Source organism: Notolepis coatsorum (genome assembly GCF_963971535.1).
Source record: "Notolepis coatsorum genome assembly, chromosome: 6".
Taxonomy (NCBI): domain Eukaryota; kingdom Metazoa; phylum Chordata; class Actinopteri; order Aulopiformes; family Paralepididae; genus Notolepis; species Notolepis coatsorum.
The window spans coordinates 8,945,636-9,017,724 of NC_140170.1; positions in this window are offsets into that span (position 1 = coordinate 8,945,636).

Sequence of the window (72,089 nt, forward strand, 5' to 3'; positions counted from 1 at the left end):
AAAAGTGCTATTGTTTCTGCCCACTTTCCAACCGGGACCTTCAGTGTGCGAGGCGAAGGTGATAGCAGCTAGACTACCGAAACTGCAGGCTGCTCTGGAGATACAAAGTGTATTCTCCTTGCACAATGCAATAAGACTCAGTTAAATCTGCTTCAGGAGAATGCTTCAGAAAAAGCCAAATGTCTATGGTCTTTAGAAAATGACAGGTACGCTTTGAATAAGGATACGCATCAGCTCATGTACAGTTGAGCCATATGTCCAGCGCCTCGTTGGCGCAGTAGGCAGCGCGTCAGTCTCATAATCTGAAGGTCGTGAGTTCAAGCCTCACACGGGGCAGTATTTTTTAAGGATAGAATTTCTATACAACGCTCGCTTAACATGTGAAAATATCAACCACTAGGGAAGCAAAGAGAACATGTGTTTAGCTTCTCCTTAATGAAAGTTCAAACTTGACAGCAAAAAGAACATGTATCAGCCGAGGGGAGGACATGCTATTTGCCGAAACCAGGGATCGAACCAGGGACCTTTAGATCTTCAGTCTAACGCTCTCCCAACTTAGCTATTTCGGCTTCGCTACGGCAGCAGGCTGCTGCTTTCACCCACTGGGCCAGTATTAAGTATGGCTTCTGAGAATTATGTGTTGTCCTGTGGCAGACATGGGTGGTGCAGCCTCTTGAGGTGTCTTTGAGAGCAGGCAATGGAGCAGGGGAATTAGCTCAAATGGTAGAGCGCTCGCTTAGCATGCGAGAGGTAGCGGGATCGATGCCCGCATTCTTCAACACAGCCTTTCTTCCAAGCTCTCTGGGTAAATTGACAACTACTCTATATTGACCTTCAGCCAAGAAAGACTTATTGCTTCACAACTGCTTTTAGAACCCACGTGTCAAAAAGACTGCTATGGTCTTTTAAGTGTTTAAAGATGAATAAATCAGGCAAAAGTGCAATTGTTTCTGCCCACTTTCCAACCGGGACCTTCAGTGTGCGAGGCGAAGGTGATAGCAGCTAGACTACCGAAACTGCAGGCTGCTCTGGAGATACAAAGTGTATTCTCCTTGCACAATGCAATAAGACTCAGTTAAATCTGCTTCAGGAGAATGCTTCAGAAAAAGCCAAATGTCTATGGTCTTTAGAAAATGACAGGTACGCTTTGAATAAGGATACGCATCAGCTCATGTACAGTTGAGCCATATGTCCAGCGCCTCGTTGGCGCAGTAGGCAGCGCGTCAGTCTCATAATCTGAAGGTCGTGATTTCGAGCCTCACACGGGCCAGTATTGTTTAAGGATAGAATTTCTATACAACGCTCGCTTAACATGTGAAAATATCAACCACTAGGGAAGCAAAGAGAACATGTGTTTAGCTTCTCCTTAATGAAAGTTCAAACTTGACAGCAAAAAGAACATGCATCAGCCGAGGGGAGGACATGCTATTTGCCGAAACCAGGGATCGAACCAGGGACCTTTAGATCTTCAGTCTAACGCTCTCCCAACTGAGCTATTTTGGCTTCGCTACGGCAGCAGGCTGCTGCTTTCACCCACTGGGCCAGTATTAAGTATGGCTTCTGAGAATTATGTGTTGTCCTGTGGCAGACATGGGTGGTGCAGCCTCTTGAGGTGTCTTTGAGAGCAGGCAATGGAGCAGGGGAATTAGCTGAAATGGTAGAGTGCTCGCTTAGCATGCGAGAGGTAGCGGGATCGATGCCCGCATTCTCCAACACTGCCTTTCTTCCAAGCTCTCTGGGTAAATTGACAACTACTCTATAGTGACCTTCAGCCAAGAAAGACTTATTGCTTCACAACTTCTTTTAGAACCCACGTGTCAAAAAGACTGCTATGGTCTTTTAAGTGTTTAAAGATGAATAAATCAGGCAAAAGTGCAATTGTTTCTGCCCACTTTCCAACCGGGACCTTCAGTGTGCGAGGCGAAGGTGATAGCAGCTAGACTACCGAAACTGCAGGCTGCTCTGGAGATTCAAAGTGCATTCTCCTTGCACAATGCAATAAGACTCAGTTAAATCTGCTTCAGGAGAATGCTTCAGAAAAAGCCAAATGTCTATGGTCTTTAGAAAATGACAGGTACGCTTTGAATAAGGATACGCATCAGCTCATGTACAGTTCAGCCATATGTCCAGCGCCTCGTTGGCGCAGTAGGCAGCGCGTCAGTCTCATAATCTGAAGGTAGTGAGTTCGAGCCTCACACGGGGCAGTATTTTTTAAGGATAGAATTTCTATACACCGCTCGCTTAATATGTGAAAATATCAACCACTAGGGAAGCAAAGAGAACATGTGTTTAGCTTCTCCTTAATGAAAGTTCAAACTTGACAGCAAAAAGAACATGCATCAGCCGAGGGGAGGACATGCTATTTGCCGAAACCAGCGATCGAACCAGGGACCTTTAGATCTTCAGTCTAACGCTCTCCCAACTGAGCTATTTCGGCATCGCTATGGCAGCAGGCTGCTGCTTTCACCCACTGGGCCAGTATTAAGTATGGCTTCTGAGAATTATGTGTTGTCCTGTGGCAGACATGGGTGGTGCAGCCTCTTGAGGTGTCTTTGAGAGCAGGCAATGGAGCAAGGGAATTAGCTCAAATGGTAGAGCGCTCGCTTAGCATGCTAGAGGTAGCGGGATCGATGCCCGCATTATCCAACACAGCCTTTCTTCCAAGCTCTCTGGGTAAATTGACAACTACTCTATAGTGACCTTCAGCCAAGAAAGACTTATTGCTTCACAACTGCTTTTAGAACCCACGTGTCAAAAAGACTGCTATGGTCTTTTAAGTGTTTAAAGATGAATAAATCAGGGAAAAGTGCAATTGTTTCTGCCCACTTTCCAACCGGGACCTTCAGTGTGCGAGGCGAAGGTGATAGCAGCTAGACTACCGAAACTGCAGGCTGCTCTGGAGATACAAAGTGTATTCTCCTTGCACAATGCAATAAGACTCAGTTAAATCTGCTTCAGGAGAATGCTTCAGAAAAAGCCAAATGTCTATGGTCTTTAGAAAATGACAGGTACGCTTTGAATAAGGATACGCATCAGCTCATGTACAGTTGAGCCATATGTCCAGCGCCTCGTTGGCGCAGTAGGCAGCGCGTCAGTCTCATAATCTGAAGGTCGTGAGTTCGAGCCTCACACGGGGCAGTATTTTTTAAGGATAGAATTTCTATACAACGCTCGCTTAACATGTGAAAATATCAACCACTAGGGAAGCAAAGAGAACCTGTGTTTAGCTTCTCCTTAATGAAACTTCAAACTTGACAGCAAAAAGAACATGCATCAGCCGAGGGGAGGACATGCTATTTGGCGAAACCAGGGATCAAACCAGGGACCTTTAGATCTTCAGTCTAACGCTCTCCCAACTGAGCTATTTCGGCTTCGCTACGGCAGCAGGCTGCTGCTTTCACCCACTGGGCCAGTATTAAGTATGGCTTCTGAGAATTATGTGTTGTCCTGTGGCAGACATGGGTGGTGCAGCCTCTTGAGGTGTCTTTGAGAGCAGGCAATGGAGCAAGGGAATTAGCTCAAATGGTAGAGCGCTCGCTTAGCATGCTAGAGGTAGCGGGATCGATGCCCGCATTATCCAACACAGCCTTTCTTCCAAGCTCTCTGGGTAAATTGACAACTACTCTATAGTGACCTTCAGCCAAGAAAGACTTATTGCTTCACAACTGCTTTTAGAACCCACGTGTCAAAAAGACTGCTATGGTCTTTTAAGTGTTTAAAGATGAATAAATCAGGCAAAAGTGCAATTGTTTCTGCCCACTTTCCAACCGGGACCTTCAGTGTGCGAGGCGAAGGTGATAGCAGCTAGACTACCGAAACTGCAGGCTGCTCTGGAGATACAAAGTGTATTCTCCTTGCACAATGCAATAAGACACAGTTAAATCTGCTTCAGGAGAATGCTTCAGAAAAAGCCAAATGTCTATGGTCTTTAGAAAATGACAGGTACGCTTTGAATAAGGATACGCATCAGCTCATGTACAGTTGAGCCATATGTCCAGCGCCTCGTTGGCGCAGTAGGCAGCGCGTCAGTCTCATAATCTGAAGGTCGTGAGTTCGAGCCTCACACGGGGCAGTATTTTTTAAGGATAGAATTTCTATACAACGCTCGCTTAACATGTGAAAATATCAACCACTAGGGAAGCAAAGAGAACATGTGTTTAGCTTCTCCTTAATGAAAGTTCAAACTTGACAGCAAAAAGAACATGTATCAGCCGAGGGGAGGACATGCTATTTGCCGAAACCAGGGATCGAACCAGGGACCGAACCAGGGACCTTTAGATCTTCAGTCTAACGCTCTCCCAACTTAGCTATTTCGGCTTCGCTACGGCAGCAGGCTGCTGCTTTCACCCACTGGGCCAGTATTAAGTATGGCTTCTGAGAATTATGTGTTGTCCTGTGGCAGACATGGGTGGTGCAGCCTCTTGAGGTGTCTTTGAGAGCAGGCAATGGAGCAGGGGAATTAGCTCAAATGGTAGAGCGCTCGCTTAGCATGCGAGAGGTAGCGGGATCGATGCCCGCATTCTCCAACACAGCCTTTCTTCCAAGCTCTCTGGGTAAATTGACAACTACTCTATATTGACCTTCAGCCAAGAAAGACTTATTGCTTCACAACTGCTTTTAGAACCCACGTCTCAAAAAGACTGCTATGGTCTTTTAAGTGTTTAAAGATGAATAAATCAGGCAAAAGTGCAATTGTTTCTGCCCACTTTCCAACCGGGACCTTCAGTGTGCGAGGCGAAGGTGATAGCAGCTAGACTACCGAAACTGCAGGCTGCTCTGGAGATACAAAGTGTATTCTCCTTGCACAATGCAATAAGACTCAGTTAAATCTGCTTCAGGAGAATGCTTCAGAAAAAGCCAAATGTCTATGGTCTTTAGAAAATGACAGGTACGCTTTGAATAAGGATACGCATCAGCTCATGTACAGTTGATCCATATGTCCAGCGCCTCGTTGGTGCAGTCGGCAGAGTGTCAGTCTCATAATCTGAAGGTCGTGAGTTCGAGCCTCACACGGGGCAGTAATTTTTAAGGATAGAATTTCTATACAACGCTCGCTTAACATGTGAAAATATCAACCACTAGGGAAGCAAAGAGAACATGTGTTTAGCTTCTCCTTAATGAAAGTTCAAACTTGACAGCAAAAAGAACATGCATCAGCCGAGGGGAGGACATGCTATTTGCCGAAACCAGGGATCGAACCAGGGACCTTTAGATCTTCAGTCTAACGCTCTCAAAACTGAGCTATTTTGGCTTCGCTATGGCAGCAGGCTGCTGCTTTCACCCACTGGGCCAGTATTAAGTATGGCTTCTGAGAATTATGTGTTGTCCTGTGGCAGACATGGGTGGTGCAGCCACTTGAGGTGTCTTTGAGAGCAGGCAATGGAGCAGGGGAATTAGCTCAAATGGTAGAGCGCTCGCTTAGCATGCGAGAGGTAGCGGGATCGATGCCCGCATTCTCCAACACAGCCTTTCTTCTAAGCTCTCTGGGTAAATTGACAACTACTCTATATTGACCTTCAGCCAAGAAATACTTATTGCTTCACAACTGCTTTTAGAACCCACGTGTCAAAAAGACTGCTATGGTCTTTTAAGTGTTTAAAGATGAATAAATCAGGCAAAAGTGCAATTGTTTCTGCCCACTTTCCAACCGGGACCTTCAGTGTGCGAGGCGAAGGTGATAGCAGCTAGACTACCGAAACTGCAGGCTGCTCTGGAGATACAAAGTGTATTCTCCTTGCACAATGCAATAAGACTCAGTTAAATCTGCTTCAGGAGAATGCTTCAGAAAAAGCCAAATGTCTATGGTCTTTAGAAAATGACAGGTACGCTTTGAATAAGGATACGTATCAGCTCATGTACAGTTGAGCCATATGTCCAGCGCCTCGTTGGCGCAGTAGGCAGCGCGTCAGTCTCATAATCTGAAGGTCGTGAGTTCGAGCCTCACACGGGGCAGTATTTTTTAAGGATAGAATTTCTATACAACGCTCGCTTAACATGTGAAAATATCAACCACTAGGGAAGCAAAGAGAACATGTGTTAGGCTTCTCCTTAATGAAAGTTCAAACTTGACAGCAAAAAGAACATGTATCAGCCGAGGGGAGGACATGCTATTTGCCGAAACGAGGGATCGAACCAGGGACCTTTAGATCTTCAGTCTAACGCTCTCCCAACTGTGCTATTTCGGCTTCGCTACGGCAGCAGGCTGCTGCTTTCACCCACTGGGCCAGTATTAAGTATGGCTTCTGAGAATTATGTGTTGTCCTGTGGCAGACATGGGTGGTGCAGCCTCTTGAGGTGTCTTTGAGAGCAGGCAATGGAGCAGGGGAATTAGCTCAAATGGTAGAGCGCTCGCTTAGCATGCGAGAGGTAGCGGGATCGATGCCCGCTTTCTCCAACACAGCCTTTCTTCCAAGCTCTCTGGGTAAATTGACAACTACTCTATAGTGACCTTCAGCCAAGAAAGACTTATTGCTTCACAACATGTGTTTAGCTTCTCCTTAATGAAAGTTCAAACTTGACAGCAAAAAGAACATGCATCAGCCGAGGGGAGGACATGCTATTTGCCGAAACCAGGGATCGAACCAGGGACCTTTAGATCTTCAGTCTAACGCTCTCCCAACTGAGCTATTTCGGCATCGCTATGGCAGCAGGCTGCTGCTTTCACCCACTGGGCCAGTATTAAGTATGGCTTCTGAGAATTATGTGTTGTCCTGTGGCAGACATGGGTGGTGCAGCCTCTTGAGGTGTCTTTGAGAGCAGGCAATGGAGCAGGGGAATTAGCTCAAATCGTAGAGCGCTCACTTAGCATGCGAGAGGTAGCGGGATCGATGCCCGCATTATCCAACACAGCCTTTCTTCCAAGCTCTCTGGGTAAATTGACAACTACTCTATAGTGACCTTCAGCCAAGAAAGACTTATTGCTTCACAACTGCTTTTAGAACCCACGTGTCAAAAAGACTGCTATGGTCTTTTAAGTGTTTAAAGATGAATAAATCAGGCAAAAGTGCAATTGTTTCTGCCCACTTTCCAACCGGGACCTTCAGTGTGCGAGGCGAAGGTGATAGCAGCTAGACTACCGAAACTGCAGGCTGCTCTGGAGATTCAAAGTGCATTCTCCTTGCACAATGCAATAAGACTCAGTTAAATCTGCTTCAGGAGAATGCTTCAGGAAAAGCCAAATGTCTATGGTCTTTAGAAAATGACAGGTACGCTTTGAATAAGGATACGCATCAGCTCATGTACAGTTGAGCCATATGTCCAGTGCCTCGTTGGCGCAGTAGGCAGCGCGTCAGTCTCATAATCTGAAGGTCGTGAGTTCGAGCCTCACACGGGGCAGTATTTTTTAAGGATAGAATTTCTATACAACGCTCGCTTAATATGTGAAAATATCAACCACTAGGGAAGCAAAGAGAACATGTGTTTAGCTTCTCCTTAATGAAAGTTCAAACTTGACAGCAAAAAGAACATGCATCAGCCGAGGGGAGGACATGCTATTTGCCGAAACCAGGGATCGAACCAGGGACCTTTAGATCTTCAGTCTAACGCTCTCCCAACTGAGCTATTTCGGCATCGCTATGGCAGCAGGCTGCTGCTTTCACCCACTGGGCCAGTATTAAGTATGGCTTCTGAGAATTATGTGTTGTCCTGTGGCAGACATGGGTGGTGCAGCCTCTTGAGGTGTCTTTGAGAGCAGGCAATGGAGCAGGGGAATTAGCTCAAGTGGTAGAGCGCTCGCTTAGCATGCGAGAGGTAGCGGGATCGATGCCCGCATTCTCCAACACATCCTTTCTTCCAAGCTCTCTGGGTAAATTGACAACTACTCTATATTGACCTTCAGCCAAGAAAGCCTTATTGCTTCACAACTGCTTTTAGAACCCACGTGTCAAAAAGACTGCTATGGTCTTTTAAGTGTTTAAAGATGAATAAATCAGGCAAAAGTGCAATTGTTTCTGCCCACTTTCCAACCGGGACCTTCAGTGTGCGAGGCGAAGGTGATAGCAGCTAGACTACCGAAACTGCAGGCTACTCTGGAGATACAAAGTGTATTCTCCTTGCACAATGCAATAAGACTCAGTTAAATCTGCTTCAGGAGAATGCTTCAGAAAAAGCCAAATGTCTATGGTCTTTAGAAAATGACAGGTACGCTTTGAATAAGGATACGCATCAGCTCATGTACAGTTGAGCCATATGTCCAGCGCCTCGTTGGCGCAGTAGGCAGCACGTCAGTCTCATAATCTGAAGGTCGTGAGTTCGAGCCTCACACGGGGCAGTATTGTTTTTAGGATAGAATTTCTATACAACGCTCGCTTAACATGTGAAAATATCAACCACTAGGGAAGCAAAGAGAACATGTGTTTAGCTTCTCCTTAATGAAAGTTCAAACTTGACAGCAAAAAGAACATGCATCAGCCGAGGGGAGGACATGCTATTTGCCGAAACCAGGGATCGAACCAGGGACCTTTAGATCTTCAGTCTAACGCTCTCCCAACTGAGCTATTTCGGCATCGCTATGGCAGCAGCCTGCTGCTTTCACCCACTGGGCCAGTATTAAGTATGGCTTCTGAGAATTATGTGTTGTCCTGTGGCAGACATGGGTGGTGCAGCCTCTTGAGGTGTCTTTGAGAGCAGGCAATGGAGCAGGGGAATTAGCTCAAATGGTAGAGCGCTCGCTTAGCATGCGAGAGGTAGCGGGATCGATGCCCGCATTATCCAACATAGCCTTTCTTCCAAGCTCTCTGGGTAAATTGACAACTACTCTATAGTGACCTTCAGCCAAGAAAGACTTATTGCTTCACAACTGCTTTTAGAACCCACGTGTCAAAAAGACTGCTATGGTCTTTTAAGTGTTTAAAGATGAATAAATCAGGCAAAAGTGCAATTGTTTCTGCCCACTTTCCAACCGGGACCTTCAGTGTGCGAGGCGAAGGTGATAGCAGCTAGACTACCGAAACTGCAGGCTGCTCTGGAGATTCAAAGTGCATTCTCCTTGCACAATGCAATAAGACTCAGTTAAATCTGCTTCAGGAGAATGCTTCAGGAAAAGCCAAATGTCTATGGTCTTTAGAAAATGACAGGTACGCTTTGAATAAGGATACGCATCAGCTCATGTACAGTTGAGCCATATGTCCAGTGCCTCGTTGGCGCAGTAGGCAGCGCGTCAGTCTCATAATCTGAAGGTCGTGAGTTCGAGCCTCACACGGGGCAGTATTTTTTAAGGATAGAATTTCTATACAACGCTCGCTTAATATGTGAAAATATCAACCACTAGGGAAGCAAAGAGAACATGTGTTTAGCTTCTCCTTAATGAAAGTTCAAACTTGACAGCAAAAAGAACATGCATCAGCCGAGGGGAGGACATGCTATTTGCCGAAACCAGGGATCGAACCAGGGACCTTTAGATCTTCAGTCTAACGCTCTCCCAACTGAGCTATTTCGGCATCGCTATGACAGCAGGCTGCTGCTTTCACCCACTGGGCCAGTATTAAGTATGGCTTCTGAGAATTATGTGTTGTCCTGTGGCAGACATGGGTGGTGCAGCCTCTTGAGGTGTCTTTGAGAGCAGGCAATGGAGCAGGGGAATTAGCTCAAATGGTAGAGCGCTCGCTTAGCATGCGAGAGGTAGCGGGATCGATGCCCGCATTCTCCAACACATCCTTTCTTCCAAGCTCTCTGGGTAAATTGACAACTACTCTATATTGACCTTCAGCCAAGAAAGCCTTATTGCTTCACAACTGCTTTTAGAACCCACGTGTCAAACAGACTGCTATGGTCTTTTAAGTGTTTAAAGATGAATAAATCAGGCAAAAGTGCAATTGTTTCTGCCCACTTTCCAACCGGGACCTTCAGTGTGCGAGGCGAAGGTGATAGCAGCTAGACTACCGAAACTGCAGGCTGCTCTGGAGATACAAAGTGTATTCTCCTTGCACAATGCAATAAGACTCAGTTAAATCTGCTTCAGGAGAATGCTTCAGAAAAAGCCAAATGTCTATGGTCTTTAGAAAATGACAGGTACGCTTTGAATAAGGATACGCATCAGCTCATGTACAGTTGAGCCATATGTCCAGCGCCTCGTTGGCGCAGTAGGCAGCACGTCAGTCTCATAATCTGAAGGCCGTGAGTTCGAGCCTCACCTTGTGCAGTATTGTTTAAGGATAGAATTTCTATACAACGCTCGCTTAACATGTGAAAATATCAACCACTAGGGAAGCAAAGAGAACATGTGTTTAGCTTCTCCTTAATGAAAGTTCAAACTTGACAGCAAAAAGAACATGCATCAGCCGAGGGGAGGGCATGCTATTTGCCGAAACCAGGGATCGAACCAGGGACCTTTAGATCTTCAGTCTAACGCTCTCCCAACTGAGCTATTTCGGCTTCGCTACGGCAGCAGGCTGCTGCTTTCACCCACTGGGCCAGTATTAAGTATGGCTTCTGAGAATTATGTGTTGTCCTGTGGCAGACATGGGTGGTGCAGCCTCTTGAGGTGTCTTTGAGAGCAGCCAATGGAGCAGGGGAATTAGCTCAAATGGTAGAGCGCTCGCTTAGCATGCGAGAGGTAGCGGGATCGATGCCCGCATTCTCCAACACAGCCTTTCTTCCAAGCTCTCTGGGTAAATTGACAACTACTCTATAGTGACCTTCAGCCAAGAAAGACTTATTGCTTCACAACTGCTTTTAGAACCCACGTGTCAAAAAGACTGCTATGGTCTTTTAAGTGTTTAAAGATGAATAAATCAGGCAAAAGTGCAATTGTTTCTGCCCACTTTCCAACCGGGACCTTCAGTGTGCGAGGCGAAGGTGATAGCAGCTAGACTACCGAAACTGCAGGCTGCTCTGGAGATACAAAGTGTATTCTCCTTGCACAATGCAATAAGACTCAGTTAAGTCTGCTTCAGGAGAATGCTTCAGAAAAAGCCAAATGTCTATGGTCTTTAGAAAATGACAGGTACGCTTTGAATAAGGATACGCATCAGCTCATGTACAGTTGAGCCATATGTCCAGCGCCTCGTTGGCGCAGTAGGCAGCCCGTCAGTCTCATAATTATGAAGGTCGTGAGTTCGAGCCTCACACGGGGCAGTATTTTTTAAGGATAGAATTTCTATACAACGCTCGCTTAACATGTGAAAATATCAACCACTAGGGAAGCAAAGAGAACATGTGTTTAGCTTCTCCTTAATGAAAGTTCAAACTTGACAGCAAAAAGAACATGCATCAGCCGAGGGGAGGACATGCTATTTGCCGAAACCAGGGATCGAACCAGGGACTTTTAGATCTTCAGTCTAACGCTCTCCCAACTGAGCTATTTCGGCATGGCTATGGCAGCAGGCTGCTGCTTTCACCCACTGGGCCAGTATTAAGTATGGCTTCTGAGAATTATGTGTTGTCCTGTGGCAGACATGGGTGGTGCAGCCTCTTGAGGTGTCTTTGAGAGCAGGCAATGGAGCAGGGGAATTAGCTCAAATGGTAGAGCGCTCGCTTAGCATGCGAGAGGTAGCGGGATCGATGCCCGCATTCTCCAACACATCCTTTCTTCCAAGCTCTCTGGGTAAATTGACAACTACTCTATATTGACCTTCAGCCAAGAAAGCCTTATTGCTTCACAACTGCTTTTAGAACCCACGTGTCAAAAAGACTGCTATGGTCTTTTAAGTGTTTAAAGATGAATAAATCAGGCAAAAGTGCAATTGTTTCTGCCCACTTTCCAACCGGGACCTTCAGTGTGCGAGGCGAAGGTGATAGCAGCTAGACTACCGAAACTGCAGGCTGCTCTGGAGATACAAAGTGTATTCTCCTTGCACAATGCAATAAGACTCAGTTAAGTCTGCTTCAGGAGAATGCTTCAGAAAAAGCCAAATGTCTATGGTCTTTAGAAAATGACAGGTACGCTTTGGAAAAGGATACGCATCAGCTCATGTACAGTTGAGCCATATGTCCAGCGCCTCGTTGGCGCAGTAGGCAGCCCGTCAGTCTCATAATCTGAAGGTCGTGAGTTCGAGCCTCACACGGGGCAGTATTTTTTAAGGATAGAATTTCTATACAACGCTCGCTTAACATGTGAAAATATCAACCACTAGGGAAGCAAAGAGAACATGTGTTTAGCTTCTCCTTAATGAAAGTTCAAACTTGACAGCAAAAAGAACATGCATCAGCCGAGGGGAGGACATGCTATTTGCCGAAACCAGGGATCGAACCAGGGACTTTTAGATCTTCAGTCTAACGCTCTCTCAACTGAGCTATTTCGGCATGGCTATGGCAGCAGGCTGCTGCTTTCACCCACTGGGCCAGTATTAAGTATGGCTTCTGAGAATTATGTGTTGTCCTGTGGCAGACATGGGTGGTGCAGCCTCTTGAGGTGTCTTTGAGAGCAGGCAATGGAGCAAGGGAATTAGCTCAAATGGTAGAGCGCTCGCTTAGCATGCGAGAGGTAGCGGGATCGATGCCCGCATTATCCAACACAGCCTTTCTTCCAAGCTCTCTGGGTAAATTGTCAACTACTCTATAGTGACCTTCAGCCAAGAAAGACTTATTGCTTCACAACTGCTTTTAGAACCCACGTGTCAAAAAGACTGCTATGGTCTTTTAAGTGTTTAAAGATGAATAAATCAGGCAAAAGTGCAATTGTTTCTGCCCACTTTCCAACCGGGACCTTCAGTGTGCGAGGCGAAGGTGATAGCAGCTAGACTACCGAAACTGCATGCTGCTCTGGAGATACAAAGTGTATTCTCCTTGCACAATGCAATAAGACTCAGTTAAATCTGCTTCAGGAGAATGCTTCAGAAAAAGCCAAATGTCTATGGTCTTTAGAAAATGACAGGTACGCTTTGAATAAGGATACGCATCAGCTCATGTACAGTTGAGCCATATGTCCAGCGCCTCGTTGGCGCAGTAGGCAGCGCGTCAGTCTCATAATCTGAAGGTCGTGAGTTCGAGCCGCACACGAGGCAGTATTTTTTAAGGATAGAATTTCTATACAACGCTCGCTTAACATGTGAAAATATCAACCACTAGGGAAGCAAAGAGAACATGTGTTTAGCTTCTCCTTAATGAAAGTTCAAACTTGACAGCAAAAAGAACATGCATCAGCCGAGGGTAGGACATGCTATTTGCCGAAGCCAGGGATCGAATCAGGGACCTTTAGATCTTCAGTCTAACGGTCTCCCAACTGAGCTATTTCGGCTTCGCTACGGCAGCAGGCTGCTGCTTTCACCCACTGGGCCAGTATTAAGTATGGCTTCTGAGAATTATGTGTTGTCCTGTGGCAGACATGGGTGGTGCAGCCTCTTGAGGTGTCTTTGAGAGCAGCCAATGGAGCAGGGGAATTAGCTCAAATGGTAGAGCGCTCGCTTAGCATGCGAGAGGTAGCAGGATCGATGCCCGCAATCTCCAACACAGCCTTTCTTCCAAGCTCTCTGGGTAAATTGACAACTACTCTATAGTGACCTTCAGCCAAGAAAGACTTATTGCTTCACAACTGCTTTTAGAACCCACGTGTCAAAAAGACTGCTATGGTCTTTTAAGTGTTTAAAGATGAATAAATCAGGCAAAAGTGCAATTGTTTCTGCCCACTTTCCAACCGGGACCTTCAGTGTGCGAGGCGAAGGTGATAGCATCTAGACTACCGAAACTGCAGGCTGCTCTGGAGATACAAAGTGCATTCTCCTTGCACAATGCAATAAGACTCAGTTAAATCTGCTTCAGGAGAATGCTTCAGAAAAAGCCAAATGTCTATGGTCTTTAGAAAATGACAGGTACGCTTTGAATAAGGATACGCATCAGCTCATGTACAGTTGATCCATATGTCCAGCGCCTCGTTGGCGCAGTCGGCAGAGCGTCAGTCTCATAATCTGAAGGTTGTGAGTTTGAGCCTCACACGGGGCATTTTTTTTTTTTTTTTTTATAATTTTTTTTATTATTGCAAAACAAAACTTATTAAAAGTCAGTACTCAACACACAATGTATAATGAAACTTTCAGTAAAGGTGGTTAAAATATATGCAAGTACAGAAACAGGATAAAACAAAAATAGTCAATAATAACATTTTAACCGTATACAGTGTATATCCAGCGAAGTTACAATTATATAAATGTTAGTATATAATATACCTCTAATACCTATTTTCTAAAACCCTACACACATATGCTCCAGCTCAAACCCCCCCCTCCCGGACCCCCTCTTGGATAGTACCTCCATTATCCCTCACTCCTAACCAGACATCACCATTATAGGCTAGCTTTTATTCTCTCCACCACTTCTAACCACATTGACATTTTGGATTCATTGAGCCCCAGAATTCTTGCTGTAGATATTTCTTGATATATCACATCGAGATATGTAAGAAACCACACTTTCCGGCACATTTTTTCCGGTTGAAACCAACGTGATGCGATCAGTTTTTTAGCTACTGTGATACCCGATAAAACCAATCTTTTTAGTTGTGGATTCACTGCAAACTCAAAAACATCATTCAATAGCAATACCGCGGGGTGTACAGGTATATTCCAAAATACGAGTATTGATAATTGTTGGGACACATCTTTCCAGAATGCCTTAACTGGTGGGCAGTCCCAATACATGTGCATAAATGTTCCTTCGTCCCCATTTGTACATTGGGAGCATTTGGAGTCTTGTATAAGCCCCATTTTGCACAGCCTTATAGGAGTCAAGTATGTCCTGTGAATATAGTTCAGATTGATTTGTTGATGATCCGGGTTCCTTGATGTAAGCCGGACATTTGCCCAGGCTCCTTGCCAATCAAAGTCATTTTCTAGGTCTGGTATATCCCTCCTCCAGACATTGTCTAGTTGAAGGGTTTCATACGAGGACGTTAGTAATTGGTAATAAAAACCTGATACAAAACCTCCCAATGTATCTCTTTCATAGAAAAATTTGTGGTATCTGTGGTGTTCAATTGGTATGTGTAATGGAACACCGTGAGATCTCATACAAAGTCGTAACTGTATGTAAAAAAGCCATGTGGACTCGGTGAGGTTAAACTTTATGCATATTTCGACATAACTACAGAGGCCCTTGTTATTAAAAATATCCCCTAATGAGTGTATGCCTCTTTCTTCCCATATAGGGAATCTTATAGGTCGTTTTCCCATTAAGAGAGCATTGTTATTGAATATGGGAGTGTGATTATGCCATACTTGAGGGTTAGGAAATTTCCTTTGTGTTTCCCGCCATGTCCTGATTGCATGGGTTATTATTGGGCCAAATTCTCGCTCACAATGCTTGATTGAAAGTTTAGTGTATGCTATGTCTTTCAATCTCTGTGGGGCTACTATGTTTTCTTCTAATTTTCTCCAAGATACCAAAGCCTCGGGGTCAAACCATATCTTCTTCAATGGTCTTAATGTGAAGGCATTAAAATATTGTAAAAAATCTGGGACTGCCATGCCACCGTCTGCTTTATTTCTCTGTGCGGTGGATCTTTTTATGCGAGGTGGTTTGTTATTCCAAATAAATTTGTATGTGGAGGTTTGTAATCTTTTCCAGTAGCCCTCTGGAGGAGGTAACGGAAGCATTGAGCTGAAGAAATTGATTCTTGGTAATACATCCATCTTAACTATTGATACCCTTGCCTGTACTGAGTTTTTAAGTTTTGCCCACCTGTCCAGGTCGTCCTTGATTTTGTTCTGTATTTTTGTGTAATTGTGCTTCACCGTTTGTCTTATGGTGGGAAATATTTCCACACCCAAGCATCTGAAATGTTTGACCATGGGTATCGCACCTGGGAGGGTTGTCTCTTTTTTTGAACTGGTGTTAAGAGGAAGAAAAGCCGACTTAGGCCAATTTATTTTAAATCCCGATAAATCACCAAAGTTCTCTATCAACTTGAGTATAAGCGGCAATGTGTTGTTGGGGTTTTGCATGAACAATATTACGTCGTCCGCATATAAACTAATTTTATGATGTGTGCCCTTGATTACTATTGGTTCTATGTGTTGGGATTGTCTTATAAATTGTGCTAAAGGTTCTAATGATAGATCGAATAGTCCGGGACTAAGAGGGCAACCTTGTCTGGCTGAGCGTGATACCGGAAAGATATCGGAGATGAATGTGCCTGTTGTAATCCTGGCCGATGGGTCCTTGTATAGTACTTTAATCATATCAATGAAACCTTTTCCTAACCCCATCCTTTCCAATACTGCCCATAGAAACGACCATTCCAACCTGTCAAATGCTTTCATAGCATCCAGGGATAGTATCGCCTTAGGTGTGATGTCCTCTTTGTCTGTATCTAGTACGTGCAGTATTCGCCTTATGTTATCATTGATCAGGCGACCTTTTATGAAGCCTGTTTGGTCCGGATGAACTAAAGACGTCATATGCTTTTGCAATCTGATGGCTAATATCTTAGAGTACAGTTTGACATCGGTTCCGAGGAGGCTTAAAGGACGGTAACTACCGCATTCAGTGGGGTCTTTGTCTTTTTTGTGAAGAACTGAAATGAGTGCGGCATTTTGGTGTTCAATGAAGCTTCCCTCTTTGACTGAGTATAAGATCATATTTAGTAATAAGGGTCCAAATATGTCCCAGCAAGAAATGTACATTTCTGATGGGATACCGTCAATTCCCGGAGCTTTGCCGTTTTTCATTCCGGATATGGCCTTCTTGAGTTCTTCTAATGTGATCGGTACTTCTAACTGTTTAGCGTCTTCATCCGTAAGTTTAGGGAGAGTAATTTGATTAAGATATGTGTCTAATTTGTCTTGATCAAAGGTCGTTTCTGAGTTATATAAATCAGAGTAGAATTCTTTGAATGTATCGTTTATTATTTTGGGTTCTGTTACTAGAGCTTGTTGTTTCCTAATGGCAGTTATATCTGCAAATTTTGCATTAATTCTTAGTCGCATGGCTAATAGGTGACTAGGTTTAGAACCTTGGAAGTACTGCTGTTGTCTAGTGCTGCGTATTTGCAATTCCGATTTTTGTCTGTACATTGCTTTGATCTCTGTCTTTAGAATGTTAACTTGGTTATCTAGTCTAGTAGAGTTGTTGTATTTTAAAGAATTAAAAAGCGTTGAGTAAAGCGTTTCCATTTCAGACAGTTTTGTGTTTTGATTTTTGCGCAATATGGAGGTAAATCTATCCGAGAAATCCTTGATCATATTCTTTACCGACATCCATAATATTCTGGGATCTTGCACCGAGTTAGCATTATCTTGTAGGAATACTGTGAGAGCTTCTTTAATTTGTGTAATGAATTCCTTGTTGTTAAGCAGCATCGAATTAAAACGCCATCTTGGGGCCCGGGTAGATAGTGTACCAAATGTTGCTTTCAGGATTAAGTAGCAGTGATCCGATAGCGCATTGGGTGTCATTTCCACTTCATATTTATCAAATATTCTCGGGGATGCAAAGACGTAATCAATTCTGGATAGTGTGTTGTGTCTCGCCGAACGACAGGAGTACTTGCGGGTCATGGGGTTAAGTGAACGCCATAAATCAGTTACTCCTGTTGATTTCGACCAATCTTTTAATGCTTTATATGAATTCTTTTGTTCGCTGGAGAAGGAAAGGTAAGTTTTGTCCATCCTTGGGTTCCAAATGGCATTAAAATCCGCACCTATTATATATGAGTACTCGGGATGGTTTAACATTTCTCCTGTTAGTGAAGTGAAGAAACCCACTTCGTACAAATTCGGGGCATATACCGCTGCCAATGCAATTTTCCTGTTATTGTGTATGATCCTAGCTATAGTTATGCGCCCCTCAGCATCCGACCATACCCCTTTCAATTCGATATTTAATTTGCGTCTGACGACTATGGCTACCCCTCTAGTTCTCGTAGCAAAAGAAGAGTGACTAATATTATGGTATATGTTATCCGCTAACGTATTTATGTCTCCCTCTAAAATGTGCGTTTCGCTTAATAGAGCCACGTCCACATGTTCTTTTTTCATCAGTGTAAGCACACTTTTGCGCTTGTGTTGTTTGTTTATCCCACCGGTGTTCCATACCATTATATTCAAACTAGCCATAGTCTATGCATGTTTTCGTGTAGTTTTTGGTAATGTTTCTGGAGTATGAAGCTACAATAGATGCACATCCAATTAATGAGGTCCCGTTGAGAGCTGAGCTTAAAAACATATATATATACAAATAAAAATCCCCTATTTTCCCCTCACCCAGAAAGTCGAACATGCCTGTGTTCCAAGAACACATCCTCCGCAATTGACTTTCTCCCATGGTCCACCGGATTGCCCAAACTGAGCATTGTAATCCTAATTTTCCTATGCTCATTGCCATAGGATCTAACATTTCCATTCTATTACAATAGAATGTCGCTTTTGGTCTTGCACCTTCCCTTACTGTAATGAAGTATTGTGATAAATAACCTAAAGATAAAAATAAAAAATAAAATAAAAAAAAAGAGAATAAACCTTTATCGACATATTCCTTTGAACCCTCCACCAACGTGTGGGGAAAAAAAAGGAAAAGATTGTAGAGCAATATTGACACCTTAATGTGAAGAACATTGGAAAAGAATAATGTAAGTTAAAATATATTTAAAAAATATAGAGTAATATTGACACCTTAATGTGAAGAACATTGGAAAAGAACAATGTAAGTTAAAATATATTTAAAAAATATAGAGTAATGAGAAGAAAAAATTAATTAAAATAAAAATCAATGGAAAGATATAGATAAGGAATAAGAGATAAATAATTATCAACGTGGAGAAGCCACTAGAACCGATTTAACTGATTAGATAAGATAGAAAAGCAGCGCCTTTTAGCGCTTCAATGTGCCTTTAATGGAGTGATTACTTAAATTGTTAGAATAACCTTGCTGTGCTCATACGTTTATGTGTGGTTCATTTTAAAGTATTATTAAGGACTGATTGCACTTCATTTAATTTATTATCTGCTATGTGTATGCACACCGAATGTTATTGTTAGAGTTGTATGCTTCGTTGTCATGGTGCCTAATATTCTAGAAGGTTGTAGAATATACTAGTGCCTAGACTATTTTACATTCCAGAATGATCTAAGAGACCCAGGGCATTTGAGCGATAAACCTAGAATATTCCAGACAGATCTTTTTGCATTGATATTTATTTGTCCCCTCAGAGACCAGAGATTGAAATTATAATGTATTATGAATCGTATTATACACAGTACACTTTGTTATAGACGACTTGCATATCGTTTGCTACTTTGATGAACACAACAATGTCATTCCAACACTGGTGGAATGACCTCATTGATGAACACAATAAAGTCATTCCAACACTGGTATATATTTAGAGAGAGGCTTAACTGATTCCGGCATTTTCGTCATGCTTTGGGTTATTTGCTGCATTTTGATTCAGGAAATCCTCAGCTTCAAAGGGTGTATATGGACCTGACCTGCGGCCGTTGGTGCCCAAGAATGATAACAGCGCCGGATATGCTAGCCTTGGCTTGTAGCCGGCTTTGTACAGCTTTTGCATCACTTCTTTGTATGGTTGACGTCGGATGATGGCCTCTCTGCTCAAATCTTCGTAGATAAATATTGGTTTATCACCATACTTCAGCTTCCCACGTTGGTTGCGAGCATATTTGATGATGTCATCCCTTGTTGTAGTTTTCCGCAGAGTGACAATGATGACTCTCGGCCCGTTGATACTTTGCCCCTGGGAACCAATTCTGTAAACTTGTTCCACTTCTGGCACTTTGTTTGGATCGGAGTTTTCCAAAATCGTTGATAACTCTTTTGGAAAGTTGATGTCTTCGCAGTTCACTGCTTCATCAAGCCCCACAATGCGGATGTTATTCCGCCTGTGGTAACAATGGGTTTCTAGTTGCCTCTCCATCACTTCGTTTTTAAGCAATTTTATTTCCCTCCGATATTCATCTTTAGCTCTTTCCATCTCTTCTCCCATCTCTGTCAAGCTGCCTTCGTTCGCTTTGACTGCTTTTGTGTTTTCTGTCACCGAAATCTCCACTGTCGTGATTCGCACGGACAGCAAAGTGACTGCTCTCATAACCTCTTCGAATTTAGTATCGATGTGTTCAGCGTGTGCGACCAACTGTTCTTCTACGTGTGCTTTGAAAGCGATCATCTGTTCTTTTATCAGGGTAGTCAGAGAGTTGAAGTCGGGCTGTGCAACTGAACTGCTTGTGTCAGTTGATGTTGTTGGAGCAGTGAGGGATCCGATGGATGATTGTGCTATTATCTTCTCAAAATCGCCTGCTTTTTCCTTCACGGTACTTTTTTCTGATGTTCCTGCTATGTTGTCATCTGTTGTCTCCATCTCGGGGCCAGTTGTCCTTGGTCCCTGTGTATTCTCCTCTATATTCCCCGCGCCGGGGCTCACCAACGGATCTGCCACAGCGTCGCCTGTCATTGTCTTTCACCGAGTTTCAATCTGCGCCGTTAGCTTTGCCGTTTCTTGTTTCTTTCCCGTCTTTTCCCTATCCCTAACCATGTTGTCTTTTGATATAGTTAGTAGAAGGTCTTATCAATACATACGATGTGGTCTAGTCTATTTTGGTACTGTCCAAATAAGGTTTTTAAACGAAATTAACGATAACGGGAGCGGAGCTATAACCAATTGCGTGCGCTACATATTGCAGCTTAACCGGGGCAGTATTTTTTAAGGATAGAATTTCTATACAACGCTTGCTTAACATGTGAAAATATCAACCACTAGGGAAGCAAAGAGAACATGTGTTTAGCTTCTCCTTAATGAAAGTTCAAACTTGACAGCAAAAAGAACATGCATCAGCCGAGGGGAGGACATGCTATTTGCCGAAACCAGGGATCGAACCAGGGACCTTTAGATTTTCAGTCTAACGCTCTCCCAACTGAGCTATTTTGGCTTCGCTATGGCAGCAGGCTGCTGCTTTCACCCACTGGGCCAGTATTAAGTATGGCTTCTGAGAATTATGTGTTGTCCTGTGGCAGACATGGGTGGTGCAGCCACTTGAGGTGTCTTTGAGAGCAGGCAATGGAGCAGGGGAATTAGCTCAAATGGTAGAGCGCTCGCTTAGCATGCGAGAGGTAGCGGGATCGATGCCCGCATTCTCCAACACAGCCTTTCTTCCAAGCTCTCTGGGTAAATTGACAACTACTCTATATTGACCTTCAGCCAAGAAATACTTATTGCTTCACAACTGCTTTTAGAACCCACGTGTCAAAAAGACTGCTATGGTCTTTTAAGTGTTTAAAGATGAATAAATCAGGCAAAAGTGCAATTGTTTCTGCCCACTTTCCAACCGGGACCTTCAGTGTGCGAGGCGAAGGTGATAGCAGCTAGACTACCGAAACTGCAGGCTGCTCTGGAGATACAAAGTGTATTCTCCTTGCTCAATGCAATAAGACTCAGTTAAGTCTGCTTCAGGAGAATGCTTCAGAAAAAGCCAAATGTCTATGGTCTTTAGAAAATGACAGGTACGCTTTGAATAAGGATACGCATCAGCTCATGTACAGTTGAGCCATATGTCCAGCGCCTCCTTGGCGCAGTAGGCAGCCCGTCAGTCTCATAATCTGAAGGTCGTGAGTTCGAGCCTCACACGGGGCAGTATTTTTTAAGGATAGAATTTCTATACAACGCTCGCTTAACATGTGAAAATATCAACCACTAGGGAAGCAAAGAGAACATGTGTTTAGCTTCTCCTTAATGAAAGTTCAAACTTGACAGCAAAAAGAACATGCATCAGCCGAGGGGAGGACATGCTATTTGCCGAAACCAGGGATCGAACCAGGGACTTTTAGATCTTCAGTCTAACGCTCTCCCAACTGAGCTATTTCGGCATGGCTATGGCAGCAGGCTGCTGCTTTCACCCACTGGGCCAGTATTAAGTATGGCTTCTGAGAATTATGTGTTGTCCTGTGGCAGACATGGGTGGTGCAGCCTCTTGAGGTGTCTTTGAGAGCAGGCAATGGAGCAAGGGAATTAGCTCAAATGGTAGAGCGCTCGCTTAGCATGCGAGAGGTAGCGGGATCGATGCCCGCATTATCCAACACAGCCTTTCTTCCAAGCTCTCTGGGTAAATTGACAACTACTCTATAGTGACCTTCAGCCAAGAAAGACTTATTGCTTCACAACTGCTTTTAGAACCCACGTGTCAAAAAGACTGCTATGGTCTTTTAAGTGTTTAAAGATGAATAAATCAGGCAAAAGTGCAATTGTTTCTGCCCACTTTCCAACCGGGACCTTCAGTGTGCGAGGCGAAGGTGATAGCAGCTAGACTACCGAAACTGCAGGCTGCTCTGGAGATACAAAGTGTATTCTCCTTGCACAATGCAATAAGACTCAGTTAAATCTGCTTCAGGAGAATGCTTCAGAAAAAGCCAAATGTCTATGGTCTTTAGAAAATGACAGGTACGCTTTGAATAAGGATACGCATCAGCTCATGTACAGTTGAGCCATATGACCAGCGCCTCGTTGGCGCAGTAGGCAGCGCGTCAGTCTCATAATCTGAAGGTCGTGAGTTCGAGCCGCACACGAGGCAGTATTTTTTAAGGATAGAATTTCTATACAACGCTCGCTTAACATGTGAAAATATCAACCACTAGGGAAGCAAAGAGAACATGTGTTTAGCTTCTCCTTAATGAAAGTTCAAACTTGACAGCAAAAAGAACATGCATCAGCCGAGGGTAGGACATGCTATTTGCCGAAACCAGGGATCGAACCAGGGACCTTTAGATCTTCAGTCTAACGCTCTCCCAACTGAGCTATTTTGGCTTCGCTATGGCAGCAGGCTGCTGCTTTCACCCACTGGGCCAGTATTAAGTATGGCTTCTGAGAATTATGTGTTGTCCTGTGGCAGACATGGGTGGTGCAGCCTCTTGAGGTGTCTTTGAGAGCAGGCAATGGAGCGGGGGAATTAGCTCAAATGGTAGAGCGCTCGCTTAGCATGCGAGAGGTAGCGGGATCGATGCCCGCATTATCCAACACAGCCTTTCTTCCAAGCTCTCTTGGTAAATTGACAACTACTCTATAGTGACCTTCAGCCAAGAAAGACTTATTGCTTCACAACTGCTTTTAGAACCCACGTGTCAAAAAGACTGCTATGGTCTTTTAAGTGTTTAAAGATGAATAAATCAGGCAAAAGTGCAATTGTTTCTGCCCACTTTCCAACCGGGACCTTCAGTGTGCGAGGCGAAGGTGATAGCAGCTAGACTACCGAAACTGCAGGCTGCTCTGGAGATACAAAGTGTATTCTCCTTGCACAATGCAATAAGACTCAGTTAAATCTGCTTCAGGAGAATGCTTCAGAAAAAGCCAAATGTCTATGGTCTTTAGAAAATGACAGGTACGCTTTGAATAAGGATACGCATCAGCTCATGTACAGTTGAGCAATATGTCCAGCGCCTCGTTGGCGCAGTAGGCAGCGCGTCAGTCTCATAATCTGAAGGTCATGAGTTCGAGCCTCACACGGGGCAGTATTTTTTAAGGATAGAATTTCTATACAACGCTCGCTTAACATGTGAAAATATCAACCACTAGGGAAGCAAAGAGAACATGTGTTTAGCTTCTCCTTAATGAAAGTTCAAACTTGACAGCAAAAAGAACATGTATCAGCCGAGGGGAGGACATGCTATTTGCCAAAACCAGGGATCGAACCAGGGACCTTTAGATCTTCAGTCTAACGCTCTCCCAACTGTGCTATTTCAGCTTCGCTACGGCAGCAGGCTGCTGCTTTCACCCACTGGGCCAGTATTAAGTATGGCTTCTGAGAATTATGTGTTGTCCTGTGGCAGACATGGGTGGTGCAGCCTCTTGAGGTGTCTTTGAGAGCAGGCAATGGAGCAGGGGAATTAGCTCAAATGGTAGAGCGCTCGCTTAGCATGCGAGAGGTAGCGGGATCGATGCCCGCATTCTCCAACACAGCCTTTCTTCCAAGCTCTCTGGGTAAATTGACAACTACTCTATAGTGACCTTCAGCCAAGAAAGACTTATTGCTTCACAACTGCTTTTAGAACCCACGTGTCAAAAAGACTGCTATGGTCTTTTAAGTGTTTAAAGATGAATAAATCAGGCAAAAGTGCAATTGTTTCTGCCCACTTTCCAACCGGGACCTTCAGTGTGCGAGCCGAAGGTGATAGCAGCTAGACTACCGAAACTGCAGGCTGCTCTGGAGATACAAAGTGTATTCTCCTTGCACAATGCAATAAGACTCAGTTAAATCTGCTTCAGGAGAATGCTTCAGAAAAAGCCAAATGTCTATGGTCTTTAGAAAATGACAGGTACGCTTTGAATAAGGATACGCATCAGCTTATGTACAGTTGAGCCATATGGCGCAGTAGGCAGTGCGTCAGTCTCATAATCTGAAGGTCGTGAGTTCGAGCCTCACACAGGGCATTATTTTTTAAGGATAGAATTTCTATACAACGCTCGCTTAACATGTGAAAATATCAACCACTAGGGAAGCAAAGAGAACATGTGTTTAGCTTCTCCTTAATGAAAGTTCAAACTTGACAGCAAAAAGAACATGTATCAGCTGAGGGGAGGACATGCTATTTGCCGAAACCAGGGATCGAACCAGGGACCTTTAGATCTTCAGTCTAACGCTCTCCCAACTGAGCTATTTCGGCTTCGCTACGGCAGCAGGCTGCTGCTTTCACCCACTGGGCCAGTATTAAGTATGGCTTCTGAGAATTATGTGTTGTCCTGTGGCAGACATGGGTGGTGCAGCCTCTTGAGGTGTCTTTGAGAGCAGGTAATGGAGCAGGGGAATTAGCTCAAATGGTAGAGCGCTCGCTTAGCATGCGAGAGGTAGCGGGATCGATGCCCACATTCTCCACCACAGCCTTTCTTCCAAGCTCTCTGGGTAAATTGACAACTACTCTATAGTGACCTTCAGCCAAGAAAGACTTATTGCTTCACAACTGCTTTTAGAACCCACGTGTCAAAAAGACTGCTATGGTCTTTTAAGTGTTTAAAGATGAATAAATCAGGCAGAAGTGCAATTGTTTCTGCCCACTTTCCAACCGGGACCTTCAGTGTGCGAGGCGAAGGTGATAGCAGCTAGACTACCGAAACTGCAGGCTGCTCTGGAGATACAAAGTGCATTCTCCTTGCACAATGCAATAAGACTCAGTTAAATCTGCTTCAGGAGAATGCTTCAGAAAAAGCCAAATGTCTATGGTCTTTAGAAAATGACAGGTACGCTTTGAATAAGGATACGCATCAGCTCATGTACAGTTGAGCCATATGATCAGCGCCTCGTTGGCGCAGTAGGCAGCGCGTCAGTCTCATAATCTGAAGGTCGTGAGTTCGAGCCTCACACGGGGCAGTATTTTTTAAGGATAGAATTTCTATACAACGCTCGCTTAACATGTGAAAATATCAACCACTAGGGAAGCAAAGAGAACATGTGTTTAGCTTCTCCTTAATGAAAGTTCAAACTTGACAGCAAAAAGAACATGCATCAGCCGAGGGGAGGACATGCTATTTGCCGAAACCAGGGATCGAACCAGGGACCTTTAGATCTTCAGTCTAACGCTCTCCCAACTTAGCTATTTCAGCTTCGCTACGGCAGCAGGCTGCTGCTTTCACCCACTGGGCCAGTATTAAGTATGGCTTCTGAGAATTATGTGTTGTCCTGTGGCAGATATGGGTGGTGCAGCCTCTTCAGGGGTCTTTGAGAGCAGGCAATGGAGCAGGGGTATTAGCTCAAATGGTAGAGCGCTCGCTTAGCATGCGAGAGGTAGCGGGATCGATGCCCGCCATCTCCAACACAGCCTTTCTTCCAAGCTCTCTGGTTAAATTGACAACTACTCTATATTCACCTTCAGCCAAGAAAGACTTATTGCTTCACAACTGCTTTTAGAACCCACGTGTCAAAAAGACTGCTATGGTCTTTTAAGTGTTTAAAGATGAATAAATCAGGCAAAAGTGCAATTGTTTCTGCCCACTTTCCAACCGGGACCTTCAGTGTGCGAGGCGAAGGTGATAGCAGCTAGACTACCGAAACTGCAGGCTGCTCTGGAGATACAAAGTGTATTCTCCTTGCACAATGCAATAAGACTCAGTTAAATCTGCTTCAGGAGAATGCTTCAGAAAAAGCCAAATGTCTATGGTCTTTAGAAAATGACAGGTACGCTTTGAATAAGGATACGCATCAGCTCATGTACAGTTGAGCCATATGTCCAGCGCCTCGTTGGCGCAGTAGGCAGCGCGTCAGTCTCATAATCTGAAGGTCGTGAGTTCGAGCCTCACACGGGGCAGTATTTTTTAAGGATAGAATTTCTATACAACGCTCGCTTAACATGTGAAAATATCAACCACTAGGGAAGCAAAGAGAACATGTGTTTAGCTTCTCCTTAATGAAAGTTCAAACTTGACAGCAAAAAGAACATGTATCAGCCGAGGGGAGGACATGCTATTTGCCGAAACCAGGGATCGAACCAGGGACCTTTAGATCTTCAGTCTAACGCTCTCCCAACTGAGCTATTTCGGCTTCGCTACGGCAGCAGGCTGCTGCTTTCACCCACTGGGCCAGTATTAAGTATGGCTTCTGAGAATGATGTGTTGTCCTGTGGCAGACATGGGTGGTGCAGCCTCTTGAGGTGTCTTTGAGAGCAGGGAATGGTGCAGGGGAATTAGCTCAAATGGTAGAGCGCTCGCTTAGCATGCGAGAGGTAGCGGGATCGATGCCCGCATTCTCCAACACAGCCTTTCTTCCAAGCTCTCTGGGTAAATTGACAACTACTCTATAGTGACCTTCAGCCAAGAAAGACTTATTGCTTCACAACATGTGTTTAGCTTCTCCTTAATGAAAGTTCAAACTTGACAGCAAAAAGAACATGCATCAGCCGAGGGGAGGACATGCTATTTGCCGAAACCAGGGATTGAACCAGGGACCTTTAGATCTTCAGTCTAACGCTCTCCCAACTGAGCTATTTCGGCATCGCTATGGCAGCAGGCTGCTGTTTTCACCCACTGGGCCAGTATTAAGTATGGCTTCTGAGAATTATGTGTTGTCCTGTGGCAGACATGGGTGGTGCAGCCTCTTGAGGTGTCTTTGAGAGCAGGCAATGGAGCAGGGGAATTAGCTCAAATTGTAGAGTGCTCGCTTAGCATGCGAGAGGTAGCGGGATCGATGCCCGCATTATCCAACACAGCCTTTCTTCCAAGCTCTCTGGGTAAATTGACAACTACTCTATAGTGACCTTCAGCCAAGAAAGACTTATTGCTTCACAACTGCTTTTAGAACCCACGTGTCAAAAAGACTGCTATGGTCTTTTAAGTGTTTAAAGATGAATAAATCAGGCAAAAGTGCAATTGTTTCTGCCCACTTTCCAACCGGGACCTTCAGTGTGCGAGGCGAAGGTGATAGCAGCTAGACTACCGAAACTGCAGGCTGCTCTGGAGATACAAAGTGTATTCTCCTTGCACAATGCAATAAGACTCAGTTAAATCTGCTTCAGGAGAATGCTTCAGAAAAAGCCAAATGTCTATGGTCTTTAGAAAATGACAGGTACGCTTTGAATAAGGATACGCATCAGCTCATGTACAGTTGAGCCATATGTCCAGCGCCTTGTTGGCGCAGTAGGCAGCGCGTCAGTCTCATAATCTGAAGTTCGTGAGTTCGAGCCTCACACGGGGCAGTATTTTTTAAGGATAGAATTTCTATACAACGCTCGCTTAACATGTGAAAATATCAACCACTAGGGAAGCAAAGAGAACATGTGTTTAGCTTCTCCTTAATGAAAGTTCAAACTTGACAGCAAAAAGAACATGTATCAGCCGAGGGGAGGACATGCTATTTGCCGAAACCAGGGATCGAACCAGGGACCTTTAGATCTTCAGTCTAACGCTCTCCCAACTGTGCTATTTCGGCTTCGCTACGGCAGCAGGCTGCTGCTTTCACCCACTGGGCCAGTATTAAGTATGGCTTCTGAGAATTATGTGTTGTCCTGTGGCAGACATGGGTGGTGCAGCCTCTTGAGATGTCTTTGAGAGCAGGCAATGGAGCAGGGGAATTAGCTCAAATGGTAGAGCGCTCCCTTAGCATGCGAGAGGTAGCGGGATCGATGCCCGCATTCTCCAACACAGCCTTTCTTCCAAGCTCTCTGGGTAAATTGACAACTACTCTATAGTGACCTTCAGCCAAGAAAGACTTATTGCTTCACAACATGTGTTTAGCTTCTCCTTAATGAAAGTTCAAACTTGACAGCAAAAAGAACATGCATCAGCCGAGGGGAGGACATGCTATTTGCCGAAACCAGGGATCGAACCAGGGACCTTTAGATCTTCAGTCTAACGCTCTCCCAACTGAGCTATTTCGGCATCGCTATGGCAGCAGGCTGCTGCTTTCACCCACTGGGCCAGTATTAAGTATGGCTTCTGAGAATTATGTGTTGTCCTGTGGCAGACATGGGTGGTGCAGCCTCTTGAGGTGTCTTTGAGAGCAGGCAATGGAGCAGGGGAATTAGCTCAAATGGTAGAGCGCTCGCTTAGCATGCGAGAGGTAGCGGGATCGATGCCCGCATTATCCAACACAGCCTTTCTTCCAAGCTCTCTGGGTAAATTGACAACTACTCTATAGTGACCTTCAGCCAAGAAAGACTTATTGCTTCACAACTGCTTTTAGAACCCACGTGTCAAAAAGACTGCTATGGTCTTTTAAGTGTTTAAAGATGAATAAATCAGGCAAAAGTGCAATTGTTTCTGCCCACTTTCCAACCGGGACCTTCAGTGTGCGAGGCGAAGGTGATAGCAGCTAGACTACCGAAACTGCAGGCTGCTCTGGAGATACAAAGTGTATTCTCCTTGCACAATGCAATAAGACTCAGTTAAATCTGCTTCAGGAGAATGCTTCAGAAAAAGCCAAATGTCTATGGTCTTTAGAAAATGACAGGTACGCTTTGAATAAGGATACTGTAAGGGACCAAGCAGCCAGACAAGGAGGACACAGTGGTTTTGGCAAAAAGTAAGGGTTTTATTTTACCCATTTCAAAAACATAATTTAAATATAACATAAATGGTCCAAATAATATAGCAGGACAAAAACAGACCTGAACAGAACGGAAGACCACACACAAAAGAGAACTCAAACTATATATAGGTCCTGGCCAGACACATAAACATAGGCAGGCTAATTGATTAATTAATATTTTACTCTACTATCTTAAAAATGCACATTAATCAAATAAACAATAAACATACAACATATAACATATCTACCGAACTAAACAACCAATAATCTTAAGTAATAAGGAAAATACATATAATAACCTAAATCACAATACAAGGAACCCCCCTCGACATCTCCTGTGACATGGTTTTGTCCACCACCCCCATCCGGCTATTTAGGGTGGACCAGTTGCAGCTGCTCTGGTTGCCCAGAGTTAGGACGGCTGGCTGTAGAGTTGAAGCAACCAAACAAATGATAGGGTGAGGGAACAAGTTTACATGTGCGGGTGCGGCACACAGACGCATCCGTCACATACTCCCCCTCCTCTGGAAGCTCGCCGGCACAGCGGGACAGTTCTGACTGAGCACATCAGTGAGGAGGGCCATTATTTACAATAACATTTACTACAATAAAAAGTTAAAACATAAGTGAAGGTGCCCCATGAAGGAGTCTCATTTCCTCCTCCCCATCCTGCCCCATCAAACCAACCGTTGATGAGGCAAGCAGGTTACTGACCAGTCTGTATGAAGATACATTTTCACCAGTTAAGTACAGTCTAATACATGATGGCACCATGCAGCTCCCCATCCAGCTTCAGAACACAGCCTCCCTTTCACACAGGGCCTCCTGTAGTTCTCCCCTTCAGGCATAACGGCTCTTCAGGGCCAAGACACTACGCCCCACACAGGGCCATGGGCCGTCTCCGCTGGACTTCCGAGGTAGCTGCATCTTGGACACCGAATCTGCAGTCGTCTTTGGCAGGACCAGAACAGCTACCCCCTCTTTGTAGGGGTTTCCCAGCTGTCCCCGAACCGGGCTCCGCTGCTCCTCCACAAGACACACCAGCAGCTTTCACCTGCGCCCATCATGCTGGACCTTCCTTAGCACTGGTTACATCAGAGTCTTCTGGTACATCAGACTGCTGCCCGGGGTTTGCTCCACCTCTTCCTCCCGCATCTTCTTCAGGGAAGCAAGGGAAAAAATTGCACACAAAAAAACCCACTGTGTACTCTGCGTGCTGATCCCACCGCTGTCACCATTTGTAAGGGACCAAGCAGCCAGACAAGGAGGACACAGTGGTTTTGGCAAAAAATAAGGGTTTTATTTTACCCATTTCAAAAACAGCCAAAGAATAAGGGTTTTATTTACCCATGCAAAAACATAATTTAAATATAACATAAATGGTCAAAATAATACAGCAGGACAAAACCAGACCTGAACAGAACGGAAGACCACACACAAAAGAGAACTCAAACTATATATAGGTCCTGGCCAGACACATAAACATAGGCAGGCTAATTGATTAATTAATATTTTACTCTACTAACTTAAAAATGCACATTAATCAAATAAACAATAAACATACAACATATAACATATCTACCGAACTAAACAACCAATAATCTTAAGTAATAAGGAAAATACATATAATAACCTAAATCACAATACAAGGAACCCCCCTCGACATCTCCTGTGACATGGTTTTGTCCACCACCCCCATCCGGCTATTTAGGGTGGACCAGTTGCAGCTGCTCTGGTTGCCCAGAGTTAGGACGGCTGGCTGTAGAGTTGAAGCAACCAAACAAATGATAGGGTGAGGGAACAAGTTTACATGTGCGGGTGCGGCACACAGACGCATCCGTCACAGATACGCATCAGCTCATGTACAGTTGAGCCATATGTCCAGCGCCTCGTTGGCGCAGTAGGCAGCGCGTCAGTCTCATAATCTGAAGGTCGTGAGTTCGAGCCTCACACGGGGCAGTATTTTTTAAGGATAGAATTTCTATACAACGCTCGCTTAACATGTGAAAATATCAACCACTAGGGAAGCAAAGAGAACATGTGTTTAGCTTCTCCTTAATGAAAGTTCAAACTTGACAGCAAAAAGAACATGCATCAGCCGAGGGTAGGACATGCTATTTGCCGAAACCAGGGATCGAACCAGGGACCTTTAGATCTTCAGTCTAACGCTCTCCCAACTGAGCTATTTTGGCTTCGCTATGGCAGCAGGCTGCTGCTTTCACCCACTGGGCCAGTATTAAGTATGGCTTCTGAGAATTATGTGTTGTCCTGTGGCAGACATGGGTGGTGCAGCCTCTTGAGGTGTCTTTGAGAGCAGGCAATGGAGCAGGGGAATTAGCTCAAATGGTAGAGCGCTCGCTTAGCATGCGAGAGGTAGCGGGATCGATGCCCGCATTCTCCAACACAGCCTTTCTTCCAAGCTCTCTGGGTAAAATGACAACTACTCTTTAGTGACCTTCAGCCAAGAAAGACTTATTGCTTCACAACATGTGTTTAGCTTCTCCTTAATGAAAGGTCAAACTTGACAGCAAAAAGAACATGCATCAGCCGAGGGGAGGACATGCTATTTGCCAAAACCAGGGATCGAACCAGGGACCTTTAGATCTTCAGTCTAACGCTCTCCCAACTGAGCTATTTCGGCATCGCTATGGCAGCAGGCTGCTGCTTTCACCCACTGGGCCAGTATTAAGTATGGCTTCTGAGAATAATGTGTTGTCCTGTGGCAGACATGGGTGGTGCAGCCTCTTGAGGTGTCTTTGAGAGCAGGCAATGGAGCAGGGGAATTAGCTCAAATGGTAGAGCGCTCGCTTAGCATGCGAGAGGTAGCAGGATCGATGCCCGCATTATCCAACACAGCCTTTCTTCCAAGCTCTCTGGGTAAATTGACAACTACTCTATAGTGACCTTCAGCCAAGAAAGACTTATTGCTTCACAACTGCTTTTAGAACCCACGTGTCAAAAAGACTGCTATGGTCTTTTAAGTGTTTAAAGATGAATAAATCAGGCAAAAGTGCAATTGTTTCTGCCCACTTTCCAACCGGGACCTTCAGTGTGCGAGGCGAAGGTGATAGCAGCTAGACTACCGAAACTGCAGGCTGCTCTGGAGATACAAAGTGTATTCTCCTTGCACAATGCAATAAGACTCAGTTAAATCTGCTTCAGGAGAATGCTTCAGAAAAAGCCAAATGTCTATGGTCTTTAGAAAATGACAGGTACGCTTTGAATAAGGATACGCATCAGCTCATGTACAGTTGAGCCATATGTCCAGCGCCTCGTTGGCGCAGTAGGCAGCGCGTCAGTCTCATAATCTGAAGGTCGTGAGTTCGAGCCTCACACGGGGCAGTATTTTTTAAGGATAGAATTTCTATACAACGCTCGCTTAACATGTGAAAATATCAACCACTAGGGAAGCAAAGAGAACATGTGTTTAGCTTCTCCTTAATGAAAGTTCAAACTTGACAGCAAAAAGAACATGTATCAGCCGTGGGGAGGACATGCTATTTGCCGAAACCAGGGATCGAACCAGGGACCTTTAGATCTTCAGTCTAACGCTCTCCCAACTGTGCTATTTCGGCTTCGCTACGGCAGCAGGCTGCTGCTTTCACCCACTGGGCCAGTATTAAGTATGGCTTCTGAGAATTATGTGTTGTCCTGTGGCAGACATGGGTGGTGCAGCCTCTTGAGGTGTCTTTGAGAGCAGGCAATGGAGCAGGGGAATTAGCTCAAATGGTAGAGCGCTTGCTTAGCATGCGAGAGGTAGCGGGATCGATGCCCGCATTCTCCAACACAGCCTTTCTTCCAAGCTCTCTGGGTAAATTGACAACTACTCTATAGTGACCTTCAGCCAAGAAAGACTTATTGCTTCACAACTGCTTTTAGAACCCACGTGTCAAAAAGACTGCTATGGTCTTTTAAGTGTTTAAAGATGAATAAATCAGGCAAAAGTGCAATTGTTTCTGCCCACTTTCCAACCGGGACCTTCAGTGTGCGAGGCGAAGGTGATAGCAGCTAGACTACCGAAACTGCAGGCTGCTCTGGAGATACAAAGTGTATTCTCCTTGCACAATGCAATAAGACTCAGTTAAATCTGCTTCAGGAGAATGCTTCAGAAAAAGCCAAATGTCTATGGTCTTTAGAAAATGACAGGTACGCTTTGAATAAGGATACGCATCAGCTCATGTACAGTTGAGCCATATGTCCAGCGCCTCGTTGGCGCAGTAGGCAGCGCGTCAGTCTCATAATCTGAAGGTCGTGAGTTCGAGCCTCACACGGGGCAGTATTTTTTAAGGATAGAATTTCTATACAACGCTCGCTTAACATGTGAAAATATCAACCACTAGGGAAGCAAAGAGAACATGTGTTTAGCTTCTCCTTAATGAAAGTTCAAACTTGACAGCAAAAAGAACATGTATCAGCCGTGGGGAGGACATGCTATTTGCCGAAACCAGGGATCGAACCAGGGACCTTTAGATCTTCAGTCTAACGCTCTCCCAACTGTGCTATTTCGGCTTCGCTACGGCAGCAGGCTGCTGCTTTCACCCACTGGGCCAGTATTAAGTATGGCTTCTGAGAATTATGTGTTGTCCTGTGGCAGACATGGGTGGTGCAGCCTCTTGAGGTGTCTTTGAGAGCAGGCAATGGAGCAGGGGAATTAGCTCAAATGGTAGAGCGCTCGCTTAGCATGCGAGAGGTAGCGGGATCGATGCCTGCATTCTCCAACACAGCCTTTCTTCCAAGCTCTCTGGGTAAATTGACAACTACTCTATAGTGACCTTCAGCCAAGAAAGACTTATTGCTTCACAACTGCTTTTAGAACCCACGTGTCAAAAAGACTGCTATGGTCTTTTAAGTGTTTAAAGATGAATAAATCAGGCAAAAGTGCAATTGTTTCTGCCCACTTTCCAACCGGGACCTTCAGTGTGCGAGGCGAAGGTGATAGCAGCTAGACTACCGAAACTGCAGGCTGCTCTGGAGATACAAAGTGTATTCTCCTTGCACAATGCAATAAGACTCAGTTAAATCTGCTTCAGGAGAATGCTTCAGAAAAAGCCAAATGTCTATGGTCTTTAGAAAATGACAGGTACGCTTTGAATAAGGATACGCATCAGCTCATGTACAGTTGAGCCATATGTCCAGCGCCTTGTTGGCGCAGTAGGCAGCGCGTCAGTCTCATAATCTGAAGTTCGTGAGTTCGAGCCTCACACGGGGCAGTATTTTTTAAGGATAGAATTTCTATACAACGCTCGCTTAACATGTGAAAATATCAACCACTAGGGAAGCAAAGAGAACATGTGTTTAGCTTCTCCTTAATGAAAGTTCAAACTTGACAGCAAAAAGAACATGTATCAGCCGAGGGGAGGACATGCTATTTGCCGAAACCAGGGATCGAACCAGGGACCTTTAGATCTTCAGTCTAACGCTCTCCCAACTGTGCTATTTCGGCTTCGCTACGGCAGCAGGCTGCTGCTTTCACCCACTGGGCCAGTATTAAGTATGGCTTCTGAGAATTATGTGTTGTCCTGTGGCAGACATGGGTGGTGCAGCCTCTTGAGGTGTCTTTGAGAGCAGGCAATGGAGCAGGGGAATTAGCTCAAATGGTAGAGCGCTCGCTTAGCATGCGAGAGGTAGCGGGATCGATGCCCGCATTCTCCAACACAGCCTTTCTTCCAAGCTCTCTGGGTAAATTGACAACTACTCTATAGTGACCTTCAGCCAAGAAAGACTTATTGCTTCACAACATGTGTTTAGCTTCTCCTTAATGAAAGTTCAAACTTGACAGCAAAAAGAACATGCATCAGCCGAGGGGAGGACATGCTATTTGCCGAAACCAGGGATCGAACCAGGGACCTTTAGATCTTCAGTCTAACGCTCTCCCAACTGAGCTATTTCGGCATCGCTATGGCAGCAGGCTGCTGCTTTCACCCACTGGGCCAGTATTAAGTATGGCTTCTGAGAATTATGTGTTGTCCTGTGGCAGACATGGGTGGTGCAGCCTCTTGAGGTGTCTTTGAGAGCAGGCAATGGAGCAGGGGAATTAGCTCAAATGGTAGAGCGCTCGCTTAGCATGCGAGAGGTAGCGGGATCGATGCCCGCATTATCCAACACAGCCTTTCTTCCAAGCTCTCTGGGTAAATTGACAACTACTCTATAGTGACCTTCAGCCAAGAAAGACTTATTGCTTCACAACTGCTTTTAGAACCCACGTGTCAAAAAGACTGCTATGGTCTTTTAAGTGTTTAAAGATGAATAAATCAGGCAAAAGTGCAATTGTTTCTGCCCACTTTCCAACCGGGACCTTCAGTGTGCGAGGCGAAGGTGATAGCAGCTAGACTACCGAAACTGCAGGCTGCTCTGGAGATACAAAGTGTATTCTCCTTGCACAATGCAATAAGACTCAGTTAAATCTGCTTCAGGAGAATGCTTCAGAAAAAGCCAAATGTCTATGGTCTTTAGAAAATGACAGGTACGCTTTGAATAAGGATACTGTAAGGGACCAAGCAGCCAGACAAGGAGGACACAGTGGTTTTGGCAAAAAGTAAGGGTTTTATTTTACCCATTTCAAAAACATAATTTAAATATAACATAAATGGTCCAAATAATATAGCAGGACAAAAACAGACCTGAACAGAACGGAAGACCACACACAAAAGAGAACTCAAACTATATATAGGTCCTGGCCAGACACATAAACATAGGCAGGCTAATTGATTAATTAATATTTTACTCTACTATCTTAAAAATGCACATTAATCAAATAAACAATAAACATACAACATATAACATATCTACCGAACTAAACAACCAATAATCTTAAGTAATAAGGAAAATACATATAATAACCTAAATCACAATACAAGGAACCCCCCTCGACATCTCCTGTGACATGGTTTTGTCCACCACCCCCATCCGGCTATTTAGGGTGGACCAGTTGCAGCTGCTCTGGTTGCCCAGAGTTAGGACGGCTGGCTGTAGAGTTGAAGCAACCAAACAAATGATAGGGTGAGGGAACAAGTTTACATGTGCGGGTGCGGCACACAGACGCATCCGTCACATACTCCCCCTCCTCTGGAAGCTCGCCGGCACAGCGGGACAGTTCTGACTGAGCACATCAGTGAGGAGGGCCATTATTTACAATAACATTTACTACAATAAAAAGTTAAAACATAAGTGAAGGTGCCCCATGAAGGAGTCTCATTTCCTCCTCCCCATCCTGCCCCATCAAACCAACCGTTGATGAGGCAAGCAGGTTACTGACCAGTCTGTATGAAGATACATTTTCACCAGTTAAGTACAGTCTAATACATGATGGCACCATGCAGCTCCCCATCCAGCTTCAGAACACAGCCTCCCTTTCACACAGGGCCTCCTGTAGTTCTCCCCTTCAGGCATAACGGCTCTTCAGGGCCAAGACACTACGCCCCACACAGGGCCATGGGCCGTCTCCGCTGGACTTCCGAGGTAGCTGCATCTTGGACACCGAATCTGCAGTCGTCTTTGGCAGGACCAGAACAGCTACCCCCTCTTTGTAGGGGTTTCCCAGCTGTCCCCGAACCGGGCTCCGCTGCTCCTCCACAAGACACACCAGCAGCTTTCACCTGCGCCCATCATGCTGGACCTTCCTTAGCACTGGTTACATCAGAGTCTTCTGGTACATCAGACTGCTGCCCGGGGTTTGCTCCACCTCTTCCTCCCGCATCTTCTTCAGGGAAGCAAGGGAAAAAATTGCACACAAAAAAACCCACTGTGTACTCTGCGTGCTGATCCCACCGCTGTCACCATTTGTAAGGGACCAAGCAGCCAGACAAGGAGGACACAGTGGTTTTGGCAAAAAATAAGGGTTTTATTTTACCCATTTCAAAAACAGCCAAAGAATAAGGGTTTTATTTACCCATGCAAAAACATAATTTAAATATAACATAAATGGTCAAAATAATACAGCAGGACAAAACCAGACCTGAACAGAACGGAAGACCACACACAAAAGAGAACTCAAACTATATATAGGTCCTGGCCAGACACATAAACATAGGCAGGCTAATTGATTAATTAATATTTTACTCTACTAACTTAAAAATGCACATTAATCAAATAAACAATAAACATACAACATAATAACATATCTACCGAACTAAACAACCAATAATCTTAAGTAATAAGGAAAATACATATAATAACCTAAATCACAATACAAGGAACCCCCCTCGACATCTCCTGTGACATGGTTTTGTCCACCACCCCCATCCGGCTATTTAGGGTGGACCAGTTGCAGCTGCTCTGGTTGCCCAGAGTTAGGACGGCTGGCTGTAGAGTTGAAGCAACCAAACAAATGATAGGGTGAGGGAACAAGTTTACATGTGCGGGTGCGGCACACAGACGCATCCGTCACAGATACGCATCAGCTCATGTACAGTTGAGCCATATGTCCAGCGCCTCGTTGGCGCAGTAGGCAGCGCGTCAGTCTCATAATCTGAAGGTCGTGAGTTCGAGCCTCACACGGGGCAGTATTTTTTAAGGATAGAATTTCTATACAACGCTCGCTTAACATGTGAAAATATCAACCACTAGGGAAGCAAAGAGAACATGTGTTTAGCTTCTCCTTAATGAAAGTTCAAACTTGACAGCAAAAAGAACATGCATCAGCCGAGGGTAGGACATGCTATTTGCCGAAACCAGGGATCGAACCAGGGACCTTTAGATCTTCAGTCTAACGCTCTCCCAACTGAGCTATTTTGGCTTCGCTATGGCAGCAGGCTGCTGCTTTCACCCACTGGGCCAGTATTAAGTATGGCTTCTGAGAATTATGTGTTGTCCTGTGGCAGACATGGGTGGTGCAGCCTCTTGAGGTGTCTTTGAGAGCAGGCAATGGAGCAGGGGAATTAGCTCAAATGGTAGAGCGCTCGCTTAGCATGCGAGAGGTAGCGGGATCGATGCCCGCATTCTCCAACACAGCCTTTCTTCCAAGCTCTCTGGGTAAAATGACAACTACTCTTTAGTGACCTTCAGCCAAGAAAGACTTATTGCTTCACAACATGTGTTTAGCTTCTCCTTAATGAAAGGTCAAACTTGACAGCAAAAAGAACATGCATCAGCCGAGGGGAGGACATGCTATTTGCCAAAACCAGGGATCGAACCAGGGACCTTTAGATCTTCAGTCTAACGCTCTCCCAACTGAGCTATTTCGGCATCGCTATGGCAGCAGGCTGCTGCTTTCACCCACTGGGCCAGTATTAAGTATGGCTTCTGAGAATAATGTGTTGTCCTGTGGCAGACATGGGTGGTGCAGCCTCTTGAGGTGTCTTTGAGAGCAGGCAATGGAGCAGGGGAATTAGCTCAAATGGTAGAGCGCTCGCTTAGCATGCGAGAGGTAGCAGGATCGATGCCCGCATTATCCAACACAGCCTTTCTTCCAAGCTCTCTGGGTAAATTGACAACTACTCTATAGTGACCTTCAGCCAAGAAAGACTTATTGCTTCACAACTGCTTTTAGAACCCACGTGTCAAAAAGACTGCTATGGTCTTTTAAGTGTTTAAAGATGAATAAATCAGGCAAAAGTGCAATTGTTTCTGCCCACTTTCCAACCGGGACCTTCAGTGTGCGAGGCGAAGGTGATAGCAGCTAGACTACCGAAACTGCAGGCTGCTCTGGAGATACAAAGTGTATTCTCCTTGCACAATGCAATAAGACTCAGTTAAATCTGCTTCAGGAGAATGCTTCAGAAAAAGCCAAATGTCTATGGTCTTTAGAAAATGACAGGTACGCTTTGAATAAGGATACGCATCAGCTCATGTACAGTTGAGCCATATGTCCAGCGCCTCGTTGGCGCAGTAGGCAGCGCGTCAGTCTCATAATCTGAAGGTCGTGAGTTCGAGCCTCACACGGGGCAGTATTTTTTAAGGATAGAATTTCTATACAACGCTCGCTTAACATGTGAAAATATCAACCACTAGGGAAGCAAAGAGAACATGTGTTTAGCTTCTCCTTAATGAAAGTTCAAACTTGACAGCAAAAAGAACATGTATCAGCCGTGGGGAGGACATGCTATTTGCCGAAACCAGGGATCGAACCAGGGACCTTTAGATCTTCAGTCTAACGCTCTCCCAACTGTGCTATTTCGGCTTCGCTACGGCAGCAGGCTGCTGCTTTCACCCACTGGGCCAGTATTAAGTATGGCTTCTGAGAATTATGTGTTGTCCTGTGGCAGACATGGGTGGTGCAGCCTCTTGAGGTGTCTTTGAGAGCAGGCAATGGAGCAGGGGAATTAGCTCAAATGGTAGAGCGCTCGCTTAGCATGCGAGAGGTAGCGGGATCGATGCCTGCATTCTCCAACACAGCCTTTCTTCCAAGCTCTCTGGGTAAATTGACAACTACTCTATAGTGACCTTCAGCCAAGAAAGACTTATTGCTTCACAACTGCTTTTAGAACCCACGTGTCAAAAAGACTGCTATGGTCTTTTAAGTGTTTAAAGATGAATAAATCAGGCAAAAGTGCAATTGTTTCTGCCCACTTTCCAACCGGGACCTTCAGTGTGCGAGGCGAAGGTGATAGCAGCTAGACTACCGAAACTGCAGGCTGCTCTGGAGATACAAAGTGTATTCTCCTTGCACAATGCAATAAGACTCAGTTAAATCTGCTTCAGGAGAATGCTTCAGAAAAAGCCAAATGTCTATGGTCTTTAGAAAATGACAGGTACGCTTTGAATAAGGATACGCATCAGCTCATGTACAGTTGAGCCATATGTCCAGCGCCTCGTTGGCGCAGTAGGCAGCGCGTCAGTCTCATAATCTGAAGGTCGTGAGTTCGAGCCTCACACGGGGCAGTATTTTTTAAGGATAGAATTTCTATACAACGCTCGCTTAACATGTGAAAATATCAACCACTAGGGAAGCAAAGAGAACATGTGTTTAGCTTCTCCTTAATGAAAGTTCAAACTTGACAGCAAAAAGAACATGTATCAGCCGTGGGGAGGACATGCTATTTGCCGAAACCAGGGATCGAACCAGGGACCTTTAGATCTTCAGTCTAACGCTCTCCCAACTGTGCTATTTCGGCTTCGCTACGGCAGCAGGCTGCTGCTTTCACCCACTGGGCCAGTATTAAGTATGGCTTCTGAGAATTATGTGTTGTCCTGTGGCAGACATGGGTGGTGCAGCCTCTTGAGGTGTCTTTGAGAGCAGGCAATGGAGCAGGGGAATTAGCTCAAATGGTAGAGCGCTTGCTTAGCATGCGAGAGGTAGCGGGATCGATGCCCGCATTCTCCAACACAGCCTTTCTTCCAAGCTCTCTGGGTAAATTGACAACTACTCTATAGTGACCTTCAGCCAAGAAAGACTTATTGCTTCACAACTGCTTTTAGAACCCACGTGTCAAAAAGACTGCTATGGTCTTTTAAGTGTTTAAAGATGAATAAATCAGGCAAAAGTGCAATTGTTTCTGCCCACTTTCCAACCGGGACCTTCAGTGTGCGAGGCGAAGGTGATAGCAGCTAGACTACCGAAACTGCAGGCTGCTCTGGAGATACAAAGTGTATTCTCCTTGCACAATGCAATAAGACTCAGTTAAATCTGCTTCAGGAGAATGCTTCAGAAAAAGCCAAATGTCTATGGTCTTTAGAAAATGACAGGTACGCTTTGAATAAGGATACGCATCAGCTCATGTACAGTTGAGCCATATGTCCAGCGCCTCGTTGGCGCAGTAGGCAGCGCGTCAGTCTCATAATCTGAAGGTCGTGAGTTCGAGCCTCACACGGGGCAGTATTTTTTAAGGATAGAATTTCTATACAACGCTCGCTTAACATGTGAAAATATCAACCACTAGGGAAGCAAAGAGAACATGTGTTTAGCTTCTCCTTAATGAAAGTTCAAACTTGACAGCAAAAAGAACATGTATCAGCCGTGGGGAGGACATGCTATTTGCCGAAACCAGGGATCGAACCAGGGACCTTTAGATCTTCAGTCTAACGCTCTCCCAACTGTGCTATTTCGGCTTCGCTACGGCAGCAGGCTGCTGCTTTCACCCACTGGGCCAGTATTAAGTATGGCTTCTGAGAATTATGTGTTGTCCTGTGGCAGACATGGGTGGTGCAGCCTCTTGAGGTGTCTTTGAGAGCAGGCAATGGAGCAGGGGAATTAGCTCAAATGGTAGAGCGCTCGCTTAGCATGCGAGAGGTAGCGGGATCGATGCCTGCATTCTCCAACACAGCCTTTCTTCCAAGCTCTCTGGGTAAATTGACAACTACTCTATAGTGACCTTCAGCCAAGAAAGACTTATTGCTTCACAACTGCTTTTAGAACCCACGTGTCAAAAAGACTGCTATGGTCTTTTAAGTGTTTAAAGATGAATAAATCAGGCAAAAGTGCAATTGTTTCTGCCCACTTTCCAACCGGGACCTTCAGTGTGCGAGGCGAAGGTGATAGCAGCTAGACTACCGAAACTGCAGGCTGCTCTGGAGATACAAAGTGTATTCTCCTTGCACAATGCAATAAGACTCAGTTAAATCTGCTTCAGGAGAATGCTTCAGAAAAAGCCAAATGTCTATGGTCTTTAGAAAATGACAGGTACGCTTTGAATAAGGATACGCATCAGCTCATGTACAGTTGAGCCATATGTCCAGCGCCTCGTTGGCGCAGTAGGCAGCGCGTCAGTCTCATAATCTGAAGGTCGTGAGTTCGAGCCTCACACGGGGCAGTATTTTTTAAGGATAGAATTTCTATACAACGCTCGCTTAACATGTGAAAATATCAACCACTAGGGAAGCAAAGAGAACATGTGTTTAGCTTCTCCTTAATGAAAGTTCAAACTTGACAGCAAAAAGAACATGTATCAGCCGTGGGGAGGACATGCTATTTGCCGAAACCAGGGATCGAACCAGGGACCTTTAGATCTTCAGTCTAACGCTCTCCCAACTGTGCTATTTCGGCTTCGCTACGGCAGCAGGCTGCTGCTTTCACCCACTGGGCCAGTATTAAGTATGGCTTCTGAGAATTATGTGTTGTCCTGTGGCAGACATGGGTGGTGCAGCCTCTTGAGGTGTCTTTGAGAGCAGGCAATGGAGCAGGGGAATTAGCTCAAATGGTAGAGCGCTCGCTTAGCATGCGAGAGGTAGCGGGATCGATGCCCGCATTCTCCAACACAGCCTTTCTTCCAAGCTCTCTGGGTAAATTGACAACTACTCTATAGTGACCTTCAGCCAAGAAAGACTTATTGCTTCACAACTGCTTTTAGAACCCACGTGTCAAAAAGACTGCTATGGTCTTTTAAGTGTTTAAAGATGAATAAATCAGGCAAAAGTGCAATTGTTTCTGCCCACTTTCCAACCGGGACCTTCAGTGTGCGAGGCGAAGGTGATAGCAGCTAGACTACCGAAACTGCAGGCTGCTCTGGAGATACAAAGTGTATTCTCCTTGCACAATGCAATAAGACTCAGTTAAATCTGCTTCAGGAGAATGCTTCAGAAAAAGCCAAATGTCTATGGTCTTTAGAAAATGACAGGTACGCTTTGAATAAGGATACGCATCAGCTCATGTACAGTTGAGCCATATGTGCTGCGCCTCGTTGGCGCAGTAGGCAGCGCGTCAGTCTCAGAATCTGAAGGTCGTGAGTTCGAGCCTCACACGGCGCATTATTTTTTAAGGATAGAATTTCTATACAACGCTCGCTTAACATGTGAAAATATCAACCACTAGGGAAGCAAAGAGAACATGTGTTTAGCTTCTCCTTAATGAAAGTTCAAACTTGACAGCAAAAAGAACATGTATCAGCCGAGGGGAGGACATGCTATTTGCCGAAAACAGGGATCGAACCAGGGACCTTTAGATCTTCAGTCTAACGCTCTCCCAACTGAGCTATTTCGGCTTCGCTACGGCAGCAGGCTGCTGCTTTCACCCACTGGGCCAGTATTAAGTATGGCTTCTGAGAATTATGTGTTGTCCTGTGGCAGACATGGGTGGTGCAGCCTCTTGAGGTGTCTTTGAGAGCAGGTAATGGAGCAGGGGAATTAGCTCAAATGGTAGAGCGCTCGCTTAGCATGCGAGAGGTAGCCGGATCGATGCCCGCATTCTCCAACACAGCCTTTCTTCCAAGCTCTCTGGGTAAAATGACAACTACTCTTTAGTGACCTTCAGCCAAGAAAGACTTATTGCTTCACAACATGTGTTTAGCTTCTCCTTAATGAAAGGTCAAACTTGACAGCAAAAAGAACATGCATCAGCCGAGGGGAGGACATGCTATTTGCCAAAACCAGGGATCGAACCAGGGACCTTTAGATCTTCAGTCTAACGCTCTCCCAACTGAGCTATTTCGGCATCGCTATGGCAGCAGGCTGCTGCTTTCACCCACTGGGCCAGTATTAAGTATGGCTTCTGAGAATAATGTGTTGTCCTGTGGCAGACATGGGTGGTGCAGCCTCTTGAGGTGTCTTTGAGAGCAGGCAATGGAGCAGGGGAATTAGCTCAAATGGTAGAGCGCTCGCTTAGCATGCAAGAGGTAGCAGGATCGATGCCCGCATTATCCAACACAGCCTTTCTTCCAAGCTCTCTGGGTAAATTGACAACTACTCTATAGTGACCTTCAGCCAAGAAAGACTTATTGCTTCACAACTGCTTTTAGAACCCACGTGTCAAAAAGACTGCTATGGTCTTTTAAGTGTTTAAAGATGAATAAATCAGGCAAAAGTGCAATTGTTTCTGCCCACTTTCCAACCGGGACCTTCAGTGTGCGAGGCGAAGGTGATAGCAGCTAGACTACCGAAACTGCAGGCTGCTCTGGAGATACAAAGTGTATTCTCCTTGCACAATGCAATAAGACTCAGTTAAATCTGCTTCAGGAGAATGCTTCAGAAAAAGCCAAATGTCTATGGTCTTTAGAAAATGACAGGTACGCTTTGAATAAGGATACGCATCAGCTCATGTACAGTTGAGCCATATGTCCAGCGCCTCGTTGGCGCAGTAGGCAGCGCGTCAGTCTCATAATCTGAAGGTTGTGAGTTCGAGCCTCACACGGGGCAGTATTTTTTAAGGATAGAATTTCTATACAACGCTCGCTTAACATGTGAAAATATCAACCACTAGGGAAGCAAAGAGAACATGTGTTTAGCTTCTCCTTAATGAAAGTTCAAACTTGACAGCAAAAAGAACATGCATCAGCCGAGGGTAGGACATGCTATTTGCCGAAACCAGGGATCGAACCAGGGACCTTTAGATCTTCAGTCTAACGCTCTCCCAACTGAGCTATTTTGGCTTCGCTATGGCAGCAGGCTGCTGCTTTCACCCACTGGGCCAGTATTAAGTATGGCTTCTGAGAATTATGTGTTGTCCTGTGGCAGACATGGGTGGTGCAGCCTCTTGAGGTGTCTTTGAGAGCAGGCAATGGAGCAGGGGAATTAGCTCAAATGGTAGAGCGCTCGCTTAGCATGCGAGAGGTAGCGGGATCGATGCCCGCATTCTCCAACACAGCCTTTCTTCCAAGCTCTCTGGGTAAAATGACAACTACTCTTTAGTGACCTTCAGCCAAGAAAGACTTATTGCTTCACAACATGTGTTTAGCTTCTCCTTAATGAAAGGTCAAACTTGACAGCAAAAAGAACATGCATCAGCCGAGGGGAGGACATGCTATTTGCCAAAACCAGGGATCGAACCAGGGACCTTTAGATCTTCAGTCTAACGCTCTCCCAACTGAGCTATTTCGGCATCGCTATGGCAGCAGGCTGCTGCTTTCACCCACTGGGCCAGTATTAAGTATGGCTTCTGAGAATAATGTGTTGTCCTGTGGCAGACATGGGTGGTGCAGCCTCTTGAGGTGTCTTTGAGAGCAGGCAATGGAGCAGGGGAATTAGCTCAAATGGTAGAGCGCTCGCTTAGCATGCGAGAGGTAGCAGGATCGATGCCCGCATTATCCAACACAGCCTTTCTTCCAAGCTCTCTGGGTAAATTGACAACTACTCTATAGTGACCTTCAGCCAAGAAAGACTTATTGCTTCACAACTGCTTTTAGAACCCACGTGTCAAAAAGACTGCTATGGTCTTTTAAGTGTTTAAAGATGAATAAATCAGGCAAAAGTGCAATTGTTTCTGCCCACTTTCCAACCGGGACCTTCAGTGTGCGAGGCGAAGGTGATAGCAGCTAGACTACCGAAACTGCAGGCTGCTCTGGAGATACAAAGTGTATTCTCCTTGCACAATGCAATAAGACTCAGTTAAATCTGCTTCAGGAGAATGCTTCAGAAAAAGCCAAATGTCTATGGTCTTTAGAAAATGACAGGTACGCTTTGAATAAGGATACGCATCAGCTCATGTACAGTTGAGCCATATGTCCAGCGCCTCGTTGGCGCAGTAGGCAGCGCGTCAGTCTCATAATCTGAAGGTCGTGAGTTCGAGCCTCACACGGGGCAGTATTTTTTAAGGATAGAATTTCTATACAACGCTCGCTTAACATGTGAAAATATCAACCACTAGGGAAGCAAAGAGAACATGTGTTTAGCTTCTCCTTAATGAAAGTTCAAACTTGACAGCAAAAAGAACATGTATCAGCCGTGGGGAGGACATGCTATTTGCCGAAACCAGGGATCGAACCAGGGACCTTTAGATCTTCAGTCTAACGCTCTCCCAACTGTGCTATTTCGGCTTCGCTACGGCAGCAGGCTGCTGCTTTCACCCACTGGGCCAGTATTAAGTATGGCTTCTGAGAATTATGTGTTGTCCTGTGGCAGACATGGGTGGTGCAGCCTCTTGAGGTGTCTTTGAGAGCAGGCAATGGAGCAGGGGAATTAGCTCAAATGGTAGAGCGCTTGCTTAGCATGCGAGAGGTAGCGGGATCGATGCCCGCATTCTCCAACACAGCCTTTCTTCCAAGCTCTCTGGGTAAATTGACAACTACTCTATAGTGACCTTCAGCCAAGAAAGACTTATTGCTTCACAACTGCTTTTAGAACCCACGTGTCAAAAAGACTGCTATGGTCTTTTAAGTGTTTAAAGATGAATAAATCAGGCAAAAGTGCAATTGTTTCTGCCCACTTTCCAACCGGGACCTTCAGTGTGCGAGGCGAAGGTGATAGCAGCTAGACTACCGAAACTGCAGGCTGCTCTGGAGATACAAAGTGTATTCTCCTTGCACAATGCAATAAGACTCAGTTAAATCTGCTTCAGGAGAATGCTTCAGAAAAAGCCAAATGTCTATGGTCTTTAGAAAATGACAGGTACGCTTTGAATAAGGATACGCATCAGCTCATGTACAGTTGAGCCATATGTCCAGCGCCTCGTTGGCGCAGTAGGCAGCGCGTCAGTCTCATAATCTGAAGGTCGTGAGTTCGAGCCTCACACGGGGCAGTATTTTTTAAGGATAGAATTTCTATACAACGCTCGCTTAACATGTGAAAATATCAACCACTAGGGAAGCAAAGAGAACATGTGTTTAGCTTCTCCTTAATGAAAGTTCAAACTTGACAGCAAAAAGAACATGTATCAGCCGTGGGGAGGACATGCTATTTGCCGAAACCAGGGATCGAACCAGGGACCTTTAGATCTTCAGTCTAACGCTCTCCCAACTGTGCTATTTCGGCTTCGCTACGGCAGCAGGCTGCTGCTTTCACCCACTGGGCCAGTATTAAGTATGGCTTCTGAGAATTATGTGTTGTCCTGTGGCAGACATGGGTGGTGCAGCCTCTTGAGGTGTCTTTGAGAGCAGGCAATGGAGCAGGGGAATTAGCTCAAATGGTAGAGCGCTCGCTTAGCATGCGAGAGGTAGCGGGATCGATGCCTGCATTCTCCAACACAGCCTTTCTTCCAAGCTCTCTGGGTAAATTGACAACTACTCTATAGTGACCTTCAGCCAAGAAAGACTTATTGCTTCACAACTGCTTTTAGAACCCACGTGTCAAAAAGACTGCTATGGTCTTTTAAGTGTTTAAAGATGAATAAATCAGGCAAAAGTGCAATTGTTTCTGCCCACTTTCCAACCGGGACCTTCAGTGTGCGAGGCGAAGGTGATAGCAGCTAGACTACCGAAACTGCAGGCTGCTCTGGAGATACAAAGTGTATTCTCCTTGCACAATGCAATAAGACTCAGTTAAATCTGCTTCAGGAGAATGCTTCAGAAAAAGCCAAATGTCTATGGTCTTTAGAAAATGACAGGTACGCTTTGAATAAGGATACGCATCAGCTCATGTACAGTTGAGCCATATGTCCAGCGCCTCGTTGGCGCAGTAGGCAGCGCGTCAGTCTCATAATCTGAAGGTCGTGAGTTCGAGCCTCACACGGGGCAGTATTTTTTAAGGATAGAATTTCTATACAACGCTCGCTTAACATGTGAAAATATCAACCACTAGGGAAGCAAAGAGAACATGTGTTTAGCTTCTCCTTAATGAAAGTTCAAACTTGACAGCAAAAAGAACATGTATCAGCCGTGGGGAGGACATGCTATTTGCCGAAACCAGGGATCGAACCAGGGACCTTTAGATCTTCAGTCTAACGCTCTCCCAACTGTGCTATTTCGGCTTCGCTACGGCAGCAGGCTGCTGCTTTCACCCACTGGGCCAGTATTAAGTATGGCTTCTGAGAATTATGTGTTGTCCTGTGGCAGACATGGGTGGTGCAGCCTCTTGAGGTGTCTTTGAGAGCAGGCAATGGAGCAGGGGAATTAGCTCAAATGGTAGAGCGCTTGCTTAGCATGCGAGAGGTAGCGGGATCGATGCCCGCATTCTCCAACACAGCCTTTCTTCCAAGCTCTCTGGGTAAATTGACAACTACTCTATAGTGACCTTCAGCCAAGAAAGACTTATTGCTTCACAACTGCTTTTAGAACCCACGTGTCAAAAAGACTGCTATGGTCTTTTAAGTGTTTAAAGATGAATAAATCAGGCAAAAGTGCAATTGTTTCTGCCCACTTTCCAACCGGGACCTTCAGTGTGCGAGGCGAAGGTGATAGCAGCTAGACTACCGAAACTGCAGGCTGCTCTGGAGATACAAAGTGTATTCTCCTTGCACAATGCAATAAGACTCAGTTAAATCTGCTTCAGGAGAATGCTTCAGAAAAAGCCAAATGTCTATGGTCTTTAGAAAATGACAGGTACGCTTTGAATAAGGATACGCATCAGCTCATGTACAGTTGAGCCATATGTCCAGCGCCTCGTTGGCGCAGTAGGCAGCGCGTCAGTCTCATAATCTGAAGGTCGTGAGTTCGAGCCTCACACGGGGCAGTATTTTTTAAGGATAGAATTTCTATACAACGCTCGCTTAACATGTGAAAATATCAACCACTAGGGAAGCAAAGAGAACATGTGTTTAGCTTCTCCTTAATGAAAGTTCAAACTTGACAGCAAAAAGAACATGTATCAGCCGTGGGGAGGACATGCTATTTGCCGAAACCAGGGATCGAACCAGGGACCTTTAGATCTTCAGTCTAACGCTCTCCCAACTGTGCTATTTCGGCTTCGCTACGGCAGCAGGCTGCTGCTTTCACCCACTGGGCCAGTATTAAGTATGGCTTCTGAGAATTATGTGTTGTCCTGTGGCAGACATGGGTGGTGCAGCCTCTTGAGGTGTCTTTGAGAGCAGGCAATGGAGCAGGGGAATTAGCTCAAATGGTAGAGCGCTCGCTTAGCATGCGAGAGGTAGCGGGATCGATGCCTGCATTCTCCAACACAGCCTTTCTTCCAAGCTCTCTGGGTAAATTGACAACTACTCTATAGTGACCTTCAGCCAAGAAAGACTTATTGCTTCACAACTGCTTTTAGAACCCACGTGTCAAAAAGACTGCTATGGTCTTTTAAGTGTTTAAAGATGAATAAATCAGGCAAAAGTGCAATTGTTTCTGCCCACTTTCCAACCGGGACCTTCAGTGTGCGAGGCGAAGGTGATAGCAGCTAGACTACCGAAACTGCAGGCTGCTCTGGAGATACAAAGTGTATTCTCCTTGCACAATGCAATAAGACTCAGTTAAATCTGCTTCAGGAGAATGCTTCAGAAAAAGCCAAATGTCTATGGTCTTTAGAAAATGACAGGTACGCTTTGAATAAGGATACGCATCAGCTCATGTACAGTTGAGCCATATGTCCAGCGCCTCGTTGGCGCAGTAGGCAGCGCGTCAGTCTCATAATCTGAAGGTCGTGAGTTCGAGCCTCACACGGGGCAGTATTTTTTAAGGATAGAATTTCTATACAACGCTCGCTTAACATGTGAAAATATCAACCACTAGGGAAGCAAAGAGAACATGTGTTTAGCTTCTCCTTAATGAAAGTTCAAACTTGACAGCAAAAAGAACATGTATCAGCCGTGGGGAGGACATGCTATTTGCCGAAACCAGGGATCGAACCAGGGACCTTTAGATCTTCAGTCTAACGCTCTCCCAACTGTGCTATTTCGGCTTCGCTACGGCAGCAGGCTGCTGCTTTCACCCACTGGGCCAGTATTAAGTATGGCTTCTGAGAATTATGTGTTGTCCTGTGGCAGACATGGGTGGTGCAGCCTCTTGAGGTGTCTTTGAGAGCAGGCAATGGAGCAGGGGAATTAGCTCAAATGGTAGAGCGCTCGCTTAGCATGCGAGAGGTAGCGGGATCGATGCCCGCATTCTCCAACACAGCCTTTCTTCCAAGCTCTCTGGGTAAATTGACAACTACTCTATAGTGACCTTCAGCCAAGAAAGACTTATTGCTTCACAACTGCTTTTAGAACCCACGTGTCAAAAAGACTGCTATGGTCTTTTAAGTGTTTAAAGATGAATAAATCAGGCAAAAGTGCAATTGTTTCTGCCCACTTTCCAACCGGGACCTTCAGTGTGCGAGGCGAAGGTGATAGCAGCTAGACTACCGAAACTGCAGGCTGCTCTGGAGATACAAAGTGTATTCTCCTTGCACAATGCAATAAGACTCAGTTAAATCTGCTTCAGGAGAATGCTTCAGAAAAAGCCAAATGTCTATGGTCTTTAGAAAATGACAGGTACGCTTTGAATAAGGATACGCATCAGCTCATGTACAGTTGAGCCATATGTGCTGCGCCTCGTTGGCGCAGTAGGCAGCGCGTCAGTCTCAGAATCTGAAGGTCGTGAGTTCGAGCCTCACACGGCGCATTATTTTTTAAGGATAGAATTTCTATACAACGCTCGCTTAACATGTGAAAATATCAACCACTAGGGAAGCAAAGAGAACATGTGTTTAGCTTCTCCTTAATGAAAGTTCAAACTTGACAGCAAAAAGAACATGTATCAGCCGAGGGGAGGACATGCTATTTGCCGAAAACAGGGATCGAACCAGGGACCTTTAGATCTTCAGTCTAACGCTCTCCCAACTGAGCTATTTCGGCTTCGCTACGGCAGCAGGCTGCTGCTTTCACCCACTGGGCCAGTATTAAGTATGGCTTCTGAGAATTATGTGTTGTCCTGTGGCAGACATGGGTGGTGCAGCCTCTTGAGGTGTCTTTGAGAGCAGGTAATGGAGCAGGGGAATTAGCTCAAATGGTAGAGCGCTCGCTTAGCATGCGAGAGGTAGCCGGATCGATGCCCGCATTCTCCAACACAGCCTTTCTTCCAAGCTCTCTGGGTAAAATGACAACTACTCTTTAGTGACCTTCAGCCAAGAAAGACTTATTGCTTCACAACATGTGTTTAGCTTCTCCTTAATGAAAGGTCAAACTTGACAGCAAAAAGAACATGCATCAGCCGAGGGGAGGACATGCTATTTGCCAAAACCAGGGATCGAACCAGGGACCTTTAGATCTTCAGTCTAACGCTCTCCCAACTGAGCTATTTCGGCATCGCTATGGCAGCAGGCTGCTGCTTTCACCCACTGGGCCAGTATTAAGTATGGCTTCTGAGAATAATGTGTTGTCCTGTGGCAGACATGGGTGGTGCAGCCTCTTGAGGTGTCTTTGAGAGCAGGCAATGGAGCAGGGGAATTAGCTCAAATGGTAGAGCGCTCGCTTAGCATGCAAGAGGTAGCAGGATCGATGCCCGCATTATCCAACACAGCCTTTCTTCCAAGCTCTCTGGGTAAATTGACAACTACTCTATAGTGACCTTCAGCCAAGAAAGACTTATTGCTTCACAACTGCTTTTAGAACCCACGTGTCAAAAAGACTGCTATGGTCTTTTAAGTGTTTAAAGATGAATAAATCAGGCAAAAGTGCAATTGTTTCTGCCCACTTTCCAACCGGGACCTTCAGTGTGCGAGGCGAAGGTGATAGCAGCTAGACTACCGAAACTGCAGGCTGCTCTGGAGATACAAAGTGTATTCTCCTTGCACAATGCAATAAGACTCAGTTAAATCTGCTTCAGGAGAATGCTTCAGAAAAAGCCAAATGTCTATGGTCTTTAGAAAATGACAGGTACGCTTTGAATAAGGATACGCATCAGCTCATGTACAGTTGAGCCATATGTCCAGCGCCTCGTTGGCGCAGTAGGCAGCGCGTCAGTCTCATAATCTGAAGGTCGTGAGTTCGAGCCTCACACGGGGCAGTATTTTTTAAGGATAGAATTTCTATACAACGCTCGCTTAACATGTGAAAATATCAACCACTAGGGAAGCAAAGAGAACATGTGTTTAGCTTCTCCTTAATGAAAGTTCAAACTTGACAGCAAAAAGAACATGTATCAGCCGTGGGGAGGACATGCTATTTGCCGAAACCAGGGATCGAACCAGGGACCTTTAGATCTTCAGTCTAACGCTCTCCCAACTGTGCTATTTCGGCTTCGCTACGGCAGCAGGCTGCTGCTTTCACCCACTGGGCCAGTATTAAGTATGGCTTCTGAGAATTATGTGTTGTCCTGTGGCAGACATGGGTGGTGCAGCCTCTTGAGGTGTCTTTGAGAGCAGGCAATGGAGCAGGGGAATTAGCTCAAATGGTAGAGCGCTCGCTTAGCATGCGAGAGGTAGCGGGATCGATGCCCGCATTCTCCAACACAGCCTTTCTTCCAAGCTCTCTGGGTAAATTGACAACTACTCTATAGTGACCTTCAGCCAAGAAAGACTTATTGCTTCACAACTGCTTTTAGAACCCACGTGTCAAAAAGACTGCTATGGTCTTTTAAGTGTTTAAAGATGAATAAATCAGGCAAAAGTGCAATTGTTTCTGCCCACTTTCCAACCGGGACCTTCAGTGTGCGAGGCGAAGGTGATAGCAGCTAGACTACCGAAACTGCAGGCTGCTCTGGAGATACAAAGTGTATTCTCCTTGCACAATGCAATAAGACTCAGTTAAATCTGCTTCAGGAGAATGCTTCAGAAAAAGCCAAATGTCTATGGTCTTTAGAAAATGACAGTACGCTTTGAATAAGGATACGCATCAGCTCATGTACAGTTGAGCCATATGTACAGCGCCTCGTTGGCGCAGTAGGCAGCACGTCAGTCTCATAATCTGAAGGTCGTGAGTTCGAGCCACACACGGGGCAGTATTTTTTAAGGATAGAATTTCTATCCAAACGCTCGCTTAACATGTGAAAATATCAACCACTAGGGAAGCAAAGAGAACATGTGTTTAGCTTCTCCTTAATGAAAGTTCAAACTTGACAGCAAAAAGAACATGTATCAGCCGTGGGGAGGACATGCTATTTGCCGAAACCAGGGATCGAACCAGGGACCTTTAGATCTTCAGTCTAACGCTCTCCCAACTGTGCTATTTCGGCTTCGCTACGGCAGCAGGCTGCTGCTTTCACCCACTGGGCCAGTATTAAGTATGGCTTCTGAGAATTATGTGTTGTCCTGTGGCAGACATGGGTGGTGCAGCCTCTTGAGGTGTCTTTGAGAGCAGGCAATGGAGCAGGGGAATTAGCTCAAATGGTAGAGCGCTCGCTTAGCATGCGAGAGGTAGCGGGATCGATGCCCGCATTCTCCAACACAGCCTTTCTTCCAAGCTCTCTGGGTAAATTGACAACTACTCTATAGTGACCTTCAGCCAAGAAAGCCTTATTGCTTCACAACTGCTTTTAGAACCCACGTGTCAAAAAGACTGCTATGGTCTTTTAAGTGTTTAAAGATGAATAAATCAGGCAAAAGTGCAATTGTTTCTGCCCACTTTCCAACCGGGACCTTCAGTGTGCGAGGCGAAGGTGATAGCAGCTAGACTACCGAAACTGCAGGCTGCTCTGGAGATACAAAGTGTATTCTCCTTGCACAATGCAATAAGACTCAGTTAAATCTGCTTCAGGAGAATGCTTCAGAAAAAGCCAAATGTCTATGGTCTTTAGAAAATGACAGGTACGCTTTGAATAAGGATACGCATCAGCTCATGTACAGTTGAGCCATATGTGCAGCGCCTCGTTGGCGCAGTAGGCAGCGCGTCAGTCTCATAATCTGAAGGTCGTGAGTTTGAGCCTCACACGGCGCATTATTTTTTAAGGATAGAATTTCTATACAACGCTCGCTTAACATGTGAAAATATCAACCACTAGGGAAGCAAAGAGAACATGTGTTTAGCTTCTCCTTAATGAAAGTTCAAACTTGACAGCAAAAAGAACATGTATCAGCCGAGGGGAGGACATGCTATTTGCCGAAAACAGGGATCGAACCAGGGACCTTTAGATCTTCAGTCTAACGCTCTCCCAACTGAGCTATTTCGGCTTCGCTACGGCAGCAGGCTGCTGCTTTCACCCACTGGGCCAGTATTAAGTATGGCTTCTGAGAATTATGTGTTGTCCTGTGGCAGACATGGGTGGTGCAGCCTCTTGAGGTGTCTTTGAGAGCAGGTAATGGAGCAGGGGAATTAGCTCAAATGGTAGAGCGCTCGCTTAGCATGCGAGAGGTAGCGGGATCGATGCCCGCATTCTCCAACACAGCCTTTCTTCCAAGCTCTCTGGGTAAATTGACAACTACTCTATAGTGACCTTCAGCCAAGAAAGACTTATTGCTTCACAACTGCTTTTAGAACCCACGTGTCAAAAAGACTGCTATGGTCTTTTAAGTGTTTAAAGATGAATAAATCAGGCAAAAGTGCAATTGTTTCTGCCCACTTTCCAACCGGGACCTTCAGTGTGCGAGGCGAAGGTGATAGCAGCTAGACTACCGAAACTGCAGGCTGCTCTGGAGATACAAAGTGCATTCTCCTTGCACAATGCAATAAGACTCAGTTAAATCTGCTTCAGGAGAATGCTTCAGAAAAAGCCAAATGTCTATGGTCTTTAGAAAATGACAGGTACGCTTTGAATAAGGATACGCATCAGCTCATGTACAGTTGAGCCATATGACCAGCGCCTCGTTGGCGCAGTAGGCAGCGCGTCAGTCTCATAATCTGAAGGTCGTGAGTTCAAGCCTCACACGGGGCAGTATTTTTTAAGGATAGAATTTATATACAACGCTCGCTTAACATGTGAAAATATCAACCACTAGGGAAGCAAAGAGAACATGTGTTTAGCTTCTCCTTAATGAAAGTTCAAACTTGACAGCAAAAAGAACATGCATCAGCCGAGGGGAGGACATGCTATTTGCCGAAACCAGGGATCAAACCAGGGACCTTTAGATCTTCAGTCTGACGCTCTCCCAACTGAGCTATTTCGGCATCGCTATAGCAGCAGGTTGCTGCTTTCACCCACTGGGCCAGTATTAAGTATGGCTTCTGAGAATTATGTGTTGTCCTGTGGCAGACATGGGTGGTGCAGCCTCTTGAGGTGTCTTTGAGAGCAGGCAATGGAGCAGGGGAATTAGCTCAAATGGTAGAGCGCTCGCTTAGCATGCGAGAGGTAGCGGGATCGATGCCCGCATTCTCCAACACTGCCTTTCTTCCAAGCTCTCTGGTTAAATTGACAACTACTCTATATTGACCTTCAGCCAAGAAAGTCTTATTGCTTCACAACTGCTTTTAGAACCCACGTGTCAAAAAGACTGCTATGGTCTTTTAAGTGTTTAAAGATGAATAAATCAGGCAAAAGTGCAATTGTTTCTGCCCACTTTCCAAACGGGACCTTCAGTGTGCGAGGCGAAGGTGATAGCAGCTAGACTACCGAAACTGCAGGCTGCTCTGGAGATACAAAGTGTATTCTCCTTGCACAATGCAATAAGACTCAGTTAAATCTGCTTCAGAAGAATACTTCAGAAAAAGCCAAATGTCTATGGTCTTTAGAAAATGACAGGTACGCTTTGAATAAGGATACGCATCAGCTCATGTACAGTTGAGCCATATGTCCAGCGCCTCGTTGGCGCAGTAGGCAGCGCGTCAGTCTCATAATCTGAAGGTCGTGAGTTCGAGCCTCACACGGGGCAGTATTTTTTAAGGATAGAATTTCTATACAACGCTCGCTTAACATGTGAAAATATCAACCACTAGGGAAGCAAAGAGAACATGTGTTTAGCTTCTCCTTAATGAAAGTTCAAACTTGACAGCAAAAAGAACATGCATCAGCCGAGGGTAGGACATGCTATTTGCCGAAACCAGGGATCGAACCAGGGACCTTTAGATCTTCAGTCTAACGCTCTCCCAACTGAGCTATTTCGGCTTCGCTATGGCAGCAGGCTGCTGCTTTCACCCACTGGGCCAGTATTAAGTATGGCTTCTGAGAATTATGTGTTGTCCTGTGGCAGACATGGGTGGTGCAGCATCTTGAGGTGTCTTTGAGAGCAGCCAATGGAGCAGGGGAATTAGCTCAAATGGTAGAGCGCTCGCTTAGCATGCGAGAGGTAGCAGGATCGATGCCCGCAATCTCCAACACAGCCTTTCTTCCAAGCTCTCTGGGTAAATTGACAACTACTCTATAGTGACCTTCAGCCAAGAAAGACTTATTGCTTCACAACTGCTTTTAGAACCCACGTGTCAAAAAGACTGCTATGGTCTTTTAAGTGTTTAAAGATGAATAAATCAGGCAAAAGTGCAATTGTTTCTGCCCACTTTCCAACCGGGACCTTCAGTGTGCGAGGCGAAGGTGATAGCATCTAGACTACCGAAACTGCAGGCTGCTCTGGAGATACAAAGTGCATTCTCCTTGCACAATGCAATAAGACTCAGTTAAATCTGCTTCAGGAGAATGCTTCAGAAAAAGCCAAATGTCTATGGTCTTTAGAAAATGACAGGTACGCTTTGAATAAGGATACGCATCAGCTCATGTACAGTTGATCCATATGTCCAGCGCCTCGTTGGCGCAGTCGGCAGAGCGTCAGTCTCATAATCTGAAGGTTGTGAGTTTGAGCCTCACACGGGGCAGTATTTTTTAAGGATAGAATTTCTATACAACGCTCGCTTAACATGTGAAAATATCAACCACTAGGGAAGCAAAGAGAACATGTGTTTAGCTTCTCCTTAATGAAAGTTCAAACTTGACAGCAAAAAGAACATGCATCAGCCGAGGGGAGGACATGCTATTTGCCGAAACCAGGGATCGAACCAGGGACCTTTAGATTTTCAGTCTAACGCTCTCCCAACTGAGCTATTTTGGCTTCGCTATGGCAGCAGGCTGCTGCTTTCACCCACTGGGCCAGTATTAAGTATGGCTTCTGAGAATTATGTGTTGTCCTGTGGCAGACATGGGTGGTGCAGCCACTTGAGGTGTCTTTGAGAGCAGGCAATGGAGCAGGGGAATTAGCTCAAATGGTAGAGCGCTCGCTTAGCATGCGAGAGGTAGCGGGATCGATGCCCGCATTCTCCAACACAGCCTTTCTTCCAAGCTCTCTGGGTAAATTGACAACTACTCTATATTGACCTTCAGCCAAGAAATACTTATTGCTTCACAACTGCTTTTAGAACCCACGTGTCAAAAAGACTGCTATGGTCTTTTAAGTGTTTAAAGATGAATAAATCAGGCAAAAGTGCAATTGTTTCTGCCCACTTTCCAACCGGGACCTTCAGTGTGCGAGGCGAAGGTGATAGCAGCTAGACTACCGAAACTGCAGGCTGCTCTGGAGATACAAAGTGTATTCTCCTTGCACAATGCAATAAGACTCAGTTAAATCTGCTTCAGGAGAATGCTTCAGAAAAAGCCAAATGTCTATGGTCTTTAGAAAATGACAGGTACGCTTTGAATAAGGATACGCATCAGCTCATGTACAGTTGAGCCATATGTCCAGCGCCTCGTTGGCGCAGAAGGCAGCGCGTCATTCTCATAATCTGAAGGTCGTGAGTTCGAGCCGCACACAAGGCAGTATATTTTAAGGATAGAATTTCTATACAACGCTCGCTTAACATGTGAAAATATCAACCACTAGGGAAGCAAAGAGAACATGTGTTTAGCTTCTCCTTAATGAAAGTTCAAACTTGACAGCAAAAAGAACATGCATCAGCCGAGGGTAGGACATGCTATTTGCCGAAACCAGGGATCGAACCAGGGACCTTTAGATCTTCAGTCTAACGCTCTCCCAACTGAGCTATTTTGGCTTCGCAATGGCAGCAGGCTGCTGCTTTCACCCACTGGGCCAGTATTAAGTATGGCTTCTGAGAGTTATGTGTTGTCCTGTGGCAGACATGGGTGGTGCAGCCTCTTGAGGTGTCTTTGAGAGCAGGCAATGGAGCAGGGGAATTAGCTCAAATGGTAGAGCGCTCGCTTAGCATGCGAGAGGTAGCGGGATCGATGCCCGCATTCTCCAACACAGCCTTTCTTCCAAGCTCTCTGGGTAAATTGACAACTACTCTTTAGTGACCTTCAGCCAAGAAAGACTTATTGCTTCACAACTGCTTTTAGAACCCACGTGTCAAAAAGACTGCTATGGTCTTTTAAGTGTTTAAAGATGAATAAATCAGGCAAAAGTGCAATTGTTTCTGCCCACTTTCCAACCGGGACCTTCAGTGTGCGAGCCGAAGGTGATAGCAGCTAGACTACCGAAACTGCAGGCTGCTCTGGAGATACAAAGTGTATTCTCCTTGCACAATGCAATAAGACTCAGTTAAATCTGCTTCAGGAGAATGCTTCAGAAAAAGCCAAATGTCTATGGTCTTTAGAAAATGACAGGTACGCTTTGAATAAGGATACGCATCAGCTCATGTACAGTTGAGCCATATGTGCAGCGCCTCGTTGGCGCAGTAGGCAGTGCGTCAGTCTCATAATCTGAAGGTCGTGAGTTCGAGCCTCACACAGGGCATTATTTTTTAAGGATAGAATTTCTATACAACGCTCGCTTAACATGTGAAAATATCAACCACTAGGGAAGCAAAGAGAACATGTGTTTAGCTTCTCCATAATGAAAGTTCAAACTTGACAGCAAAAAGAACATGTATCAGCCGAGGGGAGGACATGCTATTTGCCGAAACCAGGGATCAAACCAGGGACCTTTAGATCTTCAGTCTAACGCTCTCCCAACTGAGCTATTTCGGCTTCGCTACGGCAGCAGGCTGCTGCTTTCACCCACTGGGCCAGTATTAAGTATGGCTTCTGAGAATTATGTGTTGTCCTGTGGCAGACATGGGTGGTGCAGCCTCTTGAGGTGTCTTTGAGAGCAGGCAATGGAGCAGGGGAATTAGCTCAAATGGTAGAGCGCTCGCTTAGCATGCGAGAGGTAGCGGGATCGATGCCCGCATTCTCCAACACAGCCTTTCTTCCAAGCTCTCTGGGTAAATTGACAACTACTCTATAGTGACCTTCAGCCAAGAAAGCCTTATTGCTTCACAACTGCTTTTAGAACCCACGTGTCAAAAAGACTGCTATGGTCTTTTAAGTGTTTAAAGATGAATAAATCAGGCAAAAGTGCAATTGTTTCTGCCCACTTTCCAACCGGGACCTTCAGTGTGCGAGGCGAAGGTGATAGCAGCTAGACTACCGAAACTGCAGGCTGCTCTGGAGATACAAAGTGTATTCTCCTTGCACAATGCAATAAGACTCAGTTAAATCTGCTTCAGGAGAATGCTTCAGAAAAAGCCAAATGTCTATGGTCTTTAGAAAATGACAGGTACGCTTTGAATAAGGATACGCATCAGCTCATGTACAGTTGAGCCATATGTGCAGCGCCTCGTTGGCGCAGTAGGCAGCGCGTCAGTCTCATAATCTGAAGGTCGTGAGTTTGAGCCTCACACGGCGCATTATTTTTTAAGGATAGAATTTCTATACAACGCTCGCTTAACATGTGAAAATATCAACCACTAGGGAAGCAAAGAGAACATGTGTTTAGCTTCTCCTTAATGAAAGTTCAAACTTGACAGCAAAAAGAACATGTATCAGCCGAGGGGAGGACATGCTATTTGCCGAAAACAGGGATCGAACCAGGGACCTTTAGATCTTCAGTCTAACGCTCTCCCAACTGAGCTATTTCGGCATCGCTATGGCAGCAGGCTGCTGTTTTCACCCACTGGGCCAGTATTAAGTATGGCTTCTGAGAATTATGTGTTGTCCTGTGGCAGACATGGGTGGTGCAGCCTCTTGAGGTGTCTTTGAGAGCAGGCAATGGAGCAGGGGAATTAGCTCAAATGGTAGAGCGCTTGCTTAGCATGCGAGAGGTAGCGGGATCGATGCCCGCATTCTCCAACACAGCCTTTCTTCCAAGCTCTCTGGGTAAATTGACAACTACTCTATAGTGACCTTCAGCCAAGAAATACTTATTGCTTCACAACATGTGTTTAGCTTCTCCTTAATGAAAGTTCAAACTTGACAGCAAAAAGAACATGCATCAGCCGAGGGGAGGACATGCTATTTGCCAAAACCAGGGATCGAACCAGGGACCTTTAGATCTTCAGTCTAACGCTCTCCCAACTGAGCTATTTCGGCATCGCTATGGCAGCAGGCTGCTGTTTTCACCCACTGGGCCAGTATTAAGTATGGCTTCTGAGAATTATGTGTTGTCCTGTGGCAGACATGGGTGGTGCAGCCTCTTGAGGTGTCTTTGAGAGCAGGCAATGGAGCAGGGGAATTAGCTCAAATGGTAGAGCGCTCGCTTAGCATGCGAGAGGTAGCGGGATCGATGCCCGCATTCTCCAACACAGCCTTTCTTCCAAGCTCTCTGGGTAAATTGACAACTACTCTTTAGTGACCTTCAGCCAAGAAAGACTTATTGCTTCACAACATGTGTTTAGCTTCTCCTTAATGAAAGGTCAAACTTGACAGCAAAAAGAACATGCATCAGCCGAGGGGAGGACATGCTATTTGCCAAAACTAGGGATCAAACCAGGGACCTTTAGATCTTCAGTCTAACGCTCTCCAAACTGAGCTATTTCGGCATCGCTATGGCAGCAGGCTGCTGCTGCTTTCACCCACTGGGCCAGTATTGAGTATGGCTTCTGAGAATTATGTGTTGTCCTGTGGCAGACATGGGTGGTGCAGCCTCTTGAGGTGTCTTTGAGAGCAGGCAATGGAGCAGGGGAATTAGCTCAAATGGTAGAGCGCTCGCTTAGCATGCGAGAGGTAGCGGGATCGATGCCTGCATTATCCAACACAGCCTTTCTTCCAAGCTCTCTGGGTAAATTGACAACTACTCTATAGTGACCTTCAGCCAAGAAAGACTTATTGCTTCACAACTGCTTTTAGAACCCACGTGTCAAAAAGACTGCTATGGTCTTTTAAGTGTTTAAAGATGAATAAATTAGGCAAAAGTGCAATTGTTTCTGCCCACTTTCCAACCGGGACCTTCAGTGTGCGAGGCGAAGGTGATAGCAGCTAGACTACCGAAACTGCAGGCTGCTCTGGAGATACAAAGTGTATTCTCCTTGCACAATGCAATAAGACTCAGTTAAATCTGCTTCAGGAGAATGCTTCAGAAAAAGCCAAATGTCTATGGTCTTTAGAAAATGACAGGTACGCTTTGAATAAGGCTACGCATCAGCTCATGTACAGTTGAGCCATATGTGCAGCGCCTCGTTGGCGCAGTAGGCAGTGCGTCAGTCTCATAATCTGAAGGTCATGAGTTCGAGCCTCACACGGGGCATTATTTTTTAAGGATAGAATTTCTATACAACGCTCGCTTAACATGTGAAAATATCAACCACTAGGGAAGCAAAGAGAACATGTGTTTAGCTTCTCCTTAATGAAAGTTCAAACTTGACAGCAAAAAGAACATGTATCAGCCGAGGGGAGGACATGCTATTTGCCGAAACCAGGGATCGAACCAGGGACCTTTAGATCTTCAGTCTAACGCTCTCCCAACTGAGCTATTTCGGCTTCGCTACGGCAGCAGGCTGCTGCTTTCACCCACTGGGCCAGTATTAAGTATGGCTTCTGAGAATTATGTGTTGTCCTGTGGCAGACATGGGTGGTGCAGCCTCTTGAGGTGTCTTTGAGAGCAGGTAATGGAGCAGGGGAATTAGCTCAAATGGTAGAGCGCTCGCTTAGCATGCGAGAGGTAGCGGGATCGATGCCCACATTCTCCAACACAGCCTTTCTTCCAAGCTCTCTGGGTAAATTGACAACTACTCTATAGTGACCTTCAGCCAAGAAAGACTTATTGCTTCACAACTGCTTTTAGAACCCACGTGTCAAAAAGACTGCTATGGTCTTTTAAGTGTTTAAAGATGAATAAATCAGGCAGAAGTGCAATTGTTTCTGCCCACTTTCCAACCGGGACCTTCAGTGTGCGAGGCGAAGGTGATAGCAGCTAGACTACCGAAACTGCAGGCTGCTCTGGAGATACAAAGTGCATTCTCCTTGCACAATGCAATAAGACTCAGTTAAATCTGCTTCAGGAGAATGCTTCAGAAAAAGCCAAATGTCTATGGTCTTTAGAAAATGACAGGTACGCTTTGAATAAGGATACGCATCAGCTCATGTACAGTTGAGCCATATGACCAGCGCCTCGTTGGCGCAGTAGGCAGCGCGTCAGTCTCATAATCTGAAGGTCGTGAGTTCGAGCCTCACACGGGGCAGTATTTTTTAAGGATAGAATTTCTATACAACGCTCGCTTAACATGTGAAAATATCAACCACTAGGGAAGCAAAGAGAACATGTGTTTAGCTTTTCCTTAATGAAAGTTCAAACTTGACAGCAAAAAGAACATGCATCAGCCGAGGGGAGGACATGCTATTTGCCGAAACCAGGGATCGAACCAGGGACCTTTAGATCTTCAGTCTAACGCTCTCCCAACTTAGCTATTTCAGCTTCGCTACGGCAGCAGGCTGCTGCTTTCACCCACTGGGCCAGTATTAAGTATGGCTTCTGAGAATTATGTGTTGTCCTGTGGCAGATATGGGTGGTGCAGCCTCTTGAGGTGTCTTTGAGAGCAGGCAATGGAGCAGGGGAATTAGCTCAAATGGTAGAGCGCTCGCTTAGCATGTGAGAGGTAGCGGGATCGATGCCCGCATTCTCCAACACAGCCTTTCTTCCAAGCTCTCTGGGTAAATTGACAACTACTCTATAGTGACCTTCAGCCAAGAAAGACTTATTGCTTCACAACATGTGTTTAGCTTCTCCTTAATGAAAGTTCAAACTTGACAGCAAAAAGAACATGCATCAGCCGAGGGGAGGACATGCTATTTGCCAAAACCAGGGATCGAACCAGGGACCTTTAGATCTTCAGTCTAACGCTCTCCCAACTGAGCTATTTCGGCATCGCTTTGGCAGCAGGCTGCTGTTTTCACCCACTGGGCCAGTATTAAGTATGGCTTCTGAGAATTATGTGTTGTCCTGTGGCAGACATGGGTGGTGCAGCCTCTTGAGGTGTCTTTGAGAGCAGGCAATGGAGCAGGGGAATTAGCTCAAATGGTAGAGCGCTCGCTTAGCATGCGAGAGGTAGCGGGATCGATGCCCGCATTATCCAACACAGCCTTTCTTCCAAGCTCTCTGGGTAAATTGACAACTACTCTATAGTGACCTTCAGCCAAGAAAGACTTATTGCTTCACAACTGCTTTTAGAACCCACGTGTCAAAAAGACTGCTATGGTCTTTTAAGTGTTTAAAGATGAATAAATCAGGCAAAAGTGCAATTGTTTCTGCCCACTTTCCAACCGGGACCTTCAGTGTGCGAGGCGAAGGTGATAGCAGCTAGACTACCGAAACTGCAGGCTGCTCTGGAGATACAAAGTGTATTCTCCTTGCACAATGCAATAAGACTCAGTTAAATCTGCTTCAGGAGAATGCTTCAGAAAAAGCCAAATGTCTATGGTCTTTAGAAAATGACAGGTACGCTTTGAATAAGGATACGCATCAGCTCATGTACAGTTGAGCCATATGTCCAGCACCTCGTTGGCGCAGTAGGCAGCGCGTCAGTCTCATAATCTGAAGTTCGTGAGTTCGAGCCTCACACGGGGCAGTATTTTTTAAGGATAGAATTTCTATACAACGCTCGCTTAACATGTGAAAATATCAACCACTAGGGAAGCAAAGAGAACATGTGTTTAGCTTCTCCTTAATGAAAGTTCAAACTTGACAGCAAAAAGAACATGTATCAGCCGAGGGGAGGACATGCTATTTGCCGAAACCAGGGATCGAACCAGGGACCTTTAGATCTTCAGTCTAACGCTCTCCCAACTGTGCTATTTCGGCTTCGCTACGGCAGCAGGCTGCTGCTTTCACCCACTGGGCCAGTATTAAGTATGGCTTCTGAGAATTATGTGTTGTCCTGTGGCAGACATGGGTGGTGCAGCCTCTTGAGGTGTCTTTGAGAGCAGGCAATGGAGCAGGGGAATTAGCTCAAATGGTAGAGCGCTCGCTTAGCATGCGTGAGGTAGCGGGATCGATGCCCGCATTCTCCAACACAGCCTTTCTTCCAAGCTCTCTGGGTAAATTGACAACTACTCTATAGTGACCTTCAGCCAAGAAAGACTTATTGCTTCACAACATGTGTTTAGCTTCTCCTTAATGAAAGTTCAAACTTGACAGCAAAAAGAACATGCATCAGCCGAGGGGAGGACATGCTATTTGCCGAAACCAGGGATCGAACCAGGGACCTTTAGATCTTCAGTCTAACGCTCTCCCAACTGAGCTATTTCGGCATCGCTATGGCAGCAGGCTGCTGCTTTCACCCACTGGGCCAGTATTAAGTATGGCTTCTGAGAATTATGTGTTGTCCTGTGGCAGACATGGGTGGTGCAGCCTCTTGAGGTGTCTTTGAGAGCAGGCAATGGAGCAGGGGAATTAGCTCAAATGGTAGAGCGCTCGCTTAGCATGCGAGAGGTAGCGGGATCGATGCCCGCATTATCCAACACAGCCTTTCTTCCAAGCTCTCTGGGTAAATTGACAACTACTCTATAGTGACCTTCAGCCAAGAAAGACTTATTGCTTCACAACTGCTTTTAGAACCCACGTGTCAAAAAGACTGCTATGGTCTTTTAAGTGTTTAAAGATGAATAAATCAGGCAAAAGTGCAATTGTTTCTGCCCACTTTCCAACCGGGACCTTCAGTGTGCGAGGCGAAGGTGATAGCAGCTAGACTACCGAAACTGCAGGCTGCTCTGGAGATACAAAGTGTATTCTCCTTGCACAATGCAATAAGACTCAGTTAAATCTGCTTCAGGAGAATGCTTCAGAAAAAGCCAAATGTCTATGGTCTTTAGAAAATGACAGGTACGCTTTGAATAAGGATACGCATCAGTTCATGTACAGTTGAGCCATATGTGCAGCGCCTTGTTGGGGCAGTAGGCAGCGCGTCAGTCTCATAATCTGAAGGTTGTGAGTTCGAGCCTCACACGGGGCATTATTTTTTAAGGATAGAATTTCTATACAACGCTCGCTTAACATGTGAAAATATCAACCACTAGGGAAGCAAAGAGAACATGTGTTTAGCTTCTCCTTAATGAAAGTTCAAACTTGACAGCAAAAAGAACATGCATCAGCCGAGGGTAGGACATGCTATTTGCCGAAACCAGGGATCGAACCAGGGACCTTTAGATCTTCAGTCTAACGCTCTCCCAACTGAGCTATTTCGGCATCGCTATGGCAGCAGGCTGCTGCTTTCACCCACTGGGCCAGTATTAAGTATGGCTTCTGAGAATTATGTGTTGTCCTGTGGCAGACATGGGTGGTGCAGCCTCTTGAGGTGTCTTTGAGAGCAGGCAATGGAGCAGGGGAATTAGCTCAAATGGTAGAGCGCTCGCTTAGCATGCGAGAGGTAGCAGGATCGATGCCCGCATTATCCAACACAGCCTTTCTTCCAAGCTCTCTGGGTAAATTGACAACTACTCTATAGTGACCTTCAGCCAAGAAAGACTTATTGCTTCACAACTGCTTTTAGAACCCACGTGTCAAAAAGACTGCTATGGTCTTTTAAGTGTTTAAAGATGAATAAATCAGGCAAAAGTGCAATTGTTTCTGCCCACTTTCCAACCGGGACCTTCAGTGTGCGAGGCGAAGGTGATAGCAGCTAGACTACCGAAACTGCAGGCTGCTCTGGAGATACAAAGTGTATTCTCCTTGCACAATGCAATAAGACTCAGTTAAATCTGCTTCAGGAGAATGCTTCAGAAAAAGCCAAATGTCTATGGTCTTTAGAAAATGACAGGTACGCTTTGAATAAGGATATGCATCAGCTCATGTACAGTTGAGCCATATGTCCAGCGCCTCGTTGGCGCAGTAGGCAGCGCGTCAGTCTCATAATCTGAAGGTCGTGAGTTCGAGCCTCACACGGGGCAGTATTTTTTAAGGATAGCATTTCTATACAACGCTCGCTTAACATGTGAAAATATCAACCACTAGGGAAGCAAAGAGAACATGTGTTTAGCTTCTCCTTAATGAAAGTTCAAACTTGAAAGCAAAAAGAACATGTATCAGCCGTGGGGAGGACATGCTATTTGCCGAAACCAGGGATCGAACCAGGGACCTTTAGATCTTCAGTCTAACGCTCTCCCAACTGTGCTATTTCGGCTTCGCTACGGCAGCAGGCTGCTGCTTTCACCCACTGGGCCAGTATTAAGTATGGCTTCTGAGAATTATGTGTTGTTCTGTGGCAGACATGGGTGGTGCAGCCTCTTGAGGTGTCTTTGAGAGCAGGCAATGGAGCAGGGGAATTAGCTCAAATGGTAGAGCGCTCGCTTAGCATGCGAGAGGTAGCGGGATCGATGCCCGCATTCTCCAACACAGCCTTTCTTCCAAGCTCTCTGGGTAAATTGACAACTACTCTTTAGTGACCTTCAGCCAAGAAAGACTTATTGCTTCACAACTGCTTTTAGAACCCACGTGTCAAAAAGACTGCTATGGTCTTTTAAGTGTTTAAAGATGAATAAATCAGGCAAAAGTGCAATTGTTTCTGCCCACTTTCCAACCGGGACCTTCAGTGTGCGAGGCGAAGGTGATAGCAGCTAGACTACCGAAACTGCAGGCTGCTCTGGAGATACAAAGTGTATTCTCCTTGCACAATGCAATAAGACTCAGTTAAATCTGCTTCAGGAGAATGCTTCAGAAAAAGCCAAATGTCTATGGTCTTTAGAAAATGACAGGTACGCTTTGAATAAGGATACGCATCAGCTCATGTACAGTTGAGCCATATGTCCAGCGCCTCGTTGGCGCAGTAGGCAGCGCGTCAGTCTCATAATCTGAAGGTCGTGAGTTTGAGCCTCACACGGGGCAGTTTTTTTTAAGGATAGAATTTCTATACAACGCTCGCTTAACATGTGAAAATATCAACCACTAGGGAAGCAAAGAGAAAATGTATTTAGCTTCTCCTTAATGAAAGTTCAAACTTGACAGCAAAAAGAACATGTATCAGCCGTGGGGAGGACATGCTATTTGCCGAAACCAGGGATCGAACCAGGGACCTTTAGATCTTCAGTCTAACGCTCTCCCAACTGTGCTATTTCGGCTTCGCTATGGCAGCAGGCTGCTGCTTTCACCCACTGGGCCAGTATTAAGTATGGCTTCTGAGAATTATGTGTTGTCCTGTGGCAGACATGGGTGGTGCAGCCTCTTGAGGTGTCTTTGAGAGCAGGCAATGGAGCAGGGGAATTAGCTCAAATGGTAGAGCGCTCGCTTAGCATGCGAGAGGTAGCGGGATCGATGCCCGCATTCTCCAACACAGCCTTTCTTCCAAGCTCTCTGGGTAAATTGACAACTACTCTATAGTGACCTTCAGCCAAGAAAGACTTATTGCTTCACAACTGCTTTTAGAACCCACGTGTCAAAAAGACTGCTATGGTCTTTTAAGTGTTTAAAGATGAATAAATCAGGCAAAAGTGCAATTGTTTCTGCCCACTTTCCAACCGGGACCTTCAGTGTGCGAGGCGAAGGTGATAGCAGCTAGACTACCGAAACTGCAGGCTGCTCTGGAGATACAAAGTGTATTCTCCTTGCACAATGCAATAAGACTCAGTTAAATCTGCTTCAGGAGAATGCTTCAGAAAAAGCCAAATGTCTATGGTCTTTAGAAAATGACAGGTACGCTTTGAATAAGGATACGCATCAGCTCATGTACAGTTGAGCCATATGTCCAGCGCCTCGTTGGCGCAGTAGGCAGCGCGTCAGTCTCATAATCTGAAGGTTGTGAGTTCGAGCCTCACACAGGGCAGTATTTTTTAAGGATAGAATTTCTATACAACGCTCGCTTAACATGTGAAAATATCAACCACTAGGGAAGCAAAGAGAACATGTGTTTAGCTTCTCCTTAATGAAAGTTCAAACTTGACAGCAAAAAGAACATGTATCAGCGGTGGGGAGGACATGCTATTTGCCGAAACCAGGGATCGAACCAGGGACCTTTAGATCTTCAGTCTAACGCTCTCCCAACTGTGCTATTTCGGCTTCGCTACGGCAGCAGGCTGCTGCTTTCACCCACTGGGCCAGTATTAAGTATGGCTTCTGAGAATTATGTGTTGTCCTGTGGCAGACATGGGTGGTGCAGCCTCTTGAGGTGTCTTTGAGAGCAGGCAATGGAGCAGGGGAATTAGCTCAAATGGTAGAGCGCTCGCTTAGCATGCGAGAGGTAGCGGGATCGATGCCCGCCATCTCCAACACAGCCTTTCTTCCAAGCTCTCTGGTTAAATTGACAACTACTCTATATTGACCTTCAGCCAAGAAAGACTTATTGCTTCACAACTGCTTTTAGAACCCACGTGTCAAAAAGACTGCTATGGTCTTTTAAGTGTTTAAAGATGAATAAATCAGGCAAAAGTGCAATTGTTTCTGCCCACTTTCCAACCGGGACCTTCAGTGTGCGAGGCGAAGGTGATAGCAGCTAGACTACCGAAACTGCAGGCTGCTCTGGAGATACAAAGTGTATTCTCCTTGCACAATGCAATAAGACTCAGTTAAATCTGCTTCAGGAGAATGCTTCAGAAAAAGCCAAATGTCTATGGTCTTTAGAAAATGACAGGTACGCTTTGAATAAGGATACGCATCAGCTCATGTACAGTTGAGCCATATGTCCAGCGCCTCGTTGGCGCAGTAGGCAGCGCGTCAGTCTCATAATCTGAAGGTCGTGAGTTCGAGCCTCACACAGGGCAGTATTTTTTAAGGATAGAATTTCTATACAACGCTCGCTTAACATGTGAAAATATCAACCACTAGGGAAGCAAAGAGAACATGTGTTTAGCTTCTCCTTAATGAAAGTTCAAACTTGACAGCAAAAAGAACATGTATCAGCCGAGGGGAGGACATGCTATTTGCCGAAACCAGGGATCGAACCAGGGACCTTTAGATCTTCAGTCTTACGCTCTCCCAACTGAGCTATTTCGGCTTCGCTACAGCAGCAGGCTGCTGCTTTCACCCACTGGGCCAGTATTAAGTATGGCTTCTGAGAATGATGTGTTGTCCTGTGGCAGACATGGGTGGTGCAGCCTCTTGAGGTGTCTTTGAGAGCAGGCAATGGTGCAGGGGAATTAGCTCAAATGGTAGAGCGCTCGCTTAGCATGCGAGAGGTAGCGGGATCGATGCCCGCATTCTCCAACACAGCCTTTCTTCCAAGCTCTCTGGGTAAATTGACAACTACTCTATAGTGACCTTCAGCCAAGAAAGACTTATTGCTTCACAACATGTGTTTAGCTTCTCCTTAATGAAAGTTCAAACTTGACAGCAAAAAGAACATGCATCAGCCGAGGGGAGGACATGCTATTTGCCAAAACCAGGGATAGAACCAGGGACCTTTAGATCTTCAGTCTAACGCTCTCCCAACTGAGCTATTTCGGCATCGCTATGGCAGCAGGCTGCTGTTTTCACCCACTGGGCCAGTATTAAGTATGGCTTCTGAGAATTATGTGTTGTCCTGTGGCAGACATGGGTGGTGCAGCCTCTTGAGGTGTCTTTGAGAGCAGGCAATGGAGCAGGGGAATTAGCTCAAATGGTAGAGCGCTCGCTTAGCATGCGAGAGGTAGCGGGATCGATGCCCGCATTATCCAACACAGCCTTTCTTCCAAGCTCTCTGGGTAAATTGACAACTACTCTATAGTGACCTTAAGCCAAGAAAGACTTATTGCTTCACAACTGCTTTTAGAACCCACGTGTCAAAAAGACTGCTATGGTCTTTTAAGTGTTTAAAGATGAATAAATCAGGCAAAAGTGCAATTGTTTCTGCCCACTTTCCAACCGGGACCTTCAGTGTGCGAGGCGATGGTGATAGCAGCTAGACTACCGAAACTGCAGGCTGCTCTGGAGATACAAAGTGTATTCTCCTTGCACAATGCAATAAGACTCAGTTAAATCTGCTTCAGGAGAATGCTTCAGAAAAAGCCAAATGTCTATGGTCTTTAGAAAATGACAGGTACGCTTTGAATAAGGATACGCATCAGCTCATGTACAGTTGAGCCATATGTCCAGCGCCTCGTTGGCGCAGTAGGCAGCGCGTCAGTCTCATAATCTGAAGTTCGTGAGTTCGAGCCTCACACGGGGCAGTATTTTTTAAGGATAGAATTTCTATACAACGCTCGCTTAACATGTGAAAATATCAACCTCTAGGGAAGCAAAGAGAACATGTGTTTAGCTTCTCCTTAATGAAAGTTCAAACTTGACAGCAAAAAGAACATGTATCAGCCGAGGGGAGGACATGCTATTTGCCGAAACCAGGGATCGAACCAGGGACCTTTAGATCTTCAGTCTAACGCTCTCCCAACTGTGCTATTTCGGCTTCGCTACGGCAGCAGGCTGCTGCTTTCACCCACTGGGCCAGTATTAAGTATGGCTTCTGAGAATTATGTGTTGTCCTGTGGCAGACATGGGTGGTGCAGCCTCTTGAGGTGTCTTTGAGAGCAGGCAATGGAGCAGGGGAATTAGCTCAAATGGTAGAGCACTCGCTTAGCATGCGAGAGGTAGCGGGATCGATGCCCGCATTCTCCAACACAGCCTTTCTTCCAAGCTCTCTGGGTAAATTGACAACTACTCTATAGTGACCTTCAGCCAAGAAAGACTTATTGCTTCACAACTGCTTTTAGAACCCAAGTGTCAAAAAGACTGCTATGGTCTTTTAAGTGTTTAAAGATGAATAAATCAGGCAAAAGTGCAATTGTTTCTGCCCACTTTCCAACCGGGACCTTCAGTGTGCGAGGCGAAGGTGATAGCAGCTAGACTACCGAAACTGCAGGCTGCTCTGGAGATACAAAGTGCATTCTCCTTGCACAATGCAATAAGACTCAGTTAAATCTGCTTCAGGAGAATGCTTCAGAAAAAGCCAAATGTCTATGGTCTTTAGAAAATGACAGGTACGCTTTGAATAAGGATACGCATCAGCTCATGTACAGTTGAGCCATATGACCAGCGCCTCGTTGGCGCAGTAGGCAGCGCGTCAGTCTCATAATCTGAAGGTTGTGAGTTCAAGCCTCACACGGGGCAGTATTTTTTAAGGATAGAATTTCTATACAACGCTCGCTTAACATGTGAAAATATCAACCACTAGGGAAGCAAAGAGAACATGTGTTTAGCTTCTCCTTAATGAAAGTTCAAACTTGACAGCAAAAAGAACATGCATCAGCCGAGGGGAGGACATGCTATTTGCCGAAACCAGGGATCGAACCAGGGACCTTTAGATCTTCAGTCTAACGCTCTCCCAACTTAGCTATTTCGGCTTCGCTACGGCAGCAGGCTGCTGCTTTCACCCACTGGGACAGTATTAAGTATGGCTTCTGAGAATTATGTGTTGTCCTGTGGCAGATATGGGTGGTGCAGCCTCTTGAGGTGTCTTTGAGAGCAGGCAATGGAGCAGGGGAATTAGCTCAAATGGTAGAGCGCTCGCTTAGCATGCGAGAGGTAGCGGGATCGATGCCCGCATTCTCCAACACAGCCTTTCTTCCAAGCTCTCTGGTTAAATTGACAACTACTCTATATTGACCTTCAGCCAAGAAAGACTTATTGCTTCACAACTGCTTTTAGAACCCACGTGTCAAAAAGACTGCTATGGTCTTTTAAGTGTTTAAAGATGAATAAATCAGGCAAAAGTGCAATTGTTTCTGCCCACTTTCCAACCGGGACCTTCAGTGTGTGAGGCGAAGGTGATAGCAGCTAGACTACCGAAACTGCAGGCTGCTCTGGAGATACAAAGTGTATTCTCCTTGCACAATGCAATAAGACTCAGTTAAATCTGCTTCAGGAGAATACTTCAGAAAAAGCCAAATGTCTATGGTCTTTAGAAAATGACAGGTACGCTTTGAATAAGGATACGCATCAGCTCATGTACAGTTGAGCCATATGTCCAGCGCCTCGTTGGCGCAGTAGGCAGCGCGTCAGTCTCATAATCTGAAGGTCGTGAGTTCGAGCCTCACACGGGGCAGTATTTTTTAAGGATAGAATTTCTATACAACGCTCGCTTAACATGTGAAAATATCAACCACTAGGGAAGCAAAGAGAACATGTGTTTAGCTTCTCCTTAATGAAAGTTCAAACTTGACAGCAAAAAGAACATGCATCAGCCGAGGGTAGGACATGCTATTTGCCGAAACCAGGGATCGAACCAGGGACCTTTAGATCTTCAGTCTAACGCTCTCCCAACTGAGCTATTTCGGCTTCGCTATGGCAGCAGGCTGCTGCTTTCACCCACTGGGCCAGTATTAAGTATGGCTTCTGAGAATTATGTGTTGTCCTGTGGCAGACATGGGTGGTGCAGCCTCTTGAGGTGTCTTTGAGAGCAGGCAATGGAGCAGGGGAATTAGCTCAAATGGTAGAGCGCTCGCTTAGCATGCGAGAGGTAGCGGGATCGATGCCCGCATTCTCCAACACAGCCTTTCTTCCAAGCTCTCTGGGTAAATTGACAACTACTCTTTAGTGACCTTCAGCCAAGAAAGACTTATTGCTTCACAACATGTGTTTAGCTTCTCCTTAATGAAAGGTCAAACTTGACAGCAAAAAGAACATGCATCAGCCGAGGGGAGGACATGCTATTTGCCAAAACCAGGGATCGAACCAGGGACCTTTAGATCTTCAGTCTAACGCTCTCCCAACTGAGCTATTTCGGCATCGCTATGGCAGCAGGCTGCTGCTTTCACCCACTGGGCCAGTATTAAGTATGGCTTCTGAGAATTATGTGTTGTCCTGTGGCAGACATGGGTG